Raw genomic sequence first — 69,580 nt, 5'->3', positions numbered from 1 at the left:
TCTAAACTTAGAAAGTATACACGTCTAAACAATAAATTATGGAATCCACAAGAAGAAATGTACATGTATTTACCCAGATACAGTTAGTCCTCAATTTATTACCGTAATTGAGCCCATTATTTCTGTGGTTAAGTGAGACAATTGTTAAGTGAATTTTGACCCATTTTACAACTTTTCTTGCCACAGTTGTTAAGTGAATTATTGCAGTTGTTAAGTTAGTAACACTATTGTAAAGTGAACTGACTGTTCTGACCCAGCCTTAGCAGAACCAAGAAACAGAATCCTTGTCCTGAAAAACAAGGATTTTCTTTATTTAGCTACTGTGAATTCATGGCATTCACACATAGAAAAGTCCAGGCAATAATCCTTCCAAGGGTTACAGTATCTGTTACTGTTACTGTAACCCTTGGAAGGATTATTGCCTGGACTTTTCTGTGTGTGAATCCTTGGATAATTGCCAGGCTAAGAGCTTCCAGTCTCAAAGCTGTAAATTAATTCCTGGCAAGCAGTCTCTGAGGCACGAACCACCATAAGCAAATCTTCCAAAAGAAATACAAACTGTTGTCTCCTGCAACCACCACTACTCTTTTGCTTCTACTTATTCCCCAGCCAGGGAGGGGCCATTCAGCGTCCATGTGTGCCTTTCTTCCCGAGTTGACTCCTGTTCCTCAGTTCTTCTCCTCTCCTGACAGCTCTGCACATACGTGCATCTGGAACAGACCCCAGCTGTTCTTCTTCCCCACTTATCTCTGACTCCAAAGGCAGCTGGGAAATGTTGGACGGCCCTGGCTCTATCTCTCCTTCCGACGCAGAACATCCATCAGAGCCTTCCCCAGACTCCAGGACTGGCCCAAGTTCCTCCCCAACCTCCTCATCGCCCAAGTCTGCCACCAGCTCTGCTGGCAGCTGGTGGGCCACAATACTGACTTCCCCATTGACTTTGCTTGTCAGAAGGTAATAAAAGGTGATTACATGATCCTAGGTTACTTCAATTGTTATAAATATGAGTCACTTGCCAAGTGTCTGAATTTTGATCACGTGACCATGGGGATGCTGCAATGGTTATAAGCGTGAAAAACAGTTGTAAGTCACTTTTTTCAGTGCTGTTATGTAACTTTAAATGGTCACTAAATGAACTGTTGTAAGTCGAGGACTACTTGTATAACTTAATGGGGTTGAATCTGGTTCTCCTGCTTACTTATTATTCATTTCAAACTGAAGTTAAAAAAAATACTCTTTTGGCATCATCATCATCATCCAACACTTCTACTCTATAATACTAATACAAAACAAGGAACCTAATTTCTAAAATTATTGTGTATAGATTTTTTTTTTTTGGAAATGGAAGCCATAGCACGACTGACCTCTTGTGGTAAGTGGGTGGAAAAAGCCTCAGTGATATTGCCTCTTCTCTGTGAAATCTGAAATTAATATCTAGCATAAAGACTACATCTTCATTTTAGCAATCAGGAGAATGCTTGTGTTCATGGAGTCTGAAGTATTTGCTTTATTTGTCTTCAGGGAAGAAAATTTAATTATGAACAAAATGCAAATTATGTACTTGCTAGGAACTAATGTAATCAGGAAGCTTATACGGAAAGCACTTTATGACACTCATTTTAAATCAGTACAAAATAAGTGTAGCTTAACTGAGTTTTCCAGCAGAAAATGAAAATGATGGCTTCAAACAACAAAGGAACAATCAAGCAATCCTGATAGATATGCCCTTTTGTGACCATGGCAACACTACTGACAAATAATAGTCTCAAAGCATTATGTCCACAATCTCCACTTCGTCTACTCTCCGGACATGGAAGAATCCAATATATTCATAATAATATTGAACACATACACAAGAACACCTGATGTAACCATCACAACACAGATTTCATAAACAGGACAGCCTTTAGGCTTGGCTGGAAAATTGGGGAAAAAAACCCCTAAAAAAGGTAGCGGTTTAGTCAACAATGTGTTTGTATCTAAAACTCCATCATGTCATAGTGACTCATCTTGCACAACACATTAACACATCAACAATGACATCCTATTTGAGCTTAGCCCAACACATGAACTAAAACAAGCAAAAAGCACAATAGTTGTATTTTTGGAAAAGGACCTTCTTCCTAAGACTCTTTTTTTCCCAGGAAAAAAACTCCTTTTTAAAAAAAACTTTTTTCCACATACTTTTTTCTCTCTTTCTCTCATTTCTATGAAGTTGGACCTAACAAAGAAAACAGGCTCTACTGATACTAAGAGAAGCATTTCCCTATAAGGGACATTGTTCTATAAAGAAGGAGGACACAGCTGAGGAGGGAAAGTCTAATCTTTCTCTCTTCATATAATCTGAGTCCTTTATGTTTTTTTCCCTCTTTTTCAATTTTAGGCAATATTCCTTTATAAAACATCTTCCCAATGTGGCAATGAAGAATAGAAAAATATAAAATATATTTTCCTATAAAATATAGAATATAAATACAAATACATATAGAATTTATATACAAATACATTTTGTATATAAATACAAAATACATCCTAAAAAAATAACAAATATTTTTTTTCTTTCTTTTTAAATTTTTAGTCAATGCAAGAATTTCTATTGGAGGGTGATGGAGGTAATTGGGGAAAGAAGGGATAATCTGAACATTTGCCCCCCCCCCCTTCAGTGTGACAATTAAGTTTAGCAACTGTATAAAATTTCTGCTGGAACATCTGATTTTTATTTTCCAGCTATGGGGATTTTGAGAAATATTGCAGCATAGTGTGGAAGGCGACAATAATCCTTTCTTTCTTCTTAATCATTGTTATTGCCTAGTTCATAATTTATATGCCTTAACACAAATGATATACATGTAAACATTTACAAGAGGTATGAAAGATGGTCATGCCTGAACTTATATGAATTTGTAGTGAGAGAAATCATAACTGAGCATGGAATGCCTGGAGACAATCCACTTGCTAACAGAACCTTGGATAGTATTGATGAAACTGTTCTATAGTGGATCATGGGGCTTTTAAGAGGAATTTGAGAAAAATGGTTGACCTTTAAGATATGCTGAAATTATACATATTCCATAAATAAAGTACACCAGTGCACTGCAGTTTAGCATAACAATTAATATAATTAGTTTTCTAATGTTTATCTAAATAAATAATTTTAGTCTGAGGCTGGGGTGAAATGCTACCGGTTCACACCAGTTCAGGCAAACCGGTAGTAAAAAAAATGCTACTGGTTTGTCCAAACTGGTATTTCTGACGATCAGCTGTGCCACGTGATTTATATTAGCTTGAAAGCAGGAAATCCTGCTTTCTAGCGAATCTAAACCGTGCGGCACAGCTGTTCCACGCACCACGCATGCATGCACAGCGAAACGGTGTCAGACTTCGGAGGATTTCACCACTGGTCTGAGGACTTTTCATGGACTTTCAGAGTTTTTGGCTCTCATACAAATTTTCTTTTCATTCAAAGTCCCATGACTGGAGACTTCCAGTGCAGCAGAATTGTAATTACCAGTATTCACCAATGTGAACAGAGTCCAGCTGAATAGTTAATTGCATACAAAGATCCCACTGACATCATTGTGAAATTGTATTGATTGTATTTCAAGTCAATTGATTTTTTTAACAAAAATTCAGTAGACTAAGCAAAAGAAAGAGAAAAACCCAAACTTGCATTTTTCAGATTGGCTGCAATATTATAGGCCATTTTAAAAAATAAATGAAAACTAAAAGTTGGAAGAACAAATAAATCCATGCTAGGCCACTTTATAGAATATGGGAACATTAAAAACAAAACAACAACATCCAAAATCTTTGGAGTCGATAATTGTGTTATGCCAGCTGACATTATACAAAATCACTGCAAGGTTTTGAAACTTTCTTTGGGCAAGTTACTAAAAAGAAAGAAAGAAGGACTTCCGGTTTGCTGCTTGTCCCCGCTGGACACTCCTTCGGGATCGTCGAACCCACTGCCTGTAAGAGCCGCCTTTTTCAGCGGAATGGCGGCTCGAAAAAACTCCATTTCCATTAGGAAACGGAGATAGAGCCGGCTGGGGTGGGTAGAGTCCTCTGCCTAATCCCAAAAGTTTTTTATTTACTTTTGGGAGGGAGCGGAAGAGACTCCCCGTATCCCCAGCCGATGCTCCGGGCTCTGGGAAATCTCTGCTACACGCAGAGCTAGGGGGCAAAAGCAAGCCTGTAAATCTGTCAAATAAATTAATTAAAGAAGATATGAGCTGGACCTTTGATTCTGAAGCGCAAGTATTCTTTTTATTCTATTTTGCCTAAGAAGTGAAGTGAAGGGAAAAAAGTTTTTTTTAAAATGGCGATTGCTGCTGCGGCTTGAAGAGAGGCTGAAAGGGAAACTCCTTCCGTTTTTAATTACAAAGTAGCGGAATGAATACTTTTGGCTGTAACTGAAGGCAAAATCTCACTCTCATTTCGGTTTTTTTTTCTTTTTTCTTTCTCTTTGAGGATCTGATATTGATCTTGGTTGGAAAAAAGTTTTTTTTTCTCTCTTTTCCAGTAAATTTTGTCTGCGTGGAAAAATGGCACTGAGACTTATAAAACTAGACAAACAGGCAGTGGGGGGGGGATTCCCCCATTAATAAATTACATCAACAAGTTTTAACTCTCCAGTCACAGAAACCTGACTTTAATATAATAGAATTTCTTCTTGAGGAGATTGTAAGAAGGGATGAGATTGTGAATCAGCAACTTGAAAAATTTAAGTTGGAAATCAAAGAAATTGGTGAATTGGTGAAATCTAAGTTTGGCTTTCTGGATCGAAAGATTTTAAAAGTAGCTAATGGCTTAGCAGACTTTATGACTCAGTTGGAAGCAAATACTAACTCTAAAATGAAAGAAACTGAGGAGAATTTGGATGACAAGATCCAAAAAATTAAAAAGGATTTGGCAAACATTCAGGATAATAGTTCAGAAGACAAACTTAAAATGGAGGCTGATCAAAAGACTGTTATTGAAGAAAATGTACAACAGAGGATTGAAAGAGAAGTTTTAATGATCCAATACAATTTTACAGAATATGCAATTAGACTGAGAGGTTTGCAGGAAGATGACAGAGATGATTTAAGGAAGATATCTTCTGAAATTCTGGCTGGGATTTTAAAGGTTCAACCTGATGAAGTGTTTTGCAGGATTGACAGAATTTATAGAATAAACTCCTGGTTGGCAAAACAAAGGCAATTGCCTAGAGATGTGGTGATTTATTTTACAGACAAAGAAATTAGAAATAATATTGTCCAGAATTCTTATGATTCTGCTTTGCAATTTCGTGGAAGAAAGATTTGGATTTTTAAGGAACTCCCGCCCAAGATGTTAATGGAGAGGAAGAAATTTGGTTTTCTAGTGAATGAGTTAAAAAAAAGGAATATTCTATTTAGGTGGGACGTCCCAGTTGGTTTAATATTGAGACACCAAGGAGTAAGATACCAACTGGATACTGTCGAAAAAGCGGAAGAATTTTATCAAAAAATTTTAAAAATAAATTTAACATCTTTAGGCATAACACAGGACAAGCAAAAGGAGTTGGAAATAAAGGGAAAACATCAAATTACAGAGGCTGTGGTAGATAAACTGTCTTTGGACTCCTTGGATACCCCAGCTGGACTGTCTATAAATTTGAGAGCAGTGTCATCTGATTCTAATGTGATTAACTATCAACTTACAAACAAGTGCGTAAATCAACCAGTTGATATACAAGTGAAGGAAAAGACATATGGGATAATAAAACAAAACCAACAAGATCAATTTACAAAGCAGAATGACAACCGATCAGCTGATACACAACTTGTAGGAAGGAAATCTGGATGGAAATGCAACCCGCAAAAGAAAAAGAAAAGAAACAGATTTCGTAGAAATAGTAGTTTCTAAATCAAGCAACAGTGAAGCCAGGGATTTTAAAAAAATAAATGAACATGTGAAAAGATATTGGAGGCGAATTATCGTTTAATACTATCTTGAGGAAAGTGGCAGATCTCTGCAATGCCGTGATTTTGGGATGTGGAAAGAGCCTTACATTGTTGGATTTGAACTATCTATTTTGGATTTCTTTTACCGATAAATATATTATATCTATTTTGAGTTACAAGGCAAGAGAGTCATGCTGGGGCATGCAGAAGATCTGGCTGTTACCCACAAAGATGATGGGGATTTATAATCCTGATGAAAACCACAATTACAACTATATGGAATATAATTATAATGTCACTCGGGTGGTTGTTTTTATTTTTATATATACATGAGGATATTTATTATTGATGGGGGCAGAAGATGACTGAAGATTTTGAATAAACTGTTGCACCAGGATGCTATGTTACCCTATTATGGATGATGGATTTAACAATCTAGTGGAAAGACATCAAAGAAGATACTAAATGAATTATAAATTTAAAGTTATTGTCTTTTTTTATAAAATGGAATGTATATATAGACATATGTATATTTTAGTAGAGTGGGCAGTGGATTATATTTAGAATTGTAGTGTATGGTAATCTTGCAGGAAACTGGGTTGAAATAGGCTAGTTTAGTGATTGATTAGTTTAAGAAAAAGGATTTTTAAGACATATATTTTGGGGAGTGGAAGAATCGGATAGAACTGAACAAATGTTAAATTTGGAGAAGGCTGCTTTGAAATGTTAAATTAATATATATAATATATATAAAAGTAAAGGTTATGTTGTTGTAATAATAATAATATTTTACAAGTTTGGGGGAGGAGAAAAAGGGTAGATTGTGAAAAGCGGAGAAAAGCGGAGTTATAAGAATACTTTGCTAAGGGTCAGTACTTTGAGGAGTGAGTAAGGGCATGGTAAAATATTATGTAATTAATTATGAATTAGCTTATTGTTGTGAAGAAGAAGTCACAGGGGGGGATGGGTGGTGAGGGGGGGTTAGGGAAGAAGGGAGGAAAAGGGGGAAAAACTTGTATTTGAAAAACTTTTTCAATAAAAAAAAAAAAGAAAGAAAGAAGGAGAAAATAAAATATGATTGATCTCGAGTCCATGTATATACAAGCAAAATTGGATGGGAAGATAAAGAGTCTTCAGATATGCACATTGGGGCCAAGGTGATATGGAACAGCGTTAGGCTGTGGTAACATTAACTTAAAAGATTAAGAAGCTCTTGAGTAGACTTCAAAACCTGGTAACTTTGCAGGCACATCTATGCAATTGTCTCACCACTGTCTCCTTTATGGAAGACTTTTTTTTTACTCCTCAGTGTAGCTTACAACTCTGGAAATTCCTCATGGTCTATTCAAGTACAAACCAGTTACAGATCAACCCAGATTAACCATGGTCTCTTTACTCAGCTATAATGTACTTGAAACTATATTAATATAAACATAAATGCAACCATTAAAACATCATAAAAAGAACTCTGAATGCCACAATAAAAGCTAGTAGCTGCAACTGCAATAATGTAAAAGGCTTATTAGAAGGAAGAGTTAACAAGTTCAAGATGCTTAATGTAAGTGAAGTTAATCTAAATCAGATTTTCCTAATTTGAAGGCTGGCCTCTTGGTCTGATATCCTGCACTTTGGTATTGGCCAGGAATTCAACTTGGGTAAGATTCAGGGACTGGCACATAGAATTTAAAATGTTGAGGCCATTTGGCTGCTGGAATCTGAGTGACAGCAATATCTCACATATGCTGTTTATCAACTTTAGTTCTGTATGGGGTAGCACCAGTGGTGGGATTCAGCCGGTTCTCTCTGGATCGTGTGAACCAGTAGCGGCGACTGTGGGTGGCTCCGCCCACCTGCCTGGACATAATGCGTGACTACTGCACATGCGCAGAAGGCCATGCACATGAGCAGAGGTGGCGTGTGCACTCACATTTGCAAACCAGTAGGGAAGGTAAGTGAATCCCACCTCTGGGTAGCACTACCCCAGACAGACCCAATACCTAATAGTCACAACTGCTGCTCGAAGAACAGGTGGCAGTTGTGGCTTTGCATAACTTCATGTGGTGTCCCATGTAACACTGTTATGTGAACTGCACTGGCTGCCGATCTGCTTCTGGGTGCAATTCAAGGTGCTGGATTGGCTTTGCCCCACTTGTGCTGGTAGAAGGGGCCTACTGCGGACTTTATCAGTCAAGGAATTTTGGCTGGTGGGATACAGAAGATCTTTCCCTGCCATGGCTTTGAAACATCTTAGCTCAGGAAGTGAGATCCATCCCCTTCCTTTAGTTTAAATCTTCAGGAAAACTCTTAAAACCTGGTTGTGCTGGCTGGCATGGCATCCTGAAGGGGAAGCTACTGGCTGGACATGGTTGGTACACTAACAGAAAAAGTACCCCACCTCTCTACCCAAAGCCTTGTTTTTAATTTGATTTTTACATGTAACAGAAGGAAGTCACTCAGAGTTGCCTGAACTGCGAGATGGGCAGATAGCTAGCTAGCTAGATATGAGAGGGAGGGAGAGAGAGAGAGAGAGAGAGATGGATACAGATTTGGGAATCTGACATCTGAAGAAATTTAAAAGAGTTACTAGAAATATGTTGAAGCAAACTTCATAAACTGTAGGGCACTCATATCAACAAGTTATTTGTATATCCTGTGATTAATTTGTGAAAATGTTGTACTCTATTCCTAAGCATTAGAAAACTACCACTAGTAGATAGCACAAAGAATATATGATGCCCGAATTGAATGTATAGCATGCTGGTACCTAGTGGCAATGTGAAAATATTAATCATTTGCTATATACTTACAAGCTGCCCTTATTTCTTAGCCATGTTATTAAGAGGGAATGGAGTGGTCTTCCTCTCCACAGCTCTTAAGGCTCTTAGACTTTAAAAGTAATGTATTTTCATATATATATATTTAACTTTATATATATATATATATATATATATATATATGTATATATGTATATATATATATATATATATATATATATATATATATATATATATGTATATATGTATATATATGTATATGTATATATATATATATATATATATATATATATATATATATATATATATATATACATACACGAATTACTAATACAATTTTAAAGTGTTCTGATATGTCTTCAGTAGTTCAAGTACTCTTAAATGGTTCCTTTGCTGTCTTCTGCTCACATTTTAAAATCGTCTTAGTCCTTTAAACATGTTTTGTTTCTTCTTAGCTCATGCAATGTAGTTCTCAAGCTCTTTACCCCATACCAATGTTATTTATTTCAAACTGATATGCATTTCTAATGCATTTTAATACCCCTTTAATACTTCTGCTCAACAAAATGAGGTTTTTTGCTTGATACTTTTCTGATTTTTTAAAAAAGTCAAGTGCTTTATTAAAAAAAAGGAGAGAAATCTCACTTAAGTATTGGTAAATTGTTCTTCTGAAAACTGAATAATAACATGGTTTTCAATTAATAAAGTGTGGATTCCAAACAGGCTTATAGAAAAGATACTTATTCATTGTATTTGAAACATTGATTTTTAAAATTAAATTGCAATGAGCTGAAAGTAGAAATATTTAATTTTTATTAACTAGGACAAATCTTAAAGTCTGCTATAAAGTGGATTCATTGTTCCCTCGAGTGCTTGGAAATAAGTCTCTACTGTACCTAGAAAAATTACCTGCTATTAAACACACAGCGTGTAAAGAACTGCAATCCTACATTCCAATTTGTCATTATACCTGTATAATACATGTACCAGATTTCCTTTCATGATATGCTTTGTTATAAAATCAAGAGGTTTATTTATTTATTTATTTGTCAAGCATATATAAGATAACAGGTAAAAGTATAAACATAATTTGAATACATGAAAAGAGGAAGAGTAAAAAGGAATATTAGGACAGGGATGGTAGGCACGCTGGTGCACTTATGCATGCCCCTTACAGATCAATGGTGGGCTTCAAAATTTTTTACTACCGTTTCTGTGGGTGTGGCTTGGTGAGTGTGACATGTCTTGGTGGGCACGGCAGGAGAAGGATATTGTAAAATCTCCATTCCCACCCCACTCCATTCTCACCCCACTCCAGGGGAAAGATACTGCAAAATCTTCATTTCTTCCCAATCAGCTGGGACTTGGGAGGCAGAGAATAGATGGGGGCGGGGCCAGTCAGAATTTTTACTACCGGTTCTCCAGAACTGGTCAGAACCTGTTGAAACCCACCTCTGTTACAGACCTCTTAGGAATGGGGTGAGGTCAACAGTAGACAGTAAGGTTAAAGTTTTGGGGGTTTGGGAAAGAAATCACACAGTCAGGTAGTGCATTCCAGGCATTGACCACTCTGTTACTGAAGTCATATTTTCTGCAATCGAGTTTGGAGTGGTTTACCTTGAGTTTGTATCTATTATTTGCTCGTGTATTGTTGTGGTTGAAGCTGAAGTAGTCATTGACAGGTAGGACATTGTGGCAGATAATTTTATGTACTACACTTAGGTCAGACCAAAGTTGGTGTAGTTCTAAGTTGTCTAAGCCCAAAATTTGATGTCTGGTGGCATAAGGTATTTTATTCCGGATAGGGGAATGGAGGATTCATAGATAGATAGATAGATAGATAGATAGATAGATAGATAGATAGACAGATAGATAGATAGATAGATAGATATTGATATAGATATCTCATCTTATCTCCTAGATGAGATAGGCCTAAACAACAAAAAGAAACAATATTTTAGAATTAATTTGCAAGTAATATTGATATTGTATAGCATGAAAATGTGCCAAAATGTTAACATAAATAGAGAACAGCTTCTTTTTGATAAAAAATATGTTGTATTTGGGGATTATATAAAAAGGGAATAAGGGGACATATTTACAGTGTAGATACTGAAATGATGGATAGCTTCTACTTCTACTACTACGGCATCAACAGTAAATGAACCAGGAGGCAAGAAATGTGCCACTTGGTAGGAAAGCAACAAAGACCTTGGAAAATATGAGATCCTGTGATATGTCTACAGATAAAAGATCAGATTGTGCAAGCAATGACTTTCTCTATGGAAGTGAAATTTGGACTTTGAAGAAGCAGGATAGAAAGAGAATTGCCAGTTGAATTTTGGTGTTGGAGAATACAATGAATAGTCAAAAATAAAATAAAATAAAATAAAATAAAATAAAATAATAAAATAAAATAAAATAAAATAAAATAAAATAAAATAAAATAATAAAATAAAATAAAATAAAATAAAATAATAAAATAAAATAAAATAAAATAAAATAATAAAATAAAATAAAATAAATAAATAAATGGATCATCATATAAACCAACCAAGCCATGGTTCTCAACCTACAGTATTTTACTTCAGACAGATTTTGTGACAATCTAGCTCTTTGAAGAAGACTCTAATGCTGGAAAGTTGGAATGAAAAAACAACAACAACGGACGACCAGCAGCAAAATGGATGAGCTCAATTACAGTGAGAAGGCACTGCTGAAAGACCTTGTTAGGGTCAGACGGTCATTGAAAAAGTAAATGTATGTTATTGTTAAGAATCAACACCAACTTGATGATACATAATAAAGCATTTTCTCCCACAATATTAGAATCAGTGATAATCCAACCTTACCATTCTGTCTGAGCTTAACCATGGTTTAGCACCAGTGGTGAAATCCTCCAAGGTTTGCCACTGGTTCGCTGCACGTGCATGCACACTGTGCGCCAAACGCTCGCTGTGCATGTGCATACACAGTGTGTGCCAAACGCACGCTGTGCATGTGCATGTGCAGTGCATGCCAAACGCACACTGCACGTGCGCACATACACAGTTCACACCAAACGCGCGCTTCACACGGAAAAAGGAGACTTAAGAAGGTAAGGAGAACAGTGGGCGGGGGGGATCAGCTGTGCCGCATGATTTAGATTCGCTAGAAAGCAGGATTTCCTGCTTTCTAGCGAATATAAATCGCGCGGCACAGCTGATCATCGGAAATACCGGTTCAGACAAACCGGTAGCATTTTTTTTACTACCGGTTTGCCCGAACTGGTGTGAGCTGGTATCATTTAACCCCTGCTTAGCACCATGTGTGAACCTGATCAACATCAAGTGCTGGGAAACCTGAAGAAAAGAGTGTCTTTATATCCTCATTTTGCTCCTGGTGAGCTTCTAATAGCCATCTGTGGCCACTTTAGGGACAAAATGGACTAGAGCTGCTTTTGATCTGATCTAGCAGAATTCTTATTTTCTTATCTGTAAAACAAGTTCAAGCATTACTTCTTTCTTGACATTATTTTCCTCATCATTTTGAGCAAACAGTAGAGTAGGATCGCTTGTTGAATTCAGTCAGTCACTGATGCTTTTTTTAAAAGGCTATTTAATGACCTGCATTGTACATATACATATGAGAACCCACACACCTATACAAATACTATCCTTTTATTTCTAAACATTCAATAAATATAACTGAAGGCAAATTAATTAGAGGGTGTATATATAATATTTAAAAAATCAGTACATTATTTTAAAAAAGCCTTAGACAATGTGAAATGCCATGCTGTTTAATTCTTAGGATAACACAGTAAATATAGAAGCATGAACATATGGTACATGAAAGGAGAAGTAGCAATTTTCTGCAGTAACACTTCTCGGCTGACGCTTCATGCAAAAAGGGCAGTTAGCCTATTCCTTATAATGAATTATTTCAAAAAGAAAAACTGAAATGTCTACCTTGGAAATAAGAACTCCAACATTCTCTTTTGCAAGCGAAACTGTTGAAACAAACAAACAAACAGTGATCAAATGCTAGACATCTCCCTTGTTCTAGTGATGCTGCAGAATCCTCTAGGATCTTGCCTAAGGCCAAGTGCTCGGATAATGTGACTGGCATTATGCCTGTAGTATTGCCTTTCATACATATTTTTAATCCAGTTGAAAAAGTAGCTTGTTTTTTAGTGCCCTAAATGACTTGTACAGTATTGCCTAAATTCTTCATGCTATGACTTTATGTTTATTTATTTATGTTTATTTATTTATTTATTTATTTTGTCAAGCATACATAAGATTACAGATTAAAGTGTAAACATGATTGTGAATACATGAAATATATAAACATGATTATGAATACATGAGTTGGTTACGAATTAAAGGGGACATTAGGACAGGGACGGTAGGCATGTTGGTGCGCTTATGCACGCACCAACTATGTGATTTTCATCGCTTTGGCTTAGGTGTCTCAAATTTACTGATGTATTTAATCTATTTGTAAATCACCTCACATCATCATAAGAACTTGAAGTAGACAATTGTGGGATTCGTTGTCTAGGTTTTGAAATGATTACCAGCCAAAACGTATAAAAGAAAACAATGGTAATTTTTATTTCACTACTTTGCAAAGAGGGTGTATCACGTACACGCAAGTCCAGTGGACACACCTTAAGCCATCAGTATACTTTCTTTATATTCCCTATCACCGTTGCAGATTTGCCTCCCACCCTTTCCTCATTGGCCGAGTATTCAGGCCATCACAATCTATCCGAGACACCTAAAATGAATACATTTTTCCCTGCCCCTTATTTACAATTTATCACTAATAACTATTAGTTTCTAGGATTTGTCTCTAGTTGTCAGCAAATTGTAGCTATAACCTTTTTTTGAACGGTACCAAAAACTTTGGTAAGTTTTTGAACATACCAAGGGCCCAGTGGTGGGATTCAGCCAGTTCGCACCACTTCGGGAGAACCGGTTGTTAACTTTCTGAGCAGTTTGGCAAACTGGTTGTTGGAAGAAATCATTAGGGCAGAGAACCGGTTGCTAAATTACTTGAATCCCATCACTGCAAGGGCCTCTCATCCCTTTGTTCCTACCTGCAGCTTTAAGCTCAAGCAGCATTTATGAGATAAGTACACAGTGTATTTTTTTCGAAGGGTAGTATGTCCTGCTACAATTTCTGTAAAAACAATAAACTCCTTCCTCACACAATGAATTTGGCTGCAAAAATCTGGACCACCACTAGATGACAACAAAACCATATGGAAACTCCTAACTCTTTGCTGCCATCTACTTGTTCTCTACGGGTCTGATAACTCTAGCGGAGAATCTTGCCATAAAGCCAACACTCTGAAGAATTTTGAGGGTCAAAGTCCACATAAAGTTGCCAAGTTTGAAAAATACCGGTTTAGTACACTCTGCAATTATGATGATTCCTTTGATAAACGAAGCTTTTCCGTAGCATCACTTGGATCCCTCTGCCTAGACACGTCATGATGTAACACGCCCCGCCCAAGAATTTATAGAGGCAGGGACGAACTGAGGGCGGAAGCTTTCCTCATGCCATGATCTTATCTGAGCATGCGCCTCTCCGGAGCGGTCCCGTTTATTTTGACTTCGCTCTATGGCGTTCCTGCTGTAGGCGTTCGGCGCATGCGTATTGCGAAGGCGAGAGGCGCTCGAGTTCCAGGAACCGGCGGCGGGCGAGCGTGGTTGTGTTTAACCTTAGCGGAGCCGCTGGCCATGGGCTGAACTTGACGGGCTCCGGGATTTCGGCGTGACAGGGCCGGGCATAAGGCGGCCGCAGTTGAGGGCGTTGGAGGAGGCCTGGCTCCGAGGATGGAGAGAGCCATGGAGCAGCTGAACCGTCTCACCAGGTCCCTGCGCCGTGCCCGCACTATCGAGCTGCCGGAGGGTAAGAGCGCGCGCTACGGGGACAGTGGATGCGAGATGGGGCTGCTCGTCCGAAGAGGCTTGCAGGTCAAGGATAGGAGGAAGGAGGAAGGAGTGAAAAGGAAAGTCTTAAGCGGGAGTGGGGGGGGGGCGAGATCTAGGTGGAAAAGTACTTCCTCCTAAAACTAGAGATGCCTTCATGTACTCAAGTGTTGCAGAAAGCTTTTTTTTTTTTTTTTTTGATAGTGGTTGACCTGAAGCTTTTTCCTTTCCTTTTCTTCCGCTTACTAATCAAATACACCAGGAATTCCTTCTCAGCTAGGCAAAGTCAGAACCAAGGGTGCTGAAGTTCGGAAACTTGTCCCAAAGGTACTTTTTCAAGAGGGTTTTCTGGCTTTTCTTTGAAGATGTCTCGCTTCTCATCCAAGAATCAGTTTTTCCCCCACCATCCAGTCAGAGCTGAAAAAGCTTCTTGGATGAAGAAGCGAAACGTCTTCAAAGAAAAACCAGAAAGTCCAGTTGCCTCTTGAAAAAGCACCTTTGGGTCAACCGTGACTTGGATGACTGAGAATCTCCATAGACATTAAGTTTGGAACTTGTGTCAAAGAATGGATGAATTGCAAAGGATCTTCTATCTAGGTTATGTAGTCTTAATGCTGTCGTCAGAATATTCCAATAAAAAAACTCCAAGAGGAAACCACAAGCAATAAATCTTACTTTAAGATCAGAGGTTTATTTTCATGAGCAATTTGAGCATGAGGAAGCAATCATACAGAATACAACTTACATTAAAAGCCCATTGCAATGAGGTCCACTGTCATAGCTGGTCCAGTTAAGACAGCTATAGGCCAGTGGCCATGAACTAGACCTCATCTCCTTCTTTTCTTGTGTTGGTTAGCAAGTTCTGGGCCCAACTGAAAGTGCTGGTCATTATCTTTAATGGAGCAAGACTGAGATACAGCAGATAACACTATATCAGAATTATATTTATTTGTTGATATTTATTCCAAGCAATTCTCACTGTTCAAAATGAACATACACAGCAGATAATCACAAATGGGCACTAAATATAAAAACAATAGTACCATAACCAGTATGGGGATTGCAGCATTTCCCAAATGCCTTTGGGATAAATCAATATTAAATTATTTCTGAAGGTCAGCAGCAAGCATGCAGCAGCAAGCAGTAGCAGCAAGCAGCAAGCTGCCTTTAAAATCGTGCAGGGGACATGACTGAAAATCCTTTCTCCCAGGCCCAGAGAGCAATAAACAGCTTTATGTGTGGTCTGGATAGTTCAGTTTATTATTTTTTTTCTGTATTCATTAGTCATTTTAACTTGCAATATACATAGCAATAGTACTTAGACTTGTATACAACTTGTTCATTTTACCAACCTCGGAAGGATGGAAGGCTGAATCAACCTTACATCCTCTTTCTGTGTAATTTTCATTTTAAATTTATTTTTTTAAAAAATATTTATTCCTTACCAGGGAATAATTTTAATGTTACTGCACTGTTTGTGCTCCGATTATTTTGTGTTGATAAATAGCTGAAGCACTTTTGCTTCTATTTTTTATTAATATTATCATTTTATCCACTGTTTCTTCAGAAATACAGTATTTTGAGATGAGGATGTTGTTTAGTTGCTGTGTGAAGTAGCTTCAAATGTATTAATACTATTTAAAGAATTCCCTGGGTACCTAATGAGAAAGAAGCTCCACTTGTTTGACAAGTACTATGTAATGAAGTATGTGCAAATATCCTGTATATACTACATGATACTATACTGTACTGATTAACATATATATGTTTACTGACTGTAACAGGAAAATGTCAGTACCGGCAAAACTTTGTTGATGCTTCTGCAATATTGTCAAAGCAGTAAGGTCATTTTATGCTTCAAAATGTATTACAGCTATAATTTTTTTTCTACACAGATAGTGAAACTGCTGTTTACACGTTAATGCCGATGGTTATGGCTGATCAACACAGGTGAGTCTTCACAAGCAACTCTTTAAGAAAAATTCTTTAGGCTTTGCATATTGGATCACAGGAAGAACTGTTTTTTAATATAATGGAGGCGCAATATTTGTGTCTAATGCTGTTTTTCATTTGATGTCATTTGAAGCTTATTTTTTATTTTTAAAATTATGAAATGTTTCCATCCTAATCATGATAGAGTTGACAAAAGTTATAGTTTTCTTGTAAATGTTTCTTGCTTGCGATCCAGGAAAGTATTAACAAGAACTTTAGCCAAATCTGAAGAAAATGTCAGTGTTGAATAAATTATATTTTCTCATTTCATTTTTTGTTAAAAAAATGAAGCAATTTTTCACAGCTAGTTATTTGAAGGTGATAACCTAATAAAGTTGCTGGTAAGCAAGCTAGAACCACATTGCTCTTATTTTCTCAATGTATACATAAATTTTAAACTCAGTAGATTTTACTAAAAAATATATACTACTGTTTTGGATGTAGCAATCTTTCCCATCAATAAATTCAAACTAAAACTTTTTATAAAGATATTTCCTATATAAAGTAGAAAAATTTGTAGAACTGTTTTAAACACTATTAGTGAAACAGAGAGAGGAAAACGAATGAAAAATATTTTGTAACTATGCCATTGAGTTGGGTTCATTTCCTAATGACTGCATGAATAAATGCTTATTCTATCAGCCTATCTCCAGTGGCGTACATATTGTAGGTTTTTTCAGGGATATTCCCATAATCCCTTTGAATCTTATCTATTTTCTTTTCCTTCTACTTCCTCAGCCTTGCCAAGTACAATCATTTTTTTCTCGTTCATCATTTGTTAACGTCACACACATGTTCATTTGGCATTTTTCTTTCCATATGTGGCTTTATTTGTCTTTTTAAATATCTTAAACAAAACCTTATTTGTTTAATGAGTTCAATAATCTATATATTCTCTTGCATTTGTTTTTCCAGTACAGGTATATTGGCTGGTCTTTTAAATTTTCTGGCCACAGAGTCTTGTTCTGCATTTATTAACATAGGATGTTTGTCAGTGGTTGGTTTCAAAATTTTTTACTACCGGTTCTGTGGGCGTGGCTTGGTGGGCGTGGTATGGCTTGGTGAGTGTGGCTTGGTGGGCGTGGCAGGGGAAGGATACTGTAAAATCTCAATTCCCTCCCGATCAGCTGGAACTCAGGAAGCAGAGAATAGATGGGGGCAGGGCCAGTCAGAATTTTTACCACCGGTTCTCCGAACTACTCAAAATTTCCGCTACCAGTTCTCCAGAACTGGTCAGAACCTGCTGAAACCCACCTCTGATGTTAGTACATTAGGTGCCACTTCAGAAGTCCAGTTCAATAGACATTTTAACGGTGTCTGTGCTTTTCTCTTGCTAGCAGTTCTTTTTCCTGTACAATTAAATCACTTCTCAAATATATTCTTTATCGACACATCATTCTCTAATCCTTTTTAAAAGGATTTTAATAAAAGCGCTCTATCTTCCTTTAAATTTGCAATTGCCCGTTCTCTTCTGTGATTATTCTCGAGTATTCATTCAAAACCCATGGTTCTTCTGATCTTAAAAGTTCTCTATTTTTATTACGTTCTTTTGTTGATTAAGAGGTCTGTTTTGTCCTTTCTTCACTGCTATTGAAAATCTATATTCCATTGTGCTTTCTTTTTTTCTTTTTCTTTTCATTCTGGCTGTTATGATAGCTTATTCTGAAAATGATCTCAATCTTACTTGAAATTTGGGGAGTTTTTTCTCCTTGGGTTTTCATGATATTTCTTATCTCCTCTCATTATTTCTCATATTCATAGTCACTTACCATATTTTTCGGAGTATAAAATGTACTTTTTTCCCTCCTAAAAGAGGCTGAAAATTTGGGTGTGTCTTATACTGCGAATGTGGCTTTTTTGAAGCTTTTTTCAAGCCCTAATGAGGCACTAGCGAGTGAAGCGATCTCCACTTCCCTGCTTTGCCTGCTCCCTCCGACTCTCAGCTGTGAAGCTTTTTTTCAGCCCTAAGGAGGTACTAGCAGTGAAGTGCTTTGCCTGCTTCCTGTGAAGCTTTTTTTCAGCCCTAAGGAAGTACTAGCAGTGAAGTGCTTTGCCTGCTCCCTCCGACTCTCAGCTGTGAAGTTTTTTTTCAGCCCTAACGAGGCGCTAGTGAGTGAAGCGATCTCCGTGGTTTGCCTGCTTTTCTCATTGCTTCTCTCTCCAAAGGTCAGTTGTGCTTTAGAAGCTGTTTTTTATCCCCAAGCAGGGGATAAAAACCAGCAAACTAATGCCCTGAAGCTGGCCAGACTAAGGACGCTAGCCAGATGAATAACTGGTAGGCAGATTCCCCCCCCCCCATTCTCCTCCCCAAAAACTAAGCTGCGTCTTATACTCCGGTGCATCTTATAGTCCGAAAAATACGGTAAGTATACTGAGGCTGTTCCTTACATTGATCTTATGCTGTGATTATTCATCAGGTTATGCCTTGTTGGAACACCTGTTCTAATTATATATTTAATACCTTTACCTAATGGTGTGTGCCACAATTTCGGAAAGTGTTGAGGTTGTCTGGATTACAGGGTGGGAGAGAGTAATTATGTAAGTGGGTATATTTCATGGCAATCAACACCTCTGAAAATTTGCTGTGGAACAATTAAAGGAACACTTGCATGTCTTGCTTTTAAATATTCCACTGATGCAATTAATATTCAGCTGGGTATTCATTTTTAAACTGAGCAGTAAGGTGGGGTTCTTGTTTTCTTTGACTTACAGTGAAGTGTCATACACAACAGCCATCTGGTCTCTATTAAAAGTAGTTGAAAATACAGCTGTCTCACTAACTAAAATATGTCTTAGATCTGTTTCAGAGTTGCTGTCAAATTCAAAATTTGATGTCAATTATGCATTTGGACGTGTGAAGAGGAGCTTGCTTCATATTGCAGCTAAGTAAGACAGTCCTCAGAATGTTGTGAAATGTGTTAATAATGTTTTATTTTTTGCTTCAATTCTTTGAATGCTATTTTTATTTTTAGTATATATTAATTATTTTTAATTAATAAATTAATTTAAAAAATCATTTTTTAAAGAAAGCAATCATTAATCTTAAAGGAGAAACAAAATGTAAAAAATAAAAATGCAAGCTGAAAATAGGAATCTTTTTTGTACCGTGTTTCCCTGAAAATAAGACCCTGTTTTATAGATTTTTTAATCCTGAAATAAACACTTGGCCTTATTTTCGGGGAGGTCTTATTATTTTGGGGTGCATGGAGCAAGATGGGGCTTCTCTTGCCATTTTATCTGATTTCCAGCTCTGCATTTAAATATTTTCGGGGGAAGGCTTATTTTAGCGCATGAGCTCAAAATCACGATTGGGCTTATTATCATGGGATGTCTTATTTTCAGGGAAACGGTATTGTCAAGTGAGTGCCTTCCAGTTGGCCCTTGGCAATTGCCTTCAGTTTGATTGGCAAAATTTCAGAGTAGTTTGATATTGATTCCTTTCTAGGTCAGAGAGTGAGTGACTGGTCCAAAATTATTCAGCTAGTTTTGTATCTAAGTAAGGGCTAGAACTCACCACCTCCAGCCTGGTGTCTTTCTAGCCTGTGGTCTTAACCATTGCAACAGATTGGCTCTCTGAGAGAGAGAGAGAGAGAGGGCGGGGGAAGGGAGGAAGAGGGAGAGAGAATCTTTTGATTAGTAGAGAATATTGTCTTTTCCAAAACAGATAAATCATAAATTTTCAACAACTGTTCTTTGACCAATTAAATAATATCCATTTTCCAATTTGTTAATATAATTCTTCCCTTGAGTGTGCTGCTTCCTCTGTACAACCACCATTCTTGATAAACAGTGAAATTCCAAAACTTTACTATGTAATTCAATATCACATCGACATCTTTCACATTTAAAGATTTCCCTATAAATCTACTAGTAAACATTAATACATATACATGCACGTATGCTAAATGATCACTTGCCCATATCATGTGGGTCAGTGAGTCCTCAAACGTTTTTGCACCTCTAGCATAGGAAAGTTGATGTTCGCTCTTTCAAGTACATTCTTTGAATGTATTCTTTCCAATACACTGCAAATTTAATTTTTTGATTAATTTCAAATATAATTTAAACTTCTTAAGGAGTATTCAGTGAAGCCATAAATGTGGCTTTATGGAAATTCTAGTTTGTTATTTACATGTTTGAAATATCCCAGAAATGACAATTTTGAAAATGTTCTTGGGCTTTTGATAGAGATGCATTACAGGTTTTATTTCTGTCATGTATTTCATTAAGTATCAAAGTAATTCAGGTGCTTTTGAAGCATAGATTGTATTAATAGTATGTTGAGAAGTCTGTAAGATTTGCCCATCCTTGGAAGCAATTTCTGTTTTTGAGCAACTTGTTTTTGCTCTTTAAAAAAAAAGAACTACTTAAAAGTTCTTTTACAGGAGGACAAATCTTTGTGTCATATTCCATACAATAGATTAGTAATTTTTAAAAACATCAAAGCACCCCTAATTTAAGTACTTATTTAACATGTTCAGCTTTGCTTTCAGTTTCAGTATTTTAGTTACTCAGTAGTAAGCAACTTTTTTTATCCTGGCTGATCATCTTAATTTTCAGCTCAATTTTTTTTTAAAAAAACGATAAGTTGAAATGAAAGTCATTTTAATGTGATTTCATCATGTTGCTTCTTTTTTTGTGAAAATTATCCTTTTTTACTTTTTATTTTTTGTTAAGATGTTTCTAAACTTTCTCCCATAGCTGTGGATCAGTTGAATGTCTAATTCTGTTGCTAAAAAAAGGTGCAAACCCTAATTACCAGGATATTTCTGGGTGCACTCCACTTCATTTAGCTGCTCGGAATGGGTAAGTTCTAGTAATCACCGTTAGCTGTAACAAAAATAGCTAAGCAATGTACAGTCTTCGATCTTTTAGTGAACCTTTTTAAGAGGCCTAATAGAATCTTTGCTGAAATATAGTCAGGGGTGGGTTCTATTTACCTTTACTACTGGTTCGCAATGGGGCCACGCTCACGCGCTCGCTTCACTCACATGCGTGCAAAAGCATTTTGATGACATAGGGGTCGGAGGGCGGAGCCTCCTGCTGGTTTTACTACCGGTTCTATAGAACCGGTGCAAACCAGGGGCAACCCACCACTGAATATAGTGATACTGTACATTAGTCAGATTTGAGGATTGTTCAGGCTGCAGAGTAATACTTAAGAACTATAAGAAGCTATATTTTTGTTCATCTTCTGGATGTGATCGATGCAAATATTGCCAAATTATGTTCCATATTTTGAGATTTAAAGGTATGCATGCAAAATGATACTCTGTTTAAATCCAAGGAAACTGACAACCTGCATTAAAATTTTTCAAGTAATATAGAGATGTTTCTTAGTTTTAATTACATCTAATTTCATTCTTTCCCTCCGAAATTAGGAATAGGATGTAGGGTATGTTTAAATATAATCAAGTTTATAATAACATGTTTAGCTCCGTATTTCATTTTCATGGTTACAGTGTTATCAAGTAATTTTAAATATATTTATATAGTTAGTTTCTATTAACCTGCTAGTCCATTTTAAAGATTTGACTTGCAACTCCCTAAGAAACAATGATCTTTGGACTCTGCACTTTCAACTAAATGGAACTTAGTTTGATTTTATCCATAATTTAAACCCAGGGAAAGAGTTGTAACCTGCTCCCCTCATTGGGGAATTGCAGCAATGTCATGATTGAGTGCTAAAATCAAAGGAAGAAAGGTGGAACAGAGGTTTTACACAGCCTACTGTTCTTTCTTTTCCTAAGTTTGGTGAAGCATTGCTGTTGCCCTTAAGAATATTCCAAAAATCCCAAATGGCCTAAATAATTTATTCGTATCACTAAATATGGCAGCAAAATGAGTATCACTTGAATTGGACACATTTTGGAGGTGGGGGCTGCAGTAGAGGTGATTTGCCTCCCAGAGGTCTCCTTGTCTCTTTTCCAATTTTATTTATTTTAAAAAATGTACGGACACAAACTGGGCATAATTTTGTCTATGTAATTTCAGGGGGCTGTACGTTGCCCACTCTGATTTAAGTTTTAGGCTTGTCTTGTCTTTAAGAAGAAGAAAGAGAAATACATTTTTGTCCTTGAAAGTACACATCAGAACATGTGCAGCAAATGCTCAATACAAAATGCAATGTATAGACCTAATGACTTTATTAATTTTCTATTTAAAAAATGTGACTCAGGTTCTACAGGCAACATAAATGTTGGTGTGACATCTTCCTAATTTAATCATACCATGCTTTGCAGTCCACTTATTATCTGGCCAGTTGTTTCATCCTTATTTCAGAAAAGCCAATATTTACTATCCAAACAGATCCTTTGTATTTTTGCCTTGATGTCACTTGTGTGCTGTGGTTGCTCCTGGTTAGCAAATTGCATTTCATCTCTTCCCTTTTTGAATGTATTGTTCATAAGCCACTGCTATGTTCTGATGTTGCTTGGTTTCCCTTCAGTAGTTTTCAAAATATCCATGGAATACTTTGGTTTCCCATTTTTTAAATCTGATTTCAAGATTGTTTTGTAGTCATAGATCAAAAGTCTGTAGAGATTCTCAGTCGTCCAGGTCATGGTTGTCCCAAAGGTGCTTTTTCAGGAGGCAACTGGACTTTCTTGTTTTTTCTTTGAAGACGTTTCACTTCTCATCCAAGAAGCTTCTTCAGCTCTGACAGAATATCCTTCCATTCCCCACTATCCTATCAGAGCTGAAGAAGCTTCTTGGATGAGAAGTGAAACGTCTTCAAAGAAAGAACAAGAAAGTCCAGTTACCTCCTGAAAAAGCACCTTTGGGACAGTCATAGATCAATTTTATTTTCACAAATAGCCCTTATTTTAGAGATTCTTTCAATAAAGTTTCTTTTGTTGCTTAGATGTAATCATTAAGCTCCTGTTGTTTCCTCTTCTTTACTGAATACTAATAACTAATAGTTACTGCATTTTGTTAGATAAGTTATAAACCTCCTAATGTCCAGTTGGATTGAGGGGTATATACATTCATAAATGAATAAAACTAAAAAGAATATTGGACATATGATTGATATTTAATTTATTTTTCTATGCAGCCAGAAAAAGTGTATGAGCAAACTACTGGAGTACAGTGCTGATGTCAACATTTGTAACAATGAAGGTCTGACAGCAGTAAGTGCTATAATTTTATTCCTGTCCTGCACCTGATGCTGCAACGGGTGATAAATGTGAACTGGTTTCCAAGTGCTCAAAAGATCACATGATTGGGGTGCTGGTGTGGCAGTTGTAACTTTGAGAATGGGTTGTAACTAACTTTTTTTTTAGACTGTTGTAACTTTGAACATTTGTTAAGCGACTGGTCATAAGTCAAGGATTAGATACTTTTCTAAAATTTCTAAGTTAATGGAGAGATCTTAAGTATTCTGTTTCCATGAACATTAGACCATGTTTGGCAATGAAATGCATTTGAGCAAGCTGTAAATTTCCTTGCTGAATGTGTGCTCTGTTATCTTTTGACCCAGATCCATTGGCTTGCTGTTAATGGACGAACAGAACTGCTTCATGATCTTGTTCAGCACGTTTCCAACGTAGACGTTGAAGATGCAATGGGGCAGACAGCCCTTCACGTCGCTTGTCAAAATGGCCATAAGACAGTAAGTTGAGGAAGATAGCTTGAACCTGAATGTTCTGGCTTTAGACTGTAAACGTTTTATATGCAAGGACCCCGATCTTAGGAAATACCAAAATTATTTATTGACTCTCAGCAGGTAATATTGTTAAGCAATAACTGCTGATTTTGAAAATGATGGACTCTTCAGGTCAGCATAACATTAGATCTTTTAGGCCAGGGGTGTCTAACTTGACAACTTTTAGATTTGTGGACTTCAACATCCAAAATTCCACAGTCATCCAAGAGAATTCTGGGAGTTGAAGCCCACAAGTCTAAAAGTTGCTAAGGTTGGCCAGCCCTGTTTTAGAAATTTAGCTGTTTCAGTCAGGTTTTAGGCTGGAACAGTGACAGCATTGGTTGCACTTTTTGATTTGTGGTGTTGATGGCAGTGGCACTACTCTCCGTCACTCTCTGTCACTCTCTCTCTTATCTGTCTATATGTCTGTCTGTCATCTTTAGAGAAAACATATCCTTGAAATCTGGTATATTGTACTAATAAGGCTTATGTAACTTTTACACAACATTCTTAGCTTCAATTAAAATATTTTACAGTATTTATACACATACTTATTTACAAGGGGCTTTTATTCATTGGGAAGATATTATTTAGTTCTTGGTAATCTAATTGATCTCTCAATTTTAATGAAGATTATTATTATTTTTATTTATTACTAAATTTACGTGTCACCCAACTCTCAGTGACTCTGACAATTATATAATAAGAACATCTAAAATGTAGAGCTAAGGTAGAAAAATTAACTTTTAATTTTAACTAGCTGATAATCTGGCGTTGCCTGCATATTTATTTATCCCAATCCTGTATTAGACAAGAAGAGCAACTTCACCCTGAGCCCTGATTTAGGCGAGAATTAAATTAGTTAAAAATGTTTTTCCTGTGCTCCCAGAAGCGTCAAGTAAAATGATACCACCTTGTTGTTTTGCTAGCTGATCCATGATTATTTGGTATGCTTTTTTCTGATCTTGATTTAGAAGTGGCTTGTCCATGATATATGCACTAAGCTGTTCGATGTTGTCGTTCTTTTCTTGTATGTAATCTGTGTGATGTACGTGGTGTCGGTCTCGTAGTGATACAGGCAGGCCGAGTTGCAGTAATGTTTTATTGATCACGGCCATATGTTTGTCCTCAAGAACAATCACAGCCTTGTTGAAAATATCTAACAAAATGTAATTTCTATTATTGGATTTTCCCCCTTACCAGAGAAAGCCCCCTTGTGGAGTACTGTGAAACTGTTACCATGGCAATTCCACTGTGCTATACAGTAGAAGCCATTTTAAGTCAGTCCAGTAGAAGCCATTTTAAGGCACAACAGGCTGTATCTTAACAGAACACTCACACTGACGGGTGTTAGTATTTCTTTCCAGAGAGTAAGTCATCTGTGTACCAAGTTTGGTTGAAATTGCTTGAGACGTTCCGGAGTTATGCTGGGACATACACATACATCTGTACACATCTGTATGTATGTATGTATATATGTGTGTATATATATATATATGTATGTATGTATATATATATATATATATATATATATATATCAGAATATAAGGCTTTTTTTATTGGAGAACATGTTTTCGGTATTATAGAGACATAATCTTGTAGATGTTTGCGTGCAACGGAAATAAGTTCCATTGAAGTTAGTAAAGCTGGCTGAAAATGAGTGGGCATAGGATTGAATCATATTTGTAAATTTATTTCATTATTTTTTTTCTTTCCCAAAGACCGTTCAGTGTCTTTTAGATAGTGGTGCAGATATTAACAGGCCCAATGTTTCAGGAGCAACTTCTCTCTACTTTGCTTGCAGGTATGACTTGTTCTGCAGTTTAAAACATTACATGAAATAAATTCTGTGTTAAAATTGCAATCAGCCAACTGGTGAAGTGGGTATAATGCTGGCTTTGCCCTTCTCACCCCTGTTCTTAATTACAGTAACTGCGTCAACTGTCTTGGCCTAACTGCACTCTTGGACTTAAGAAAGTGTCTTGTGCCAAATTAGGCCAATTGTTCACAGTAGGCCCATGCAAATAATTTAGTGAAAATGCTTTCCTCACAGTTGCTTTTCTGTTTGCTTCATTAAATATTTGTATGAAATTGATTATGTAATCATTGTAATACAATTAAGCTCATCTGCAATTTTAACAGTAATGCAAGTACAGTAGATGTTTTCTTCTAACCTCTGTGTGAAGGATATCCTTATCAGTTCTCAGTCAGACTTCCTTACAAGGATGCATTTTATTTATCAAATGTTTTATGGAGCTTAGAAGAGAATGGGTGACAACAAAGCCTCTATTAACCAGTTCTTACTAGATTTCTATATTTTATATAGCCATGGTCAAAGAGACACTGCACAGATTCTTCTGATGAGAGGAGCCAAATACTTGCCAGATAAAAATGGAGTCACCCCACTTGATCTTTGTGTACAGGTATAAATTGGTTTTAACTTTATATGGACAATTTAAATGTACCTGTTAATTGCCATTGCAATCATTAATCATGTGAACACAGGTGTTTAGCATTTTATGAAGGTGCTGATAGGTGATGTAAGAACGATTGCTATAGAGGCCGCCGACATGGTGCCCACAAGACATAGTTCAGATATCACCTCCAAAAAACATGCTAGTATTCAATTAAAATAATATTAAAAAAGGGTGAAATTCCATAAGATATTTTGGGTTATTTGTTCTCTCATTCATTCATTCCTTCATTCGTTCAATTTGTATGGCACTCATTTCAAACAAGTAAGTCTGGGCAGCAAATAACCATAAAATTTAATAAAGCCAATTAAAGCATAATACAAAAAGAAAAATTAAATACATATAGCAGCCGAGAAATAATATAGTCCTAATATATTATTAGCATAACCAGGAAATGAGGCCCTTTACACACTTGGGACTCCAGGCCTGGGCATATTCATATCTCTGTTTTTTCAAAAGAAAAGCCTAAATTCATAGTCATTCCTTCCAATAATTTGTCTTGAATTGGCTTAATGTTGGCTTTTATATTGTAAAATTGTGGAAAATATATTTTTCTACCCTGTTTTCCCCAAAATAAGACATCCCCTGATAATAAGCCCAGTCGGGCTTTTGAATGCATGGCAATAAGGCCAAGCGCTTATTTCAGGGTTCAAAAAAAATATAAGACAGGGTCTTATTTTTGGGGAAACACAGTAGTCATTAGTATTTGTTATTGTAGTGTATAGAGTAATGTATCTTTAAGAATTAATTTTTTAAAAAAATATTTTGAGATGTGAGCTAAAACACTTTCATGACAATGAGTTCTGAGTTTTTGAAAGAAAATGGCCTTGCCTCCCTAGCAATGGGTCCTTTTAAATTTGTACCTGTGTGTGATCTCATCAAATATCTTAGATCTTCAGCATAGAAGAAACAATTTCTGAAGGTGTAGAAATGTCTACATTGTTTTCTTTCAGGGTGGTTATGGAGAGACCTGTGAAGTTCTAATACAACATCATCCTAGACTTTTTCAAACAATTATTCAAATGACACAAAATGAAGATCTTAGAGAAAACATGGTAAATTCAGTTTTCCTCTTGTGTTAAACCTACAAATTGATGTGTAGGTGCTTCCTTTATATTAAGCAAATATATTTTTTCTTCTATGAAATTCTAAATGAATCATGCTTATAGTCAGATTTTATATATGTTTATCTGGAAAGGCATCTCAGTGAAATTTATTGTAATATAAGTATACATTTTCATAGTGTTATCCTGATAATCTGCAGAAAGTAACCACCTTTAAACTCAGTGGGGTTTATATCATGTTTATAGCTATGCATACATAAACTAACTCTTATTAGTAGCAGAAATGGTAAGTGTTACTTATGTTAATTAATGTGATAATACATCTTAATGGCTTCTCTTTTTATATCTAGTTGCGCCAAGTCCTAGAACACTTATCTCAGCAGAATGAAAACCAGTATCTTAAAATCTTAACGAGTCTTGCTGAAGTAGCTACTACAAATGGCCATAAATTGCTTAGGTAACATAGTTATTGTTATTCCTCCTTCTCCTCTTCCTACGATGGGATATTCTGATTGCCATTCAAACTGAACTTACATAGGTTCAAAGATAATAGCGAAGCAGCTGGATTTTTCTGAAGGGTATTGTTTACAAAGAAAAGGAAGTGAAACTGAAATAAGGGGTTGAATGTGAAAATGGCTTAGTGATATTTATGTTGATAAAGGATAAGAAGGGACGTGGTGGCTCAGTGGCTAAGACCCTGAGCTTGTCGATTGAAGGGTCGGCAGATTTATTTATTTATTTATTTATTTATTTATTTATTTATTTATTTATTTATTTATTTATTTATTTATTTATTTATTTATTTATTTATTATCAAATTTATAGACCGCCCTTCTCCCGAAGGACTCAGGGTGGTGTACAGCCAAAGTAAAAAAAATAGCTACAAACATTAAAAACAATTTAAAAAGATATATATAAATTTGGCCCCAAATTTACTGTTTAAAAAAACAGTAACAAAACATATTAAAAACATTTAAAAAGCATTAAGCCAGCCCGGCTTGCTGAAAAAGGAAGGCCTTCAGGGCATGGCGGAAGGCACCGAGGTCTTGAATTCTTTGTATCTCTGGGGGCAGTTGATTCCAGAGAGCAGGTGCCCCCACAGAGAAGGCCCTCTTCCTGGGGGCCACCAGTCTACATTGCTTGGCCGATGGCACCCTGAGGAGGCCCTCTCTGTGGGAGCGCACCGGTCGGTGGGAAGTCGTTGGTGGCAGCAGACCGTCTCGAAGGTATCCAGGTCCTATGCCATGGAGCGCTTTAAAGGTGATAACCAACACCTTGAAGCGCACCCAGAAGACCACTGGGAGCCAGTGCAGCTCACGCAGGAGAGGTGTTATGTGGGAGCACCATGCAGGTCCCGTCACTACCCGCGCGGCCGCATTCTGGACCAGCTGTATTCTCCGGGTGCTCTTCAAGGGGAGCCCCATGTAGAGAGCGTTGCCATCGTCCAGGTGAGAGGTGACGAGGGCATGAGTGACTGTGCACAAGGAATCCCGATCTAGGAAGGGCCGCAACTGGCGGATCAGGCGAACCTGATAAAAAGTCCCCCTGGCCACAGCTGTCAGATGTTCCTCCAAGGACAGCTGTGTATCCAGGAGTATGCCCAAGTTGCGAGCCCTCTCCGTGGGGGCCAACGACTCGCCTCCAATAGTCAGTGATGGAGTCAACTGACTATATTGGGATGCCGGGAACCACAGCCACTCGGTCTTGGATGGGTTGAGCCTGAGCCTGTTCCTCCCCATCCAGTTCCGCACGGCCTCCAGGCACCGGGACATCACTTCAAGGGCATCATTGAGGTGGCCCGGGGTGGAGATGTACAGCTGGGTGTCATCAGCGTACTGGTGGTACTTCACTCCGAAGCCACGAATGATCTCACCCAGCAGCTTCACATAAATGTTGAACAAAAGGGGCGAGAGAATTGACCCCTGAGGCACCCCACATATGAGGCGTCTCGAGGTCGATCTCTGCCCCCCTGCCAACACGAACTGCGACTGGTCCGAGAGAAAGGAGAACCACCATAATACGGTGCCCCCCATCCCCAACTCTTCCAACCGGCGCAGCATGATTCCATGGTCGATGGTATCAAAAGCCGCTGAGAGGTCTAACAGGACCAGAACAGAGGAGCAACCCCTGTCCTGAGCCCTCCAGAGATCATCTACCAATGTAACCAATGCCGTTTCCGTGCTGTACCCAGGCCTGAAGCCCGAATGGAATGGATCTAGATAAGACGTTTCCTCCAGGCATTGTGGAAACTGTTGTGCGACCACATTCTCAACAACCTTCGAAACAAAGCGAAGGTTGGAGACAGGATGATAGTTGGCTAACACTGCCGGGTCCAGGGAAGGCTTCTTGAGGAGAGGCCTCACCATCACCTCTTTCAAGGCCATGGGGAGGTAACCCTCACTCAATGAAGCGTTGATAATTCCCTGGAGCCAGCCTCGTGTAACCTCCCAGGAAGCCAGTACTAACCAGGAGGGACACGGGTCTAATAAACATGAGATTGCACTAAGTTTCCCCAAAGTCCTGTCCACGTCATCAGGGGTCACAGAGTCAAACTCTTCCCAGATAACATTCTCAAGACTATTCCTTGCCACCCTGCCTGAATCTACCCAGTTAGACTCCAAATCCTCCCGAATCTGTGCGATTTTGTCATGCAGATATTGTCCAAATTCCTCAGCCCTGCCTTCCAGGGGGTCCTCCTGCACTCCCAGATGTAACAGGGAGCGGCTCACCCTGAACAGGGCGGCTGGATGATTCTCTGATGACGCAATAAGGGCGGAAAAGTAATTAAACTTTGCCGCCTTTATTGCCACTAGGTAGGTCTTAATATGCAACCTTACCAGTGTTCGGTCAGATTCAGCAAGACTGGCCTTCCAACCACTCTCTAGGCATCTTTTCCGGCGTTTCATCTCCCTCAGCTCCTCGGTAAACCATGGAGCCCCACGGGATCGGCACCGGGTCAGAGGCCGCAAAGGCACGACTCGATCTAGAGCCCCCCCAGCTGCCCGGTCCCAGGCAGCTACCAGGTCATTGACTGAGTCGTGTGCCAAGTCCTCAGGAAATGGCCCAAGCTCCATTCAGCGGTTCGAATGCCTAGTGCCGCATAACGGGGTGAGTGCCCGTTACTTGTCCCATCTTCTGCCAACCTAGCAGTTTGAAAGCCCAAAAAAAATGCAAGTAGAAAAATAGGGCCACCTTTGGTGGGAAGGTAACAGCGTTCCGTGCGTCTTTGGCATTTAGTCATGCTGGCTACATGACCACGGAAATGTCTTTGGACAGCGCTGGCTCTTCGGCTTTGAAACAGAGATGAGCACTGTTCCCTAGAGTCAGAATATGACAGTGGTTCTCAACCTGTGGTCCACGGAGCCCTGTGGGGGCCACAATGTTGTCACAGGTGTTCGTGAATGCTTGAAGAAATGTTTTGATTTAAATCTTGAGTTAAATCTTCAGGGCCGTGGCCATGTTCCGCAGCCATAAAAGTTATTTAAAGGGGACCTCTGGTGAAGAAAAGGTTGAGAACTACTGGAATATGACACAGTAATTGATTGGATGGCTTATCTATATTTCTTAAAGTCTCTGTCAAAAAATAAGAAGATTTGTGAAATAACTCATCTATATTTTGATGTTTGGATATATCTAAAAATGTAAATAGCTTTGGAGAATGGGGCCTTCAGTCTTTATTATATGACTGCTTGGAGCATGGGTGTCAAACTGGCCACGTCACATTGCCATCATGTGACCTTTCACGATGGTTTCCCCATTCGCGTACTGACGTAGGCTTGGTCTGCATGTGATGCATTCGGTCCACGGGCCGCCAGTTTGACACCCCTGGCTTAGAGTTATTGCATTGCTGCAGTATAATTTTCCTATGTATATTTTGTTAATTAAAACAATTGCATATGCTTTATTTTAGTTTGTCAAGTAATTATGAGGCACAAATGAAGAGTCTGTTGAGGATAGTGAGGATTTTTTGCCATGTCTTTCGTCTTGGCCCATCCACTCCCAATAATGGAATCGATATGGGCTACAATGGAAATAAAACTCCAAGAAGTCAAGTGTTCAAGGTCAGAAAAGTAATGCTACTAGATATTAGTAGAAAAATAGATAATAAAGAGAGAAATTTTATCATGTATATGTATGTTAATCCACATGAGAAAAAAATAAATTTGGTTGATACCTATTTAAGTTGGCCCGCCTTGATTTTTCTCTCTCCCTGTAATCATTACTGTTTTCTATTTATGTATCTAAAGTTCATCCTATTTAAGATGTTAATAAGTTTATGCAGATTGCATATCTTTAGTTGATTAGTTTAATTACTTCTACCCAAATTTATCTGGCACAATACCTGGGCTTTTGGAAATAAGGTTATTAGAATTTTATATATTTTATTATTTTTTTGAAAATCTCTTTCTTGTGTGTGAGTCAGTAGATATCTTAGATATAGGTCTTGATGCAAGACTTAATATTTATAAATAAATAATTCTAGTTAATTATTTTCCCTTTGCACATTATTTCCATGACTATCATCTTCTAATACATATACAGACATTTTTGTTCTTACCTAAAGACATGACAACTGTTTCTCATTTGTCTGATGCTGTGACACTTTTTGCAATTAAATAATTATGCCATTTATTTATGGCTTTATTACCTAATGGGTTTAAAATACTTTCTTCCTGAAGTTATGTTTTTACTCCTTACCTCTACTGTTGTCACATGCTTGATATGAACCCTGTCTAAGAGAGATTGGTCCAGAGTCACCCAGCCAGTTTTCATGCATAAGGTGGGACTTGAACTCACAGTCTCCTGGTTTCAAGGCCAGCAACTTAACCACTACACCATACTGGCTTTTGTTTATTTATTTTTAATATTTTATTTTAATATTATTTATCAATTATCAGGAAATGGTTATTTTCCTTATGGCCAGATATGCCAGAAGAAATGGCTTCCCTACTTGTTTAATTAAAAAAAGAAAAATAGATTAGAATTGTAATATTTTCAGTGTTCACATAAGTAAATACATATATAATGAAGTATTGTACATTCACCTAAAATTTACCCCTTTATCTTATATTTGATAGCCTTTGGAATTACTCTGGCATTCATTAGATGAATGGCTAGCCCTAATATCTGCAGAATTAATGAAGGATAAAACCAACATCTCTTCTATCCTGCTGAAGCCAAAAGGACCCAATCAGCAAGAAGATGGCATCCCTGCACCGACCTTTGAAGTTGCTTCAACTAAAACAAGTGCACTTTCTGCAGAAAGAGAGGAATCTAAAATGTATGAAGTTGGCAGTGCCCAGGAAGCTTATGTGGACTGCCAAGATGTTATTTCTGTGACAGCAAACCGGCTGAGTGCTGTCATTCAAGCATTTTATATGTGTTGCTCTTGTCAGATGCCTCAGGGGTAAGTTTCAGACCTTTTCATTTCCTTCTTCCAGATCATTCAAAACTTGGGATTTTCTCTTCTCTGCTTCCCACTTAATGACCCACGTGTCTTGGGGTTACAATGATAACCGAGACTGCCTGGATTGCTGTTGCTAAATGATGCGATTATGTTACGCCATACTTTATTATCACAATGCTTAGCAACTGCAGTCCTGGTTCCAATTGCCATTGTAATTCAAAGCTGACCTGTACAGTAGTTAAATATTCAATCTGTGAATACTGAAATATCTATTTCTGTCCTGTGACCAGAACGCATATATAGTCCTAGCAGAATGCAAGAGAATTATCAGAAGTAAATTTTAATAAAAAGAGGAATTTACAGTTTCTCATTTATTTGACAATGCACATAATTATCAGGAGGTAGTTTAAGTAGGAAAACTTTGAAAAATGAATGCACGTTAATAAGACTCTCTGAACATTATAGCCAGTGGAGGGATGCCACGAAGATTATAGGAGCATTTGGGGGAATATTCAGGGTTCCCCCAAATAATTCTTATGACTTCATACAATTAACTCTGGGTAGGTAGACATGCCATTAAGTCCCGGTGGTTTAACTATACTTCGTGTATACATCATATTGACGTTCACACATCACAGTGGATCATAACCGATTATGGGCAAGTGCAGTACATCATTTCAGTCTTTGAATTCTCACAGTTATAAAATGTATACTATATATAATATCTACATATATGTAATTGTGTGCTAGGCTCTTATTTTAAAATAACATGTTGTGTAATAAGTGTTCAAATTAGATTATTAGACCATTGAAGCTGTTTGAACCGTCCTCTGGGAGTGCTTTTACACTTCCAAAGCCAAGTGTTTTTGTAACTTTCTGCCCCTATCTACTTTATTAAGTTAAGAGTTTGTGCATATTTTTAAAATTATCCTTTTAAAAACTTTTATGAATAAAATGCTTAATATAGAGCAGGTAATTTTAATGAAGCTGCTTCAAGAGTAGTTTTTTTAATATCTTGGAAAGAAAACATTGCAATGAATTATTATTTTTACATTGGATACTCTTTGGATTTTTGTTGCAGAATGACATCTCCTCGCTTCATAGAGTTTGTCTGCAGACACGACAATGTTCTTAAATGCTTTGTAAACCGGTATGTCGCCAGAAATTCACATGCTTCATAAGTTGCACGTAGCCCGGTGAATGTAGTTGTACTATCTGGTTGGAATGCATATCTGATTCTTAGTAAGAGTATGGAAACATTTTTATTCTTTTAAAACTTTTCTAAAATAACTCCAAGAGGGATGTTAAAAATCATCTGATGAACCAGTGTAGGTTAGGTAGCAAAATAGCCAGTACTGTCCCATCACTTCTTGTGCTCATGAGAGAAAATTTTGGGAAATAAGAGGCTTGTTCTGAGATACTATTGTTTTATGTAGGTGGAAAACCTGAGCGATTCCAAATGTTGATCTATTCAAATCAGTCAACTTAGAATTGATTGTAGAAGTTCTTACAACAGAACTTTTTCAACTCAGCTGTTTCATTTTGAGTTTGACACAGGTTTTCTATTCCATGCATGTTCCTTCTTAGACTTAAACATTGAAGTTCACTGTAATTGCTCTCTCATTTAAAGCAGCTAATGTCTCCTGAGTTTGTCCATATTCTTCCTAAATTAGTGAGCTACGTTCCATTTTGCTCATTTTTCCAGAAATCCTGAAATTATATTTGATCACTTCCATTTTCTTCTTGAGTGCCCTGAACTTATGTCCAGATTTATGCATATCATAAAAGCACAGGTAAATATTGAAAGACTAATTTAAAATTCCCCTCCCCATCCAAGTCCTGCTGTGTAGCCTCATTGTGGTGGGAATTCTGGGATAGGATGAATGAAGAATGTCATTAGTACAGTATATGCCATATTCATGCCAAAACTGTATATTTCTAGGAGAGTGACCGAAGGAATAAAGGTAATCCCAGCTGTCCAGCTAAAGGAAATAGCACCAATATTGGGCAGCAGCTATACAGAAAGATGTTTGAAGCAGATAATTACTTTAATGACAATGGCAAAGGCATCAATTCATATTGAGTTGAATTGAGAAGGCAGTGGTAAACCACTCCTGTATTTTTGTCAAGAAAACCAAATGTATAGAAAATATAAAATGATTGATGTTATAGTGCCAGATGATGTACTTCTCAGCATGATGGCACTCAACATGGTACTGAGGTGGTATTTATTTCACAGGTAGATGAAAGCCTTTGTAATGTTTGTTAGCTGAGGAAAGAAAATCTGAAGCTGCAAAGATAAAATCAAAGTGGGAATATGGAATACAAGAAGCACGAGCATGGGAAAGCTTAACACAATGAAAGATGAAATCATCTATTACTCACTGACATCTTAGCTATCAGCGGGTTGATATGGACTGGAATTGTATGCTTTCAGTCAGAAGAGCACATTGTTTATTTCTCAGGACATGAAAATCAAAGAAGAAGTGGCAGTGTTTTCACAGTTAGGAATGGTTTAGCAAGAAACTAAAATTCAATTACTGATGGAATAATATCAGGTAGAGTTCTTGGATAATCCTTTATGAAGATTATCCAAGTTTATGCTTTAAACACTGATGCAGGAGAAGAGGAGATTGATGAGTTTGATTATTAGTTTGAAATTGTTAGAAGATGTAAGCAAAATGTGCTGCCTCTGGTTGAAGGTCGAAATGCCAAAATTAGAAATATTAAAGAAGAAAATGTAGCTGGGCTAGATTTATTCTCAAGACTGGGAATTACTTCCAACCACCCTCCCCCCACTTTGCAGCCTTTGGGATCCCTCTGATTGAGATTGCAAAAAAAATCCTGCTCAAAGAACCTCCTTCCTAAACCAAGCACAGCTATTTGTATGATGCGGCCTAACTCACTTTGCGGCCTTTGATTCTCCCAGTTTCTTTCAGTTTCCTCTGAAAAATTTGCCTGCTGTTTAATCAATGAGATGAATCAACAGAACCATTTTGGTAATTCCCTATGTCCAAGATAGCTTTGGACTTTTATATTTTATAAAGCAGCATTAGGCATTATGAAATATATCCTTCCACACGATGGGATTCTTTCAAAACAGTTTTAATATGCTGTTAGAATCTCTTCTCCTAAGAAACAGATATTATGCTGAATTTTTGAATGGAATTCATAATCTTCTATGTCTTAGTGTTCCTACTTCTAATTCTACCCTGCCTCATAAATCAAACATTTGTTCTTGCCTTTTCTCCTTAGCCATTTAAAGATCGCTGTGAATGGTTTTATGAACACTTGCTTTCAGGACAACCGGATTCTGACATGGTTCATAGGCCTGTCAGTGAAAGTGATATTCTGCTGGTTCATAGAGGTAGGGAAGTTCATGTGTATAATATTCTTTGTATTGAATACTTACTTATTGAACAAAAGTGAGAAATTAATGTTTTTCATATTTAGATTCTATTTTTAGGAGCAGCTGTGAAGTTGTATCTAAAGCAAATTGTGTAAAGTTGAAGCAAGGAATTGCTGTACGTTTCCATGGTGAAGAAGGCATGGTGAGTAATGTTATATACTGAATAATAACTGTAAAATATAGTTTTTACGAGCATAGTTTCCTTAGGATAGAAGTTGTTCAAAAATTGTTATAAAATTTGTGTTAAATGAAGGAAAAAATACTCCTTGGCAATTGAAATGGGCTTGAAGCTGATATTTCAAAACACAAATATTTCTGAAAGCAAAGATTAATAACAGAATTTTGTGTTACTTCTGACCAACTAGGGTTCCTTTACAAGGTGCTATATCTGGCGCCAATGCTTTTTTCTTATTCCAAAGCATTGGGTAGAAATATATAGTTGTTAATCAGATTTGAGCCATAATTTCTTAAAAGCAGGCATGTCAAACATGCATCCCATGGGCCAGATCTGGCCTGCGCAGGCCATGCCCACCCCAGCCTCGCAAAGGCAAAAAAAAATCACAATATGTCACAATACGGCCCGTAATGGGATCGGGTTTGACACCCCTGCTTAAAGAGGGATCAGAATTTCAAAACTTCCATGACAGCTCTAGACCTATCCCTAGTTATCAAAGCCCAATTCCAGATCAACTTACAACCACAATGGAGCCCAGAATTTTGGACATAAGCAGTTGCAGTTGTAAGTCAAGGTGACTGGACTTGATTTTATGAACGTTTTTACAACAATCATAAATTGAATTACTGCTTTCATTAAGTGAATCATGTGCTTGTTAAGTGAACCGATTCTTTTGAACGTTTTTTTTGTGGTCATCTGTCCATGGGTCATTACAACTGATCATAAATATGAACTGGTTGCCAAGCACCCGAAATACAATCCATTTTATACTGATAATGAACATCTTAACACATTTCAAATTATGCATATGTAATACTATATATATATATTTGCTTCTAGGGTCAAGGTGTGGTACGTGAGTGGTTTGATATCCTTTCCAATGAGATTGTTAACCCAGATTATGCCCTTTTTACACAATCAGCTGATGGTACGTTGGTGTCTCTCTTTAGGTTACTATACTTATAGTTCATCTAAAATAGTAAACTGAATCTCTCCCCAGAAATATATTTACAAGATCCAATCCTGATGCGAAAAAAGAAAAAAAAGTTTTAAACACATTCTAGTGGCTAGTTCTATTGCATGAATAGAATGAATAGTGAATCATTGCAGTTCTTAAATTAGTAACACAGTTATTAAGCGAATCTATTTTTCTCATTGTCTTTGCTTGTCAGAAGGTTGCAAAAGGTGATCACATGACCCCAGGATACTGCAGCATCATAAATATGAGTCAGTTGCCAAACATCTGAATTTTGATCACATGATCACGTGGATGCTGCAGTCCTAAGTGTGAAAACCGGTCATAAGTCACTCTTTTCAGGGCCGTTGTAACGTCAAATGATTGTTGAATGAAGTGTTGTAAATCGAGGGCTACCTGTATGGCTGCTTTCAGATTCAGAATCAGTTTGCCAGACTACTATCACAAACTTTTGTTTAACTATTAAAATTTCTCGAATGGTCTTTTCTTAATCCGAAGATATTGACAAAATCAGAGGTTATTTGTGCATAGAAAGTAAAAATATTGTATAGTTTAAAGATATAATTCCCTTTCTCCAATCTTGAGTTTCGGTAGTTTTGGCAGAGAAGGCAAGCCACAGTTATGTCTGCTGCTGCTAGGATGCTGAAATGGGGCAATTGTAATTTTTATAGTGACAAGTGAAAATAAAAAATCTACAAAGTCCGTGGTGCCTTAAAAATTTGGATTTTAAGATTCTATCACCTGCGGAATGTGCCGAAGACGCTTTCATTCTATTATATTTATCAATGAACTATGTCATAATGTTTATCAGCGTTGATTCAATATATAACATTCATTATGTTATATATTTTCAATTTAGTCATCTACTGTGAAATATAGATTTTGCATCCCATTTACCTATAGTCTTTTTAACATTGTCCAGATATGTATCTGTTCACTGACAGTGACTGTCTATGTGTATAATGAGGGAATTCTTGTCCACAAAACTGCATACTGTGCTTTTCAAATCTATTTTTATTGCTACAACTGGGATGATTAGAAATCCAGTGATGAAAATCAATTTTTATTTGAAAACAGGAACTGTACATCTGAAATATATTTGTTTTCATCTTTATTGTATTTTTTCATTCTAGAGTACTTTTTATTACTTCATTTTGTACATTATCCTGAATCTCAAAAACAAAACAACCAAAACAAAACAAAAGTTTGTAATATAAAATGACCAATGTTTTAAAAGCCATAAATTGAATCTATATTTTGTTTTAAAGGAACCACTTTCCAGCCCAATAGCAACTCTTCTGTGAATCCTGATCACTTGAACTATTTTAGATTTGCTGGACAAATCTTGGGTTTAGCTCTTAATCACAGACAACTAGTCAACATTTATTTCACAAGATCATTTTACAAGCACATTCTTGGTATGATTCTATTAAGATATTAATGATTTTGTTGAGATGTCTAGTGGATAATAAAGCCCTCTAAAAGTTAATTGTATTATCCTATTTAAGCTTCTTCCATGCTCTATTACTGTACTTAATGAGAGCTGCAGCATTACTACAAAAGCAGCCATATATATACTTGGTCTGCTGTGTGGATGCTTGAGTGGTTTAGGGGTGGGGAATTTTTGGTGGATGGGGGTGGGTCTGGGGATTGTCATGTGTGTTGGGTTTGGCCTCTGGGTGTTATGTGAATTTCATTGTATGGGTATACTATGTATATATGTACAGTGACAATAAACTTTATCTATCTATCCATCTATCCATCTATCTATGTATATGTATACATATACACGCAATGGTCAAATTGATTAATGGCATATAAAGGCAGAGATCTCTGTAATGGTAGTTTAATACTCTGACGATGTCAGCAGATGGCTTATGAAAGCTTAGTAGAATAATTTTTTTTAGTTATTTTAAAATTTTAAGTTCTGGAGCTCGCAGAATGTCTGCTTCTTTCTTTACTAATATACCTGGCACTCGAATTTTTAGAATAGTTTTATTTATATATGTGTGTGTGTGTGTGTGTGTGTGTGTTTAAGCTTGTGTTTAAGCTTCCAATATAACTATAATGATAGCTAAGAATCTGATGATGATACCAATTAGCATTTTCATGTAGAAAATATTTATGTAGATATTACAGCAGTTAGGGCTAGTTAGCTAATGTCATGGACATATTACAAATGGGCTTGGAAGCTGAAAGTGACAGACTAGCTGCAAAAGCTCCATCTTTAGTGAATCCTTTAGGAAAGATTCATAAGAGGCATTTTCCTGCATTCTCGCTCTTAACCACAGCAGTAGCACATATATTGTAGCTTTAGTTGTCAACCAGTTAACAACAATTTCATGGCAACAGAAGAGCTTGTAATAAATCACTTGCCTGGAGGTAATCTGTGTTTTAAGCAGCCGTATCAGTTCCCTTTCTTTTTCCGCCCTGTGTTATTTCAGGAAGTCTGTAGAGGGCAGACGTTGACCACGAATGAAACCATTTCAGCAGAGCGGGAGTCTTAAGACGAACTGAATTTTGTTTGCATTGTCTCTAAGGTATTCCCGTAAACTATCAGGACGTGGCATCTATTGATCCAGAGTATGCAAAGAACTTGCAGTGGATTCTAGACAATGATATAGATGACTTGGGGTTAGAGCTGACCTTCTCTGTGGAAACGGATGTATTTGGAGCAATGGAAGAAGTGCCTTTGAAGCCGGGTGGTGCAAGCATAATTGTCACACAGGAGAACAAAGTGAGTCATTTGGAATTATGTTTGTCTGGGGTGATTCTGAAAGGTAGCCCCTTCCTAGCTGCAAAATTGGGTCTAATAGGCAGCTTTTATTAGTGTATTGAGATATTAAACCAAAAATAACAAGCAGCTGTGGCTATCAATTGTTATTAGGCACCATACAGAGTCTGTTTGATACATCAGGCATATTCTTTCACCAGTTCTGAAGGGGTATTGGTATAATAAAAGAATAAAACATATGTAGCATTCTTCTGTGCCACTTCTTTAACAGTATATCCATTCCTCTTTCTTATCTATGCTTTGAGAAGCAATTCACTCCTAGATTTCTGTTTACATGCAACTGCTTTATACAACTTTTATTTTCATGCAATATTGTTAGCCTTTTTAAAGTCTTTAGAAACTTTTATAGTGTAGTTTTTTTTTTTTAAAGTTGTGCCTTCAAGTCAGTGTTGACTCCTGGTGATTTCCTGAACGTGTCCTACACTTTTCTTGGCAAGATATCAGAAGTGGTTTGCCATTGTCTGCTTCCTAGGATTGAGTGCATAACAATCTTATTTCCATTGATTTCAATGGCAAAGGCATTGATGAAAAGTTTTGATTATGTTTCATTTTCAATAGACATTTATCAAGTATAAAACTAAAAATCCATATGTGCATTTAGGTTGCCAAATCTCATTGTCTGTCAGGAAGATGCAAATAATACAATATGAGTTCAGTGGGTCAAAATTAGAATCAGCTTTGCTTAGATTAAATCCACACAATGATGTGGAATAAATTCATAATAGCTAATTTAAACTCCTGTAGATTTCCAGCAGTCTAATCTAAGATTGACTAATCTGGATCCAGCCTTACTCTTGATGAATGAAACATATAATAAAACATTTCATTTTTATTTCATTAAGGGTGTATAGAAAGGGTATGGTTTTGGTTTTAGAATTTTTTGAACAGTCTAGATTAGCATAGTGTTAACACAATTCTATTTCTGTAAAATTTTTAGGGAATACATTTGGACTGTTATGAAGTATTTGCAAAGAATCTTTCACAATCTCATGTTTCTTTTCCATTTCATCTTTTGTGTAATACTGCATCTTGTTAGAATAACCAACTGCCATGTTAGTTGGTGGCCACTTGGTGTCCTCACTTTTAGCACTTTCATAATGTCAGAAGTATTTATTATTTGTTTATTTTGTAAGTTGATCTTGATTAGCGAGAGTGATTTATGGGAGCTAGTTCCATATTCTGCAGGTGATGCAGAAGTATAGATTCAGGTGGTTGAAGAAATGTGTTGGAATAGGCATATCGGAGAATAAGCACACCCTGAAGGTGCCTCTGATTATTTATGTGAAGGTTTGTGAGAAATTATAAAAGAAAGCATCAGCCACAACTAGTATCCACACAGTTGTCCTTATATACTAGTAATTATTTGTAATTACTAAAAAATGCAAAAACTGGCATTCTATATTGAAAGGTGAGAAGACATGCCATTATTACTGCCTGTTTTCATTAAACTATGGATTCGAAAAGAAAAATCTCCTCTTCCTTATCTCATGTCTCCTGACTTTTTCCCTCCCTTTATTAGTTTAAGTTATTGAGAAAACCTTGAAATATATTTAGTACCAGTTTGATTCTGAGAGAAAAGTTACTCAATGATTTATGTGGCTAGAGAGATACAATTTTCAAACATTTTCATTGAATACACAGCTATAAAATGCAGTTTCTCCGGCAAAATGGGGACATCTATGTAGAGATGCTCCATCTTCAGTATTGTAGCTATTGCCTCGTGACGGGGAGCTAGCAATTTTTACCCTGGTTGAAAAAATCTCAAATCAAACTAACAAAAAAACTAGATCAAGTAGATGAATTGTTTTTACTAAATATTTACTGAGATGAGGAAAGTGAACTTTTAAGATGTTGGCAAATGTTGGTAGAATGTTGTGAATAGACGTGATGTTTTGAAAGGGATAAACGTTTCCTGAAAGAAGAAAAACAACAGTATATAGCAATGATGGCTAACCTTTCCCGGACCAAGTGCCCAAAACGCCTGAACCCCCCAAATGCAATGTGTGCATGGCCCCTCACATGTGCCCCCATGCATGTGCATGTGCCCCTGCCCCACACATACATATGTACGCCCCCTGCATACCCCCTGCACACGCCCCGCCCAACACACATGCACAGCAGAGACCTGAAGACCAGCTGGCCGGCAGGAGACACACGCGCATGCGCAGTGAAGCTGAACTGCGGCAACGGCTCACATGCCATCAGAGAGGGCACTGTGTGCCACCTCTGGGATGCGTGCCATAGGTTCGGCATCACGGGTTTATAGGAACTTGGGTCAGCTTCACTTGGAAGTCAGTTGGGAATGTCAGGAAAAACAAAAGTAGCCACCTGAATTGCATCCTTAAGTTGTGTGTGTTGTAAAGCAAGGAGAGGGCAAGAAGATATGACTGTTGAGTGAATCTACGCTGAATACCAAAGAAATGAATGACCTGAAGGGATCATGGTTTGATCATATAGAGAGAATGAATGAGAATCAGATCATAAAGAGGAGGAGGCACAAGTGAATGGGCTGAGAGGAAGGGGAGATGAAGAAAGTTGTTATTGGATGGAGTTGATGAGATCTTGAAAAAGAAAAGGTAGAAAGTCATTACATGATTCCATACATGCAGTATGGTTTTTCTCAATTAACTTGAGACTCAAATTATTATAGATATTATCTCTAATATCTCAAATATTAGATTCGATGCTCAGGTTAAATCTTCCCATTTCGTGGCATATCCATATAGTGAAACCGAAATAATATTTTGTGAGTATTTTTGAGCAGTGCAGAAAGCTTCTCCAAACTGGGGAGGAACATGGAGATTGTAGAGTAGTCTGTTACGACCTCTTCAATGGAAGAGCTTTGGAGGAAAGATGTTAAATATATAATTTAATTCTGCAGTAAATCAAAACATATTGGCACATAACACTTTTTCTAAAATTAGAATTTTAAATATGCTATCACTAAGATGCCCATCTCTAATTTTGCAATATTTGTCACGTTTATGGGTTACTACCTGTACAGGGTCTGGATATTTTATATACCAATAACAGAGAAAAATAATTAAGCTTATTTTATCTCATTCCCAAATCAACATTATTGTGCTATTGCACAAAACACATTATCCATGCGTACCCTCAAATGGTGCAACAATATTTCCCAATTCAGAATTCACATTCTTTTCCTAGCTTTAGATACAATTTAAACGTGACTTATGGCAATAAATTTATTCTTGTGCTACTGCCTATATATCCTATCTGTTAGAAAAAAAGGAGGATCGATTACAATTGTAGAAGTTAATTATGGAGATTTACTTTTAGACTACAGAAGCAGAGATGCTTATCTTCCCTTACTAGTACAGCTCAGTTGAATATTGTGAATGTATTGAAAAGGCCATCTTGAACATATTAATAACTTCTTCTGAATTCTAGTGAATTGTACATCACTCAGAAAAGTTTCTAGAGAACATCATAAAATGACAATTTCAGAACTATCTGGGATTAAACCTGACATGTTTATACAACAAAGGAGATGATGGAACAGTTATTATTTTAGATTATATTGTGTAAAGTATCATCTGGGAAAGGTTGAAAATATCTGAAAAAAACATTGCTTACAAAGTTTAGATACCAAAAAAAAAAAAAAAAAAAAAAAGGCTCTTAGTCAACATATAACTGAAAGAAGCAATAAAAAAATGAAACTGAATAATGTTCTAGGACCTATTGGTATTTCTGCAATATATTATGGAATCTTTCAAGAAAATTTGGTTAAATAATTAGGCAATCAGAGTCAGAGAGAACTTTTCATGTTTTTGATTTTACAGAATGAAATTATTTGATCCATCCAGAGTCATATGCCTTATTTCTTGATTGATTATAAGCTTTTTATGGAAATGCTTACAAAGAGCATAAATGGCTTTTTTAAAATGGTGATATATTCTGATCAGGCTGGATTTGTTCCAAAGAGATACATAAGAATATCAGATATATCTGATATTACCAATAACATGAATTTTCAAATCAGAATGTGACTATAATTTTTCTTGATTCAGAGAACAATTCTGATAATTTGAAATGGTCTTTCATACTTTCAGTTTTAAAAAGGATGAATCATGGCTCTATTTTTTTTTTTACATGTATAAAGAGTATGTAAAAAGAATAAGAAGCCAGATAACTGTGAATAGTTTTTTTTAATCAAAGAATGCAGTATATTGAGGACAATAGTTGTCCTCTCTATCCTTCCTTGTCTGTATTGTTATTACAGTGATTGGCAGTGAAAATAAGACAAGAAAGCAAAATTTTAGGAATTAAATTAGCAGCATAAAAAATACTTTGAAATTATATCTGGAAATTATAATGTATTCCCAGTTACTCAAAATATTTTTAGTATTGGTGGTAGAGTGTATGTATGTATGTATGTATGTATGTATGTATGTATGTATCAGTGGGGGGTTGCTCCCAGTTCGGTCCGGTTCTTGCAAACCAGTAGTAACAGTGGCGGGAGACTCTGCCCACCCGGCCGGACATCATCACGCATGATCTACGCATGCACACAAGCTTCTGTGCATGTGCACGTGTGTACAGTCCCGTTGCAAACCAGTAGCGGAGGTAAGTAGAACCCACCTCTGGTATGTATGTATGTATGTATGTATGTATGTATGTATGTATGTATGCATGTATATCAGGTTTTCAGATCAACAACAATAAAACTCAAATGGTGACTTACAAACAGAGGGAAAAAGACAACATTTATACGGAAAACACCACTACAAAAGAGATGAAATATTTATGAATTGATTTGATAAGACAGTTATAAAAATAATTATTTACATATTTAGAAGAATAATATAGGGGAGAAACTGACTGAGCCAGAGGAACAAGTCAAATTGGGACTTAGTCTAGAATCCCTATGTGGACACAAGAGGATGAAGTCTGATCCCCCTTGATTGAACTTTATCTAGTTTTAGGTGCAAACTCTCAGTTGGAGAAGATTCCTGTGTATACCTGGAGCAATTAAATAGCTAATTGAACTCTTCAAGTGTGGGTCTGGTTGTTTCCACAAATATAATGTAGACTTTTAAGAGTGGAGGCAGTTGAAATTGTTTTTGTTAGGAGGAATTGATAGCAGCTGTTAAAATTCTATTAAGACTTAACTTTCTGTTCTGAACAATTCCAATAAATATTGAGAACAAATGATTAAATGATTGACATAAACAAGTAATAAATCACATGTCATGTAAAATCAAGCATTAATTTTGATATTCTTCAGTGTTCAAAAACAGGTAGGTGGATTGGCAGCTCCAAACTGTGAATTATCTTACCAAGCTAGGTGCTTGACTTGGATCACAATGATCTTATTGCCTTATGGCTCAGACACCTTTATGGAGAAAGTAAGGAACATCCAGATGGTCTAGATAAATATATCTGTATTCACATAAACAGTTTATAAGAAGAATATGCGATAAGAAGAGCATACGGAAAGTAGGGAAAAAAGAATCAGTCTAGATTTATTCCCTCTTGCTTTTTAATATATTTAACACCTATTAAATGTTTATTTTCATGTTGAGAACAGCAAAAGTAACTTTGCACAGTGGAGAAATGATCCATAGAGATTGCAAGATTGGATTACTAATAAGTCAAAGAAAATATTTTTGAGACTCTTGCAATGACCTAGTTTACATAACTGATTTCAATATCTTTAAATATTGAATCTATATATCTTTGTTTCAGCAATGCATTTGAAAAAATACCCCCACAATGTTCTGACTAACAGGCTAGTGAAGTGTGGGCTGGATGGCATGAACGTTAAGCTTGACAATGTATTGTAAATGCTTTATCAGTTGTTCCTGTTGGGAAGAATTAAGTGGAGTGCCTCAGTTTCCATACCGGACCCTTTACTAACAAGGTTCAATTATTTGAATGAGGAAATGGAGAGTGTATTCACTATTCTTACTAATAGCACAAAATTGTGTGGAATGACAAGTATTGTAGAAGACAGAAATAAAAAAACAGAATGTTCTTGATAGATTAGAAAAGTGGGTTGAAAAACCATTTGTCATGGAGAATTCAGAAGTACAAGAGTACAACACCAAGGAATAGAAACCATGTTTATTGCTAAGATTGTTGAGTGCCTGCTTTGCAAGAAAAAGGGACCAACACAATGTGAAAGCAAAGAGTTTTATAGAAATTGGGGACTACAATGTGGGAAATCCTAGCAATCTGGTTTGCTGGTCAGTTTGGGGAAGCTAGGCAGATGCTTGTCCATGTAACTGGAGTTATTTCTATTCTTAGGCAAAGTAAGCTTTTAAGGAGTGCAGCAGAGCTGAGCGAGTCCGTTATTAAATGTGATGGAATGTTGAGGTCATCATCTGATGGAGGATGGATAGTTGTAGGTCCTTTCTTAGGGCTGTCCTTGCAGTGTACTGGAAGTTGGTAAGGGGGTTTCTAGATTTTGGTCTAGATGTGATTGTAGGGTGTTTTATCTGAGGGCAAGGAAGGTCAGTTTGAGTCTCATGGGATTAGGCAGATAAAGAAAATGGGTTTGACCCTGACCGTGTCTAAAGGACAAGGAAGAAAAAGATTCAGCCTCCATTTTATTTGCTACTTTTATTTTGTTCACCTCAACGAATGAAATTTAAAAGAGACAAATACAAAAAATGTGATGGGACATCTAAAAGACCCTGGGAAAGTAGAGGAGAAAAGAGGATCATTGCATCAATTCCTCAGCTTGACAGAAAGCAAAATCAATTAGCGGTTAATGTGTTACATTTGGCTTGGTAATAGTATTTGTGGAAGAGATTTTGGAAGAGCATTTGATTACCAACTGAATATGATTCCACAATATGATATGGCTTCAAAAAGAAAGCCAAATGCTATTTTGGCTTTATTTTATTGCTAGACAGCCATCTGCCTGGGATGCTTTAATTTAGATTCCTGCACTGAGCAGGAGGTTAGCCTCCAGGGCCTTAAAGGCCTTGGCCAACTCTATGGTTTAAGATATGAGTATAATTAATACCAGAATAGATAGTTTATAACATTCACAGGTGCTGAATTATAGTTCTTACAATCCCTTGCCCCCAAAAGATCACTGGAGATGTCAGGTCTTGAAACTAAATATATCGGGAAGGCACCTCTCTTGATCTATATAGATTTTAAGGCATGCATCACAAAAGGTTTGACATCAAAGTAAACATGAAAGAGAATTTAGCTTATTTTCATTATATTGTATTGTATTGTATTGTATTGTATTGTATTGTATTGTATTGTATTGTATTGTATTGTATTGTATTGTATATTATATATACTATACTAATACTATACTATACTATACTATACTATACTATACTATACTATACTATACTATACTATACTATACTATACTATACTATACTATACTATACATTTCTTTTCTTTAGTAGTTTGAATTGCAGGAAGTGTCTCCTGTTACAGTTTTCAATCTAGATCTCAAATTATTGAGGCAGTATATAGTTCAGCCTGGTTGAATTGTCTTCCTCTCTGCTGTTCAAGAATTACTATGCCACTTTTTTGGGTGGGGGCACTTCTTTCTTCCTTTTTTTTTTTTTTAACTATTCTTTGCTTCTAAATACTGCGGGCAATGGTGATATAGCATTAAAATGAGATGTTTTCTTTGTTTTTTGGAGAATTTTTTCTTTTTACCTGAATATGTGTTAAGGTGAATTTAACTTATGGTACATATTTGAAAGCTTACATGATTATTTTCAGAAAGATGAAGAAATTATAAAATTACTATTTTGCCAAATTTTAGCAGTGACATCCTGGCAAATGTTTGGATCCTTGGCACAAATTTGGGGAGCTGTGATTTTCCCATCTTACTCTGTACATCAAACAAATCATATAGTGTGATCATTCTGATTGTAGAAACATGATCGTGTAATTTGACAAATAAGCTTCCTTTTCTACAAGAAGCCACACTGGAGAGAAATGTTAATTTAACTTCATTTTATATAAATATTTTATGTGAATTAATACACACACACACACACACACATATATGGATGAACGTTAAAAGTGTTACAGCTATATAGTGCGAAAATAAATAAGAATGTGACATTTACTTTTCTTTTGACAAGTGAAATTGATGTGTGAACAAAGTGTGCCCAAGGAAAATCTCTCCTTCTTATAACTCTTATATTTTAAAGACTTACAGCACATTAGAAAATAGTTTTCTATGTATATTCATTCCTAAAAATGAATGAAATGCTTCTTTGTGGATTGTGGATTGCAAATAGCTCTGCCTTGTTCAGGGCCATTAGAAGTCCTTACACAACAGCTTTCAAAATTTATAATAAGAATGTTCTCTAATAATTTTTTTCTTAGACACTGAACCTTTACCAGAACTGTTTAATATAAGGGTATGAGTAGGGAAGGCAGTTCCAAAGGACGGCACCCAATGTGGAGGTAAATGGAACCAGGACAAAGATAAAATTTGATTTAATTGGATTAAATATAGTAATTTTTAAAAATACTTACACAATTTTCAGGCTGAATATGTCCAACTTGTGACTGAGCTTCGAATGACAAGAGCCATTCAGCCTCAGATAAATGCTTTTCTGCAAGGCTTCCATATGTTCATCCCTCCTTCTTTGGTACAACTCTTTGATGAATATGAATTGGTAAGTAAAATTATATTGTGTGGTTGAGCATCCTATGATTTTTATAGTTAATAGTACAGAATGTAGCAACTTTGGAACACTGAATGTATTAATTTGGACAACAGTTTCACTTTATTTTGTTGAAAGTGAGTAGAATATTTTATGTGCCTTAATTTTATTTTGTAATCTAAATGCCAAGGAACCGGGCACATGCTGGTACTGTAGTTCTCAGTTTGTTGAATGATCTCATGTTGATTTAGAAATCCTAATATTCTGTGTCATAATATAGAAGGTAATATCTTTTCAAAAATGAGTATTCTTCAGAAAAACAAACAAACACCTTACAATTAAAAATGTGACCAGTTTAACCTGTCATATTCATAATCAAAATTTGGTTTCTCCCCTTTTTAAAAGGAATTGTTGCTTTCAGGCATGCCAGAAATTGATGTGAATGACTGGATTAAAAATACAGAATATACAAGTGGCTATGAAAGAGATGACCCAGTTGTTCAGGTAGAGTATATATATATCCATGGGATGGATTGCTAGACCTATGGTGGTGCAGTGGTTAAATTGCAGTATTGCAGGCCAACTCTGCTCACTCAAAGAGTTTAATTCTGACCAGCTCAAGGTTGACTCAGCCTTCCATCCTTTTGAGATCGGTAAAACGAGGACCCAGACTGTTGGGGGCAATATGCTGATTCTATAAACCGTTTAGAGAAGGCTGTAAAGTACTTTGAAGCGGTATATAAGTCTAGGTCTAGGTCAGGGGTGAAATCTACTTACCTTCCTTACCGGTTCGGAAGCGCATGCACGCACATGATATGCATGCACACATCTGCGCATGCGCAAAACCTGCACATGTGCGGAAGGTAAAAAAGCATTACTTCCTGATTAAAACCAGGAAGTAATGACAGCCAGGTGATGATCGCTACCAGATCGCCGAACCACAGGGAAAAATTGCTACAGAATCGGGTGGTCCGGTCCGATCCGGGAGCATTTCATCCCTGGTCTAGGTCCTATTGCTATTGCTATGTATTTCAACCAGTTGCTTTCCCCCCCTGTTTTTAATATATTACCAGTCTTTCCAGGCTGTTTAAGTTTTTTTTTGGAAATGAGGCATAGTGAGACTGGTTTGAATTTACTAATTGTCATAATGTAGTTATATTTGTATCTGCTTATTAATGAGAATTTTCAGAACAGATTTCAAAACTGTTTTAGAGAAGTAAAACAAGGAAAGAAACCCATATCAGCACAGTGAAAAAATAAAAGATGAAATTAAAAAAATGAAATAAGTCTGTGCGTATGTGTGCATATATCTATATCGCTGCTTTCTTAGTGTAATATGGGCAATTAAAATCAAATATTAAGAATAAAATTGCCCCTCCAAATAATATTTAGCTTTATAGTAGAGAGAGCCCTTTCACTTACATACCTTCATATTGCAAGTAGTTAAGGATTTGACAAGTCATATGCAGTACAATGAATTTGGCCTGAATTGCATTAAAAAACTGTGCTGCTTTACAAAAATATGGTATCACATAGTTGTATTGGTCACTAAAATGAGTACCTTAGAAGCTATATATGATTACATGACATTTTCAAACTGTGTTCAAAACTATCATGCCTTATAGTAAGAAATTGCCAGTTCTGCTTGTCTAGAAAGAATTGTAGTTGAACTGGTTAAGAGTTCCTAATAATTGAGAGTGCTGGGTCTTCCAGTGATAATGGAAGAAGTCTAGGAACACTCCAAGCTTCATTCATGCCCCTGAAGAATGTTGTATTGATTATATTAAGATCACTATATAATTATAATATATAAAGGTTATATAATTATATAGCATTTGATATACAGTTGTATTGTAATTGAATTAATTATGTCATCATGTAAGAAAGAATAGGATAAACACTATTGAGTTACGTCGACAAACTAGGTATTAAATTCTGTTTTGAAGATTTTTGTTTACAATTTGAAACTCATTCAACTTTAAGTTGCATCTAGCTGCTAAATTTTAGCTGAAGAAAACTGAACAAAAGCAATTTTTTTTTTTTTTTTTATCTAGTGGTTTTGGGACATTGTAGAAGAATTGACTCAAGAAGAAAGGGTGCTACTACTGCAGTTTGTCACTGGCAGGTGAATATATTTTGTTTTTACTTGATTGTAGAAAAGTATTCAGAAAATGTGCTGTTCCAGATAAGAACACAAGATTTTCAGCAAATACTGCTACAACTACCTATGAATTTTAGATCAGTAGCAGTTTGCGATTTTTGGATATCTAACCAATTGCATTTCTTTTTTTTTTTAAAAAAAAAATCAGATCATTTTTTAAAAAATTGATCACTGTATTTGATGGAGAAATTAAAGTGAATGTATATCCCCAATTATAAAGCTAAAAAATCAGGAAAATTAAACCTCCCTATAATAATATAGCCTATCTTAGAGAAAGAAAGAAAATGTAGGGATTTTAAAAAATACATTTATATCTGTTTCATCTATAACTGTAGCTGTGCTGACTTAAAAATAATTTTCATATATATTATCTTATTTTATGTGAGTATATGTTTTGTATTCATTTTTTGTGATATTTATCCTTCTGTATAAGGTCAGGGGCTATTTAACCATATATTTATGCTAATTCTTATTTGATATAAAATATTATTATGTTTAGAACAAATGAATAGGCTTCCTTGAATTACTATCATTTTATTATTCTGAGTAAGGTGTTTTTTTTTTTCAAATTAAAAGAGTCTTATGTATATAACTCTGATTTTAAAGATTATTGTCATTTGATTTCCCTGTTAAACTTGGCTGCAAAAATATCATGTAGACTTCCGATATTGTTACTTTCAACTACACATACCATGTCATCTAGATGTATAAAATGGGAAAATTTTGGGCTAATATTAATTAATAATTGATATTTTAATTATACATTCATAAAAAATGAAAGGAGTTGTTTTGTTGGATGTGGCAAAGGTTTTTGATATGATATAGTTCAAATTTTTGGAACCTGTTTTGACCAGCTTGTTCCATCTGGATTTGGCCAACTTGTTTCGCCAACTGTATTTTTTTTTAATTGATTGAATTATGATGGGGTATTTTGATCCCTCAACCTGAATAGAACTTAAATGCCCTATAGGTAACAGTTATGCAGCATAATAGCCATCTCTTCTTTGTTTTCATTCTCTTGAAATCCTGTTGGCTTTTTCTTGTGGGCCAAATCCTGTTGGCCCATCTCTTGCAGTTTGTTTACTAACTTCACAGTTGTGGTTTTAATTAGAAATGTTAATGACTGAGGAAAGACTGAGGGAAGATTTCTGTGATATGGGTGCAGAGACAAACTGATTGATGCTTTCATTTCCCCATGCCATTGGCTTTCTCTAAGCCCATTTATTAAACATTAGATAATGTATGTATATATATATGGGGGGGAGGGGGAGGATAAGATTTCCAGAGGGAAAATTTATATAAGACTCAAGTAGCATTATACCAGGAGGGACATCACCTGATAATTTAATTTTGCCAGTGTGTAATATTTAAGCATTTATATAGCCATTATAGAATACTGAGTTGAGCTGTTCAGCAGATGGGCTGAGAGTGTAGCAGATGCATGGCACAAAATAGAAAGCTTTAGTCTTGGTGAAACACATGGTTTTTGTTGTTATAGACAAACTTTATTTGTTAATCCTTAAAAAAAAAGAAAGAAAAGCATTATTAGCTTTTATTAAAGGTAGCCCTTGACTTACGACCGTAATTAAGAACAGAATTTCTGTTGCTAAGTGAGATAGTTGCCCAAGCTTGTGACCTTTTTTGCGACAGTTAAGTGAACCATTAAAGTTGCTAAGTGAAGCATGTGGTCATTAAATGAATTTGACTTCGCTTGTTAACTTTGCTTGTCGAAAGCCAGCTTGGGAAGTCACAAATGGTGATCATATGGCCCCAGGACGCTACAAACATTGTAAATATATTTATTTATTTATTCATTAAATTTATTTGCCAGCCATCTCATCACGAAGTGACTCTGGGCAGCTTACAAGGTTAAAAAGATAAGACTATACAAAAAAAAATCTGTATTTAATAAGAATAAAATACTATAAAAATACAAATTATCAGCTATAACTAAAAGATGGGGAGTAGGATGAGCAGAGGAGTGGAGTGGGTTCTGTTGTTAATCTATCTGCTACCGTCAGCGTGATACTCCCCCATTGGAGCCCCAGGCCAAATATATGCCAATTGCCAAGGGCCTGAATTTGGATCATGTGACTATTGGACTGCTGTGACAGTTGTAAGTGTGGGGACTAGTCCTCAGGAATTTCTGAAAATCTTACAGCTTTAAAAATATATATATTCTTAATGAATTAGAGCACTTTACAATTCTTGGGGAAAGCGACTGGTGCTTGAAATAGGAATATCCTCGGCAAATATAAAAGGTTGCAAGCTTGATTACATAATTATAGAATCATTACATGGGGCTATCATTCAGGTTTTTGTTTTCAACCATTGTACAGAACATCAGATCCCACCAGAAACACAAAAACATGAGAAGAAGGTAGTGTAGATAGAGGCTTGCGGACTGAACCTTCTTCCATGTTGCTGTTTTTACATGCTAACAAGGAATCAAGAAAATAATAATAGGCTTGCAATGCTTTACGAGTGTCTCCCAGCAGAAAATAAATATCCTTTGTGGAATTTCTGCCAGCAGGCAGCAGCTGAAAGCAGCGCTCAGTAAACTTTTTTTGAAGAGACCACATTGGGCATTAGAATTTCTGCTTGTGATGGAGCTTAGTTGACATCTGAGATCTGGGCCAGTGCTGTGGCCTGTTTACCATAGAGTGTCATCAGTCTGACTAACGAAACCAACAAACATAGACACTCTCAGGAACTTTGAAATCCTAAAAGCAAAACTTTATTAACTACATTCTTTCGGGACTGAAGAAAGCAAAACCAGCTCTAACTTTTCCCATGTAATATTGCACAGTTGAAGAATAGAGTTCTCCCTTCCTCCCACTGGACAGGTCACATTGTCCAATTATGAATCGTTCTTTTGTTTTGAGAACAGTTCATGTCTTGGCCAATACCTGCAGAAGTGTCCTTGGTTGGGCCTGGGCTTTCACGGTTGAAGTCTGCAGCCTCCTCATTCCATCTTCCCCTTCTCTCCCTCCAATTCTTTGGCAAGTTGAAAAGCAGATATATTGCATAAGCAAATTCAATCTTAACATAAAGTTTACAAAATGACCAGGATATGTCAGTATACAGAAGGCAATTCTGCTGACCTGTTGAGTGGAGATGATTGGGAACCTCTTACTTCTAGTGGTAGAGTTTGCTCATGATGGGCTAGGTAGTTTGAGCCAGTCTGGAAGTGAATCTCAAACCAAGTAGCACTGTGTTGGACTCTGTCAAATGACAGACAGGCAAAATTCTCCCTTCTCTCAAGGGAAAATAGATTGGATGCTTATGCTGGCCCATATTTAATGCAATGTGGATTAATCCAATGCAGTGTGCTCTTTCTCTTCAAATTAAAATTACCTTGCAATGTACCTACCACAGACTGAAACCATTGATAGAGTGGAGTTTTTTTGCCCCGGTATTCTTTACAAAGTGTATTTATACTACAATTGTAAATGAAGCCATTGCTTTCTTCTGACAAAACTAAAAAGTTAAAAGCAGAATAGATGAGATAAGAAAAGCTTTTGGAAAATCAATAAGATCATTAATTACATGGCTTTTTATGCTGTAATTCTTGTGATGTGAAATAGGAAAATGATTACCTGACTTTTGGAAAAGTAGTGTAGACATCTTGAGTCGTTTCTATCAATGGCTATACAAGATGGGAAATCCAATTTTTATGGCTCCTTTTCCTCATTCTTCATGCTCCACTAAAAATTGTTTCTGAAATCTAGGAATGCCTCCTGTGGAAGAAAGCTGGACTTTTGCAGAAATTTATGTTGGCTCACAATAAAAAACTAAATTTGTCTGGATTCTGAAGAAATATGAACATGTTACTTTGTTACTTTTAAGCCTTTTTAATAGAAGCTTGAAAAATACCTAATGAAGGATTTTTCTTTGCTGTGATATTTCTGGTCCAATTAAGATAAAACATTTCTGAAGCAAAACTAGTGTCTAATATTGTTATTTAGAGTGTTATGTATTGAAATACAGCTCTGCAAAGCTGCAAAATATTGTTTATTTCACAAAACAATATTAAAAGGAAGGCAACTTCATTTTTTACCTTAAAGCCATTACTTTTGTTCTATAATTACTTAAAAGAAGTTGGAACTTTTAGCAGTTACTCTTTATATCAGAAATGTAGAAATCTTAACAATTTATTTCTGTTATTCATAAAGAATTTGTATATTATATGGCTTTTTAGTTACTATTTCACCTTGCAGCATACTAGTGCATTTTAGTGTCGGTTTGCAGTGCTTAGCTTCACATTCATATACTTCAATAGCTTCATTGCCAAAATGAAAATGCTAGTTGCATAAAAATGTAGATGTACTGCTTAGATGATTTAGAACTTAAAATGTCATTGCTATAGTGGAAAAAAAAAATCTGCATTTAACTTAAATGTAATAAAGAACATAGGGATAATAATAGAAGTAATAATCTTGTATATTTTCCCTTCTCCCCTCTGAACAGTTGATGAAAGTATGTAACACCTCTATTCGGTGGATCTTCCAGTGAAAGCTTTGAGGGGAAACTTGGCACAGGGTTGCATTTTTTCAAAAAATTCAGTTCAGCTTATTATCAGTTCTAGATCTTCTCCAAAAAGTCATTGCAGGGTTCATGTATTAACGATGCTTGTAGTTTTTCTTAAACTTCTTATCATCAATGTTTTTCAGTTCTAGAGTACCCCATGGTGGCTTTGCCCATATAATGGGTGGGAGTGGATTGCAAAATTTCACGATTGCTGCTGTGCCATATACACCAAATCTGCTACCCACATCAAGTACATGGTAGGTTATATTGAAATACATTAAGGACAGAATGTTTTCCTTAAATTCTTTTGCTTTGGGGTCCCAGACAAGAATTTATTTGCCTAGGTACCCTCTTGCATCTTAATAAAACAGTCGCTTCTGGTCATTTTCATGTAGAATTGATTCTTGTCAAAAAATATAGGTATTTAAATTATGTCTTCCATTTTGTTGGGAAAAAATGTACCTCTTGCAATCGACTATTAATGGGCAGTAGTACAGAATCACTAAAGGATCCTTTATTTAAAATTGCTCTATTGCTTTTTCATTTCGTAAAAGATTTTCTTTTTTTTTTTTGGTTTGGCTAGATAATATTGGAATATTAAAGGGGATTGCAATGCAGCTCTTTTATACTTTATTTCAGGCAAGAAGGAATTTGGATGCTGATTTGAAAGTGTGGTGTCACATTAATTATCTCACGCAAAAACAAATTTCTCTTTTCAGATGGCATGTTTTAATGGGGAATTCTTTTTCTTCTTTTTTTTTCTGTTTCAGTATCAATATGCTGAAGTTGCCTGAGTATCCCAAGAAAGAAATCCTTAAGGACAGACTTCTTGTGGCTTTGCATTGTGGAAGCTATGGGTATACAATGGCATAATGAAGCGGGACGTTGTCTCCGATTGCTGATGCGCAATTCCTCGTGGCAAAAATAATTGAGCAACCTGTCAGCAAAAGGGAGATGGTGGCAGTTAGAAAGAAGCCTTGGTTTGAACTCCATAGGTAGCGTCGGTTTTTACAAGTTGCAAAAGATACAGGGCGTCTCCTTCCTCCATGCCGTTAAACATTTTTACAGATCGTTCTGAGACTCAGTTTTTAAATGGTATTTCTCCATTAAACACGGCCCAGTCCATCCCTCTAATCTGTGTTTTTTTTATCGGAACACTCTGAAGCTGTTCTAGTTGTAACAGATGTGAAATGTGTTTGCCTTTCCACCCTAACTTTGCCATTAGTAAGGGTGGCAGTCGAGGACTGTAACACTAGTTGACTGTGTTATATAGGCAGAGAGATGCTATTCTGCTCCATGATTAATGTGAGATCTGAGAATCACTGTCTTTAACTTCCAAGGGCTTGTTCATTGCTGTAAGATGACATAAATACCGAGCATGTTAGAAATATTGTATACTTCGGACTATGTATTTTCTTGCATGCAAAAAAAGGTGACATATATTTATTTATTTTTTTCTTCAGGGGACATTGAACAAAATTAGAGAGTAAAATAGCAAATGTGATTTATTTTTTCCTGCTCAGTTTAAATACTTTTTTATTTTTCTAGTTATTTAATATCTGAACATTTAAAAGGTTTATTGGCAAAAAAATAATAATAAATTTCTGGAAATTAAAAAAAAAATCTGTATTGCACATTTCAAATGCACAACATAGCCACAACTGAACTATTTACAATTTCATGACCTTTGAAAACATGTATATTTATTTTAAAGGAATATTTCCCTTTATTGGGGAAGGAGTCATTTTCTGGTGCCTGAACTTTGAGAAAAATATTCATTAAAGTGAAATATTTTATTTGTAAATTACCATTGGTCACTTGTGTTTATCAATACTAGTGTTTATCAATGTTTTTTGTACTTGTACATTATAAACATTTACTTCATTAACCAAGAAGATGTGAATGGGTTATATGGCAGAACAGGTTTGATACATTTTCCCTGTTTTATTTATTTATTCATTCAATTTTACAATATTTATAGCTCAACATCAATGTAAAATGGGTGGGTACAACTGTCCACAAAGAAATACACTAAAACATATATGCATAATAAAAATAAATAATAAAAGCCCCTGTTCAGTTAATATAGGCCTGTCAAACTGGTGACCCATGGGCCAGATGTGTCATGTGCAGGCTTTGCCCACCCTGGCCCCAGAAAGGCAAAAAAGTCATATGTCACGTGACGTGATCGAGTTTGGCAACCGAGAGTTAATATAATGACCAATGCCCATTGAAACATGATTGCTTTGGTGTGTTTTGGCATTCCTGTTTCAGTTTCAGTTTATTTAGATTTATATACCGCCCTACTCCCGAAGGACTCAGGGCGGTGAACAGCCAAGATAAAACACATACAATATAAAATTTAAAAAACAATTTAAAACGTGTTAAATAAATTTGGCCCATACTAATTAAAACACCCCTGTTTTTAAGAACAAATTAAATTAAACAATTAAAAAGAGTTAAGCCAGCCCAGCTTGTTGAAATAAAAAAGTCTTGAGGGCGTGGCGGAAAGTGCGTAAGTCTAGGATCCTCCGTATCTCCGGGGGGAGTTCGTTCCAAAGGGCAGGTGCCCCCACAGAAAAGGCTCTCCCCCTGGGGGCCGCCAGTCGACACTATTTGGCCGACGACACCCTGAGGAGCCTCTCTCTGTGGGAGCATACTGGCCGGTGAGAGGCTACGGGTGGCAGAAGGCGGTCTCATAGATATCCAGGTCCTGAGCCATGGAACGCTCTAAAGGTGGTAACCAATACCTTGAAGCGCACCCGGAAGACCACCGGGAGCACGGATGATCTCACCCAGTGGCTTCACATAAATGTTGAACAGGAGGGACAAGAGGACTGACCCTTGTGGCACCCTGCACACAAGGCGCCTCGGGGTCGATCTCTGCCCCCCTGCCAACACCGACTGCGACCGGTCAGAGAGAAAGGAGGAGAACCACCATAACACGGTGCCCCCCACCGCCAACTCTTCCAACCAGCGCAGCATGATACCATAGTCGATGGTATCAAAAGCCGCTGAGAGGTTTAATAAGACCAGGACAGAGGAACAGCCCCTGTCCCGAGCCCTCCAGAGATCATCAACCAACGCGACCAATGTAGGTTAGAAACCATTTTAGCCTCAGGGGGATTCATAAAATTGGGGCCACAACTGAAAATACCTTCTTACATCTATCTAAATAGCTGAGATTTAGCATGGGAGCCTTGAACCACATTATGCTAATTGACATTTTACTTAATGACTGCCATGCCACTTGCTCCTCTCAATTTTCATATCCAAATTAATTATTATGATCGTGGCATGTTGCAAAATGAAATTCTGTCATCCAGAGCCTCTGTGCAGTTCCCAGATGCATCCCTAGAAAATTAAAAAGTGTGAAATTATTTAGGTGGATGTAATTCAGACCTTTATTTTGGATGTGCCCTTTCATTTTGAAATCAGTGTAGTTAGATTGTAACTAGAGGGCAAAAGTGGGTAGTGGTAAACAGTTACAGTTTAAAATAATCTGGGATATTGTATGTGGGTGTGTAGGTTAGCTAGCTTACTTTTTGAGATGTCTTTCCTGATTTTCGATGGAGGGATAGGTGCTTGAGTGTCACCATTTTATCCTTTGTGAAATGAGTATTTTCTTATGCTTGGCATTTAAAGACCAAACCCTACTTAGATGGTTGTGCAAGTCATCTTTTGTTTTTGTTTTTTACATTCTACCAGCTTCCTGCTGAGAAATATTTTGTTCAACCTTTTTACAAGGGCATCTCCCTCTCCCTCCCTCCCTCCCTCACACACACACACATACACACAAAGATTGAAACTTAGATTTGGTCCAAGAGAAGTCAAGCAATCTTTTGTAGTTCAGGGCCACCCATTTATTTCATGGAGTTTTGTTTATTTTGCTTCCAAAGGAAGCAAAGGACACACCTTATTGATTTAATGACATTCCTCAAGAGTGGATGGCCCAAGGGAAAAAGGAAGGGGTTTAAAGATCAAATAGGCATTTTTTTTTCTCAATAATTTATCAAAATCTGGAGTAAATTGCACCAACTTCAATCACTGTGATGTGATCTGGGGTTCACAAATTACTATCTTCTAGACTAGGATATCTTACTATAGTCTTAATTGTAAATGGTTTTACCTTCTCTAACCTATGATACTAATCTGCAGTGATAGAAGCTATCTATATTGAAAGGGTCTTATTAGAACTGTGGTGAGTAATTGAAGGAAGTATTGACTGCTCCTCTAGCTCAACATAGATAATGAGAATTGTAAATTTTGAAGACACATGTATGAGGAAAATGATGAACTAGATGTCTCTGAGATGCTGCTGGGCCAATATCCAATGGCTTGGCAGCAAATTTGGTCCAGTGGAACCTTTCTGGATAAGGAGAGGATGAAAGATTGCCCACTTGTGCTCTGGATGGCTGCTCTTCAGGAAAGGGCTCATCCTACTGGTCTGAGCACCAGGAGACAAGGGAAGCCATCAAGCTCTCAACCACAGGGAAGCCTTTAACCCTGGCTCATTCAACTTCATTTTCTAATCACCTTTGGATTTACAATTATTTTACAGTTAAAAGAAATCTTTGAAACAAGAAGTTTGAAAAATATCTGATGAGTAAATATCTATGGTGATTCTCAATCATCCAGGATAAGGTTGTCCCAAAGGTGCTTTTCCAAATGGACTTTCTTGATTTTTTTTTCCTTGAAAAAGTTCTGAACTGAACTGAAGAAGCTTCTTGGATGAGAAACAAAACATTTTCAAGGAAAAAAAAAAAACCAAGAAAGTCCAATTGCCTTTTGGAAAACCATCTTTGGAAGACCTGGTGAGTAAAAACATCGCAAAATAGAAGAAAAATTAATTAGCGGTTTAAAGAGCTGAAAGAATGTAAAACAAATGGCAAAAGGCTGACTAAGAATTCAATGTAAGAAAATTTTAAACTGATTAAGGGACCAGTAATAAAAACATGAATGAAGAAAAATGATGTATTAATTGAATAACATGTTACATAATTGTAAATACATTTCAGTAATTAGCTAATTTGCATGGTTGGGGAATATGTACAAAACGCTTTGAATTAGGTTACATGTATTTCTGGGCACTAGAAATGTGTTAATAGGACCCCCTAAGATAAGCTTTTTGACTAAAGAGAAACCATGATGTACCATGTGCATGTTCAGAGGATAGGATCTGACATCTTGGCTGCATGAAATTAACCTAATAACATCAGGTTTCTTTCTCTGGTTATTGTGATTTAGCTCTCCGGATAACAGATGTTAGTTCTAAAATGTGTGTTCTTTCCACATAGGTCAGGGTTTGTTTGTTTGTTTTTTACCGCTACTTGTACAGGGTAGAAAAAGATCTTTTGGACACTCCCATAATAAGGAATGGAAAAATAAACTATATCTGCATCTTCATTTCACAAAACATGATGGCAAGAATTCCCCAAACGAGCTGATGTTGGATTGGTGCAGAACTCGTGCAAATCTCTCTATTTTTTTTTAAATATATAGTGAATCTTTCAGATTATGGGTATGAGATCTGTGCTGCTCTACCTATCACAACTGTAAGTATTTGTGACATTCGATGTCAAGAGTTCAGTGGATGAGTTTTCCAGAGAGCACAGCTATTCATCAAGATTATTAGGATTCTCTGGAGATAGCTTTGGTATTCTGATTGCCTTTGACACATCAGTTTGCTTAGATTAAAAGAAAATTGCTACTGTCTACTTGAATTTTAAACACTTCAGGGGAAGGAAAAAGACCCCTAAAAGGTTTAGTTTATAGAATATTCTAAATGATTTTGAGATGTGAAGAAAACATTGAACAGTAACACCCAATAATTAATTAGTGTCTGTAATTTTTTTAAAATGCATTTGATAATTGTTACTTACCCTTGAATAACTTAGTTTTCATATATAATTTCTACCATTCTTCTACTGTGAAATGGTGACATATAGCAATATTTTTTTCTAGAAAGCTTTTTGATGTAGTGAAGCTATTATGAGTAATCAACAAGCTGGAGAAGCAGCAGCTGCTTCTAAAAACATTTAGTTCTTATCACAAATTAACCATCGAGATATTCTTTATTCAACTTCATGAAATAAGCTAGAATCAAGACTGCCAGTTCAGTGTTGGTTTCTATTTTGTTTAGAAAGGCAAAACAAAATATTAACTATCGCTGCCCAATGACGACATAGATTTCTTATCATTGACACTTGGCTGAAGAGTATAGAAATTTCCTATAATAATAAGCTCCAAGCAACCAACATATCCAAGCAAAACCCAGAAGATTCAAATGGGATGTAGAATGCAATGCAGACTTTATTAAATCTCTAGCCTTGAAATACTGGAAATGCAGCTTTCTTCAATGCAATTTTAGCCCTTGAATGACATCCTTTCAACCAATATTGATTTACGGTTTTCTTTTTTTTTTTAATGTGGAATAGTGGATCTTGGAATTTATTTCAGAATCTATAAAAGTAAGCATACACATATACCATATACTGTACATCTGTGATTAGCCCAAATTAATTAAGAGTGGTTAAACCACCTTGTGATTTATCTGGCTGGGGAAATATGGGAGTTGAAGTCCACACTTCTTAGTGTTGTTAAGATTAAGAAATGCTACCCTGGAGCAAAAGGTTCTTTTTTTTTTTTTTGCCTGCCACAGTAATCCTCATTTAGCAACGGCCTCATTTAGCTACCTTTCATAGCTACGACACTGGTGAAAAAGTCATTTTGCAACTATTCTTTGCATTTACAACTTTTGCAGGTCTATAAAAGCAAAGGAAAGCTGAAGTGAGATCATAAGCAGTGTCATTATTTCTCTTAATGACCACTTTACTAAACAAATATATTTCTAGTCCCCAATGGTCACTAAGCAAGAACTACTTGTATTTCCCTTCAAAATCTGCACCAGGCTGTTCTGAAGGGCTGTAGTTAGTAAAGGAGGAAAACCTCCCTCTTACTCCATAAGTTTAAAAAGCTGCTACCCAGAGAAATTCACTGTAGGGCAAAATTAAGATGCCTTACTTATTTGAGAATTTTTGCTGCAGCATGAAAAGTTAGGGAAGGAAGCAAGGATAGTAGGAAACAGCAGCAAGATTGAAAATGCCTATTGCAGTGCAACCAAAAAAGAACAATTACAAGTAATCTTTGTTTAGTGACTACAGTTGGTCACTAAGTGAGAAATCACATAACAGTGACTCTTGCTTTGTTGTAAATAAATTTGTAGATGATACTGTAAGGTCTTTGTAACAGCCGCTTTGTAGCATAGACAGAAGAGTAGCAGAGCACTTCCATGAATACCACATAGCAGTCAGAAGACATGATGACATCTCACATCACACAGGCAGACTGGACTGTAGTTGCAACTGGGAAACTGAGCATCTTAAACCAAGCTAAATCAAAAAAACACTAAGGAATTCCAGGAAGCTTTGGCATTCAGACAAACCAGCCATCAAGAGACACATAGAAATAAATTATGTTTACACAACATTCAAAAGAAATAACAAAACGCTAAGAAAGAAAAAAAGATGAGATCACATATCGTCCAGCAGCCAACACCCAGATAAACACTAGGCAAACAAGCAGAAAACAATACCCTAATCAAGCATCTACCAAGGGGAAATCCATACCGCTAACAATACTGGCAAGGCAAGCTGCTGAATATAAATGGAGACCAAACCCCATGCTTGTTAGCAATGATGATATTAGATCTGCAAGCAAACAACCAGGCCCAGAAAGCACCAATAACTCCATAATTCAATCCTAAACTATATATATTCTCTTCAGTTGGAATCATAGAATTGGAAGGAACTGTTCACTGAATCCAGCAACCCAGTTGCTCATTGCAGGAACTGTAATTAAACCATCTCTAACATCCATCTAACCTCTTTTTTGAACACATTCAGTAAAGGGGAATCCACATTTTTTGTCCTGGATAATTGGTTCTACTGTTGAACTGCTCTTACTCTTGGGAAGTTTTTTACTTATATTCAACACAACTTGCTTTTCTGTACTTACATCCATTATTCTCCATCCAGCATTTTGGAATTATACAGAGCAGGATTTGACCTCCTCCTCCTTTGTGATGTTCTTTCAGGCATTTAAAGAGCACTATCATAGTGCCTCAGGCATTTTTTTTTTTCTGAAGGCTAAATTTACCCATCACTTTTCAATTCCTTTTCATAGGGTTTATTTTCTAGTCCCCTGATCATTCTTGTTGCCTTTCTCCAAAGCTATTATTTTTCTGCATCCCTCTTAAAGGATTCTTGTTAAAATATGGCACAGTTCTAGAACTGGGACCTCATCAACACAGAATCAAATCAAATAATTACTTCCTATGATTTGGAAACTATTGTTGCTGCAGACTAAAATTGATTTTTTTTTGCAGTCATATCATACTGCTATCTCATATCTAGTTTGCAATCAAATTCTACTTCAAGCCCCTTTTTAGCTGCCAAGCCAGTCATTCTCTATTCTGTGTCAGGGCATTTGATTTATGTTTCCAAGCGAATAACTTTCCATTTGTCTCCATTAAACTTCATTCTGTTGCTTAGGATCAAACGTACAGAGGTTCTTCTGATTTTTATTCTTCCTGCAGAAACAGACTGAATGTGAAAGTCTAAAAGTCTGCCAATTGGAAAAAGCACCGAGCAGAAACAAAGAGGAAAACAACAGAATCCCTTCCCAAGTATCCTTTCTCCCAATGCCCCTAAATGGTCCATCAGAGAAAAGATGCAAAAAAGTAGTAATAGCACTTAGTCTTATATACCGCTTCACGGTGCTTTACAACCCTATCTAAGTGGTTTACAGAGTCAGCATATTGCCCCCAACAATCTGGGTCCTCATTTTTACTGACCTCGAAAGGGTAGAAGGCTGAGTGAATCTTGAGCTGGTCAGAATTGAACTCCTGGAGTGAGCAGTGAGTTAGCCTGCAGTGCTGCATTCTAACCACTATGCCTGAAGGTTCTGGAGTTGCATCTTTACTCAAACCACATTTCCCTCTCCATCATAGATCCAGTAGAGAATTAGTGAGCAATTGATCTCAGATCTGTATTGTGTAACTAAATGATTTCTGGGCTGAGAAAAGCATGCGACAAATTTGGCTCAAATGTTTTATTTCACATCACAGTGGCTCAGTGGCTAAGACACCGAGCTTGTCGATCAAAAGGTCGGCAGTTCAGCAGTTCGAATCCCTAGTGCCGTGTAATGGAGTGAGCTCCTTTACTTGTCCCAGCTTCTGCCAACCTAGCAGTTCGAAAGCACGTAAAAAATGCAAGTAGAAAAATAGGGACCATCTTTGGAGGAAAAGTAACAGCATTCCATGAGCCTTTGGTGTTTAGTCATGCCGGCCACATGACCACAGAGATGTCTTTGGACAGCACTGGCTCTTCGGCTTTCAAACGGAGATGAGCACCGCCCCCTAGAGTCAGGAACGACTAGCACGTATGTGTGAGGGGAACCTTTACCTTTTACCTTAATGTGAGAGGTGTCAGAGCAGATTCCATGAAAAGAGAGATTACTTTCACTAGAATTCCAGTTGCTTCTCTGCATTTCAAACATGTAGATTGTGGTTCTTTTTGCTGTGGTTTGCAATTATTCCACAAATACATGTGGATCAGCCCGTCTAGAAGGAACTCAGTGGGTCTTTTAATCCTCTATGCCAGAGCTGTCAAAGTGGCCCGCGATCTGGATGCATCATGTGCTGGCCATGCCCACGCCCACTCCCGGTTTAGTGAAGGGCAAAAAGTCATGATACATCATGTGATGACGCTGTGAGTTTGACATCCCTGCTCTATGCAGCAGGATGCTTGTATGCATTAGCATACTTTGCAGATAGATAGTAGCAGGACAGGATTCAATATCATTCTGAGAAAAACAGGAGATTTCATAGGCAACCACTAAAGTTTTAGTCTAGTTATTCCTGTTGTTTGCTCCTCTGTTGTCTAAACTGCAGGTGAGAAGTCATGGAAATACTTTCTTTCTCAACTGAAAAGCTCAATAGCAAGCCTCACCTGTCTATGTTAAATTTAAACTGTTTTCTTATTTTGCTTTTTAGCTGTCTAAGCTTGTGATAGAATTGAAAAAATAATATTCAGGACTCTGATGACTTGCTCAGTACTACTGTAGCCTTCTCAGTACTCTATAGGCATAAATGACAAGATTGACACAGAGATCAGATGTGAATAATTATTCACATCTGATGAATGTTGTGTTCCATGCATAAGTAAGTAAGATAGGCAGAAAGTTCTTTGAAGTTCATAGTATACAACAGTGAAAATTACATGTGCTGGGTGAATATATAATCACTAATGCCTGCTATTGGAAACAAACAAATAAAAAACATATGAACTATTCTTTTAAAGTTCTTTTGAGAACAATATCTTTTTGGTCAAGTATTGGTTCCTTAACCCACTTGGCATTTTGAGAAAGAATGATAACGGGAAACCCACTCTCAGTATGAAGCAGAGCATGCAGCTCCAGTTTCATCTTTATTTCTGATAATGTTTCCTGAACCCTCTGCTTGAGTGAGACAGCTTTGATTCACTGCAGTGATGAGGCTTTGCGTACAATCCATGATGAGATGCTTTGTTTCACTTTGCAGAGTATTGTTATCATCTTCTGGCCCTTTGTCAAAATGTTTTCCAGATATGGCAATGCTAGAGAAGTTTGGGGAAGGCTATGAACAAGTGCAGCAAAGCACAGTGGTTGCTTCTATTAGAAAAATGAGGGAGCAGCAGACTTGTTTAATGAGATCCCTTCAAGACGTATTTCACGTGATCCTTTGTCAAAGATCTTCACAACTGTATTGAAGCCATATAGACTCCATACGTGCAGGCATCTGGAGGATTTGAATGCTTTTGTCAACAGGATGACAACAGCCCTGTGCCATCGCAATGCTAACTTTATACTTTTTTGTATATGCATGCGACATCGAAATATACATACAAAGCAGACAGATGACATGATTTTCATCATAGCACTCTTAGAAATGCAGAGGTTGTCTAGAGCCTTCTTCATCAGCTCAAAGATTTGACAGCTGCTGTGATTTTTTGGGGACGTGGGGAGAATAGAGTTCGGATTTTAGTAGAGTTTGGTAGAAGGCTACTTTTTGAAGTGGAAATCAAACATTTATCAAGGTTGTAAATTACAAGTTTGTTTGAGCTTTTAAGAAACGTCTCCCAAAGTTGCATTTTAGCACATGGGACCAATTGGATGGCATCAGTGACATGAGTGAGATGTGAATTGGTGAATTTCTCTAGGTTGGTGAGTTGCAGATTTTATAGTCTTCTAGGAAGGAACATTATTTTATGAAATAGGAACATATTTTGTTAGTAACTGAACGTACAAGGTGGACAGTGAATTTGAGGTGTACTTTAATTTAAAAGGACCAAATCAGTTTGAAATGGATATCTTTTAAATTATTGGTCATAACAATGCTCAGAATTGCCTATTTATTCTATTGTAACTAAAAATTCAAAGCTATATAGAATAGATATTCACCAAGAGTGGAAGAGTCACTTGATGTGATGCCAGATTGGAAAGATGGGCATAGGAGGAATGTCTTGATTTGTTCTTTGGTGGAACAAGGCAGTATTAGGACCTTGGAGAGCTCATTGTCAAGAATGCTACTCCTCCAGATTCAGTGATCAATTGAGGATTAAGAAAGTTGCCACCTACTGACTCTAGACATAAAGAGACTATTTCCTTTCTGAGACTCTTGATTAACTGAGAAAATTCGAACATTATGAACAAGTTATTCCCTGAGTTTAAGCTTTCAGTTGTTTTCATTCAGTTGCTAAATTGTGTCCGACTCTTTGAGACCCCATGAACCATAGCATGCCAGGTCCTCCTGTTCTCCATTGTCACCTGGAGTTTGCCCAAATTTATGTTCATTGCATCAATGACACTATCTAACCATCACACCCTCTGCCATCCCCTTCAATCTTTCCCAACACCAGGTTCTTTTCCAGTGATTCCTGTCTTCTCATTTGATGGCCAAAGTTTTGAGCTTCAGCTTCAGAGTCTATCCTTCCAAAAATAGTCAGAGTTGGTTTCCATTAGGATTGACTGATTTGATCTCTGTTGAGATTTGAGCTTTCTGACAATGGCTATGATCTCAATCTGAATTATAAAAAGAAAGGTGTATTGAGATTTGTTTGGATTGGAATGATCTGGAATTCATTGTACTCAGAGTCCTCTTCTTGACACTGCTGAGCTTCTACTCCTAGAAACATGATAGCCACTGTGTTTGATCTTTTAAAAGTGTTGGATTTGATATCTAGTTGAACATTGATGCACTGAAAGTTGATTTTGTGAAAATGTGGCTGACTGCTTCTGCTAGATACATGCCAACCAGACAGTCCAATTAAGTAGCAGTGGTAAATTGTTAAACTAGTATGGAGAAATCTCATGCCACCATAAAGCTCACAGGTGACTTTGGGCCAGTCACTGTTGTATTTCCTTACACAGGTATTGTATGTTTAGGATACACTGAAGAAGGCCCACATGTTTGCTATTGAAAGATGAGGCCACCATGATTCACTGAAGGGCTTCTTTTTTAGAATATGTTTGTGTCCCTAAAAATGCTGGATTACTGTCCACATTCCCAGACTTGGCCATAACCATGCTAAGACTTTGAAAGAATGCAATGCCTTGATCTTTTGTGCACAAGATTTGGAGAAGTGCTTTGTTCACTTTGTGAAATGCAATTCTGAGTGATTTGCACAGTGCTAAGATGACCTAGGCAGGCAAAATCATGAAGGTTATTACATAAGTCAGGAAGGCCACACTTGATTGATGGAGTCGTGCTGAGGTTGGTGATTCAAGAATTTTCCAAGTCTGCTTTAGGTTCCTGGCAGGAACCGATCTGGAGTGTTTAAGAATTTTGTGATAAACAGCAATTTCAGAGGTGAACCTTTCACCATAATTGCCTATCTCTGTGGAGAAAAAACTGTACCTTTTTGTACCTTTGTTGTCAAATAATAATAAAGGGAAATAGCCTTATGAACTATATCATAAAATAGTTGACAGTTGCTAAAGAATAAATAAAGTTTTAACTAAAAGCAGTATGTGATGTTTAATAACAGAAATTAGCAAAAATCTGCATGCTGTAAAACAACTTTTATAGTTTAAATTCACTCTTATTTTGATAAATTATTCAGATCAAAATTAGCATTGAATATGCATGAGCATAAAGTAAATAATCCATATTTGAGATTTTTGGAAAAGTTAAAGGGAGGCATTACTATTCTAGTCAAATGAATATATTTAATTGTAAACTGCTCAGAGGTGTTGGGGGATGGGCAGCCTATACATTATACAAATAAAGCATAACTAAACAAATAATTGTATAAATCTAGATTTTAAATGGAGGAGGACTTTTATGGCAGTGGGGTATTCTTTGCTAACTATTTTAATATAAATATAATATTTATATTTAACTGTCAAATAACAATTGTTATTTAAGACAGATTTTTGTTTCTTCAGCTCATAAGTGGGATAACCCTGAGGATATTTTTATATGATATATTTTTTGTCTTAGTAAATATCTGTCTTAACAGTGACAGAAATGTAGAAGGCTTTGTTCCTGTAATAAAATAATTTTGTCATAGTAATAGGGAGGCTAATAATATAATCAAACAAGAGACTGTTGTCAAGATGAAAAGTGAGAACCAATATCCAGTAAGTATCCAATATTTTAAACTTTTA

General features: G+C 36.6%; 1 protein-coding gene and 1 long non-coding RNA gene across 3 annotated transcripts; one reads left to right on the top strand and one right to left on the bottom strand.

Moving 5' to 3' along the window:
- Positions 1–11,264: 11,264 nt before the first annotated feature.
- On the bottom strand, positions 11,265–14,176 carry LOC148116812 (uncharacterized). Its single transcript, XR_015731390.1, has 3 exons — positions 14,095–14,176; positions 12,652–12,692; positions 11,265–11,335 (listed from the first exon to the last, which is right to left on the bottom strand). It is a non-coding gene; the product is annotated as an uncharacterized LOC148116812 (long non-coding RNA).
- On the top strand, positions 14,101–57,677 carry HACE1 (HECT domain and ankyrin repeat containing E3 ubiquitin protein ligase 1). Of its 2 annotated transcripts, none has more exons than XR_015731389.1 (24): positions 14,101–14,605; positions 16,521–16,575; positions 19,414–19,503; positions 21,319–21,423; positions 23,672–23,747; positions 24,098–24,229; positions 25,984–26,066; positions 26,589–26,685; positions 27,690–27,791; positions 28,151–28,257; positions 31,711–31,861; positions 32,879–33,207; positions 34,289–34,357; positions 34,913–35,000; positions 36,463–36,574; positions 36,661–36,758; positions 37,632–37,719; positions 39,036–39,185; positions 40,308–40,504; positions 48,899–49,194; positions 49,588–49,686; positions 51,237–51,307; positions 56,017–56,130; positions 56,644–57,677. XR_015731389.1 is itself a non-coding variant. In XM_034409072.3 (24 exons), exons 1-24 carry the CDS (start codon positions 14,530–14,532, stop codon positions 56,744–56,746), a joined length of 2,724 nt encoding a protein of 907 aa, XP_034264963.1. In that variant the 5' UTR covers positions 14,101–14,529; the 3' UTR covers positions 56,747–57,677. The 2 variants fall into 2 exon arrangements, 1 of the variants encoding a protein (XP_034264963.1); XM_034409072.3 differs by having other exon boundaries at positions 49,063–49,194.
- Positions 57,678–69,580: the final 11,903 nt, after the last annotated feature.

Source organism: Pantherophis guttatus, chromosome 1 (genome assembly GCF_059756535.1).
Source record: "Pantherophis guttatus breed Tessera chromosome 1, ASM5975653v1, whole genome shotgun sequence".
In the NCBI taxonomy this organism is placed as follows: Eukaryota; Metazoa; Chordata; class Lepidosauria; order Squamata; family Colubridae; genus Pantherophis; species Pantherophis guttatus.
Note: the sequence above shows the minus strand (reverse complement) of the source record. Positions and strands in the feature narration are given on the sequence as shown.

What these genes read in the sequence shown, in the direction of transcription:
- HACE1 (XM_034409072.3), top strand. Translation starts at nt 14,530, where the DNA reads ATGGAGAGAGCCATGGAGCAGCTGAACCGTCTCACCAGGTCCCTGCGC. An exon ending in CACTTGATCTTTGTGTACAG is followed by an intron (nt 26,686 to 27,689) that starts GTATAAATTGGT and finishes GTTTTCTTTCAG; the next exon opens with GGTGGTTATGGAGAGACCTG. An exon ending in CTTAAATGCTTTGTAAACCG is followed by an intron (nt 34,358 to 34,912) that starts GTATGTCGCCAG and finishes TCATTTTTCCAG; the next exon opens with AAATCCTGAAATTATATTTG.